General features: G+C 43.0%; 2 protein-coding genes across 2 annotated transcripts in view; one reads left to right on the top strand and one right to left on the bottom strand.

The window, feature by feature from the left end:
* Positions 1–17,691, top strand: part of grin3a (glutamate receptor, ionotropic, N-methyl-D-aspartate 3A) — a gene marked incomplete at both ends in the record, with an annotated part of 49,260 nt that extends 31,569 nt beyond the window's left edge. Inside the window, 4 exons of the mRNA XM_079755884.1 lie at positions 3,375–3,526; positions 12,738–12,899; positions 13,675–13,745; positions 17,079–17,691. Coding sequence (XP_079612010.1) covers positions 3,375–3,526; positions 12,738–12,899; positions 13,675–13,745; positions 17,079–17,691 — 998 coding nt within the window. The remainder of the gene's footprint in view (positions 1–3,374; positions 3,527–12,737; positions 12,900–13,674; positions 13,746–17,078) is intronic.
* Positions 17,692–25,350: 7,659 nt separating this feature from the next.
* plppr1 (phospholipid phosphatase related 1) lies at positions 25,351–63,305 on the bottom strand (the record flags this gene model as incomplete). Its single annotated transcript, XM_079755483.1, has 7 exons — positions 25,351–25,383; positions 27,593–27,724; positions 37,613–37,789; positions 44,383–44,633; positions 46,931–47,063; positions 53,028–53,216; positions 63,243–63,305. 7 exons carry the CDS (start codon positions 63,303–63,305, stop codon positions 25,351–25,353), a joined length of 978 nt encoding a protein of 325 aa, XP_079611609.1.
* Between the last annotated feature and the right edge of the window lie 8,784 nt (positions 63,306–72,089).

The raw sequence follows: 72,089 nt of genomic DNA, 5'->3' as shown, positions 1-72,089 counted from the left end.
AACCAAGAAAGCCTGCGCCATGACGAACGGGGGATTTTAGCCCCTCGGTTTTACGCAATACGGTGAAGTTGCCGGGCGTGCCAAGCCGCGAACGAACCGGCTTGGCAGTGTAGAAAGGCCTAAGGAGTGATCGCGGATAGGTTCGTCCTATGCACCGAATCTTTTTACAATGCAACAAAATATTTAAAGAGCATCAAGCTATTCAAATTTCTATTATGCACAGATAGTATAACAGTATATTAGTCAGTCATTTGTATTAGGTTAAACAGGGATTTCATAACATTAACATTAACATTTTTAATTTAAGGACCACCCACAATTGGAATCCTGGCGCCGTGCCTGATAGCAGCCCTGTCGCACCATTTACTCAAGTGCAAATGTGCCAAGCGCGAACGCATATATACACCGCAAGCACGCACATGCGCACAAACATACACGGAAACGCACACACGCGCGCGTGCGCACGCACACACACACACACACACGCACAGGTAACGTTTAACGGCTCCGCCATCGGTACACTGGTAAGAACACACACGCAAGCACGCACATACACGGAAACGCACACACATGCGCACACACAATACACACACAAGCACCCGCACACACCACACATCAACACAAAGGCAGCGACACACGGAAGCGCACACACACGCGCGCACACACACACGCACAGGTAAAGATGTTTAACGGCTCCGCCATCGGCACACGCGCAGGTTAGAACACAAACACACTCGCTCACACCGCAGTGACACTTGCCTAGGTAAGACGTTATTTTTTTTAATACGTCTACAAACTCTGCCAGGTAACACGTTCTGTCTATAGACTGTAGAAATTCACGTGAAGTCACGTGATTCTTAAAGAGACAGTGTCTCTATAACACAAAACAAAAACATGTCAGTAACACAGTATGGTGAATTATGTCCATGGAGTCCACCACAAGACTACTTTGTTGCTCAAATGTGATTTTACCCTCCTCCTTGAGCCTCCCGAAATGTCTTTACACTTTGTTGCTCAAATTTAACATTACTCTCCTCCTTGAGCCTCCCCAAATATCTTGCGATCTTGATATCCCCCACTCCCCCGTGCGGACTGTTTTAGTTGATTTATTTTTCTTATGTTTTGTGTGTATGCTATGTGTGACTGTAGGCTACTGCTGCCTGTCTTGGCCAGCGCCCCATTTCCCGATAACGATGGATCCATGCTCGTACGATCATTCTCACGATGGATCTTGCAATCCATCGTAATTTTCTTTGGAGCGTTTCCCGAAACTCCTCTTAACATGAACACGCGTTCACTGCACTCACGACGTTCGTAGGATTGTATCTCACTACTGACACGTTGCTGAAATGGGCCCGTAGGAGGGGGAGACGCAGGAATGTCGCAGGAAAATGGGGTTAAAAAGCGTTAAAATATCTCCCCATCAAGGCCAACAGCAGAGTAGCATACGAAAACAATATACTGCAATAATATGAATGCTAAAGATAGTAAAACACAATTGATTAGGCCTAGGCCGACATATGTATCAGTCCTAATCCTGAATGCAGTGCGCGTACATTTTTTCATGGCATTTTCCCCCCTGAAATAATTCCATATTAACAAAAATCAAAAATAGCTTGTGTGACAACTACATTTATCTTAATGTGCTGATTTCCGAAACGTGCTTTGCGCAGCAAAGAGAGACGAATTTATCTGATTCCGCATAAGGTTTCATTGCTTGGCACGCACTCTCTAGTCTAGAATATTTGTAGACATTAAAAATGCAACGTTCCATAATTCAAACACAGAGGCTAGGCATTGAAACACGGCTATTGCTGACCTGATTAGGAGAGCTTGATCTAGATCCTGCCCATATTGTTGGGCAGGATAAAGTAGGCTATAGGTGTTTTTACACTGCCAAGCCGGTTCGGTCGCAGCTTGGCACGCCCGGCGATTTCACCTTCTTATCTCAAGTTTCCTGTGTAAAACCAAGGGGGACAAATCCCCCATTCGTCATGGTGCAGGCTTTCTTGGTTCACTGGAGAAGGCGGGGCTGCGCACTCCGTAAAAAATTAAAACACTCCGTGCGCAGCCCCGCCTATTATTGCATACTCCTGAATGTTTTAATTTTTTTATGAATGAAGACACCCCCATGCAATAATGAGTTCACGTCTGAGTGTAGACTACAAACGCGATCAACCATGATCAGGGATGTTCGTTACTGTCTAGACAGGGTCCAATAAATAGTGAACTTCATCACAGCCTCACCGAAGCGCCTACAGTGCTCAATGCAAACAATCTCAACAAAAACGCCTGCAGAAATTCTCTGACACCCACTGGTCTCAGCATGATGCATGTCTACAGTAGCCTATGTCTTCTGTCATTGATCAATATGAGGACATTTTAACCACGATGGTTGAATTAAAATCAGAGGGAGACAGCAAGTGCAGTTCAAAAGCGACCTCCCATGTATATTTGGAATTTTAAATTGCTGCAATAAATGGACTGGACAGTGTGGACCTAAACGAGGGGTGGCAATTCCGTTTAAAAAAAGGAGTGACGTTTTATTTTCATCAACGAAGGAAGAACAATAAATAAACAAAATAAATCCAGGTTTCCAAATATAATTGAATGTTTCACAAAAGAGCTTTTAGCAACTTGGCATAGCTTACCTCATTTAGCATAGCATAGCATGAATTCAGCATAGTGTAGCATTACTAGTACTGGCCTCACAACAAGCTTACCCTCACTCACCTCAACAAAAAATGAGACACCCCTTAAATAAGGGAAAGGAATTTGTCTCAATTGGACCAAACAAGGCCAGTTAGGCCATACCACTAACATGGGGGACCATTTCCTTGACAAGGTTAGATTGACTGACATTCTGCCCCCTACTGCGGAAGTACAATTCCAACCATCAGTTTGCTAGTTAGTGAGAGACAGCGAGAAGGGGTTTCACTTTCTAAAAGTTTGTATGTTTGTGGGTGTAGTGTTGTGTGCTGTGCATGTCACCACACCTCCTGATCGTGTGTGTGTGTGTGTGTGTCTGTACATGTGTGCCTGTGAGGGACATTTCATGTGCGATATATTGCTATTTGTTACTATTGCTATATGTACTTGTTGGCTGACGTTTGATATTTTTATGTGTTGTATTTACTTGTACATAGGGACTGCAGATGTAAATTATCCTAAGCCTAACTCTGGAGTGATGCATGAAATGGTTACCTTAATGTTTTATTTGCTATTTATGGTCCCTTTCAAATAAAATGGAAATTGAATTGAACTGATCATGTTTTGAGGAGGTTGGATGTTTGTTTGTACACTGATATATTAAACTTCACTGGATTCTGAACGTGTTTGAGAGTCCTACTAATCTGTAATCTAATGTAATCCAGGCTACGGTATCGGCCTTCCGCAGAACTCTCCCTTCACCTCCAACATCTCTGAGCTCGTGAGCCAGTACAAGTCTGACGGCTTCATGGACCTGCTGCACGACAAGTGGTACAAAGTGGTGCCCTGTGGGAAGAGGAGCTTCGCTGTGACAGAGGTGAGTTCTGGGAAGCATGTGAAGTTATCTACCATCATCTCCTCAGGATGTGATATCATCTAACCATCATCACCTCAGGATATGATGTCATCACCTCAAGCTGTGATGTCATCTACCATCATCACCTTAAGATGTGATGTCATCTACCATCATCACCTCAGGATGTGATATCATCTAACCATCATCACCTCAGGATATGATGTCATCACCTCAGGATGTGATGTCATCTACCATCATCACCTCAGGATGTGATGTCATCTACCCATCATTACCTTAGTATGTGATGTCATCTAACCATCCCGGTGCAGGTAGGGGTTAGGGACCGTGCTCTAGGATGTCTACAGTTCGAATGTAGACATGACAGGAGTGATACTGGACCAGTGGAAGCTCTCCCTTATTATACCAGAACCTAAACACAATAGGCCTAAAGAAATGAATGAGTTGCATTAACTTCAGTTCCTATGAAGTGTCTTGAAACGATATTGTTAAACCACCTGCTAACTGAAGTTTCATCATGTCTTGACCTAAACCTGTTTGCTGACCAACCAAGGAAAGGGGTGTATGATGCACTTCTGACAATAATCAACAGTATGTTGGAACATCTAGAAAGGACCTTTGTTAAGATTGTCTTCATTGATTTCAGCAGTGCACTTAACACCATACCGCCCCACCTGTTGGCTGATAAACTGGCAGGGTTAGGGGTCATCCAAAAGCTCATAATCTGGATCAACACTTTAGGTTTAATTCAGTCACCTCCACCTCCAGGCCCATTAATACCGGAGCTCCTCAAGGGTGTATTTTGTCCCCTCTACTCTACACACTCTATACTAATGGGTGCCGAGCTAGCACATCCACACACACTTTCTTCAAATATGTGGATGATACTGCCATTGTGGTGTATTTGAATAGATAGCTCACAGATTGCTCAGTGCTAACCAGCTTTGAGGAAGAGGTGAGTAACTTCACCAAATGGTGTAAAGACAACTTCCTGGATGTTGACTAATAAATATAACAAATAAAACATAAATATAACAAATAAAACAAAATAAATGGTAATAGATTTTAGACCTCATAAAAGTGATGCTAACCACCCCTCAAATAGGCGATTCCAACTCAGCCATTTTGGGAGCAGTAGGCTGTGCGAAAGGTAAATTAGAACCAAAAGGTTTAGCGTGTCATTTGTCCCCTCTGCTATTAGTTTTTTTAATGAAAGACACAGGTCAAGATAATGAGTTGACCACTCTTGCAACACTGAATTTTTCATTTATTGTTTTTAATTTAATTTGGAATGTTATTATTTATTTATTGTTTATTTGCTATGGACATAGCAATTATCCATCTGGACAGACCAGATGCATTGTTTTTGTGTTTTAGCACAAGTGCTAATTCGCAACACTTGTCCATGGGAATCTTTGGAAAGGATAGGGAAATAAAATATAGGGCAATTAAAATAACAAAGAAATACAACAGAGCAAAGGCCATATGAGCAAGCAGAAAACCAGTTAATAACTATTCATGTGTGCACTGTTGATTTCGATTTTAGCCACTGTTTGAGTCCTTTATTAAAAGCTTTACTATTGGTCTGCAATTTTAACTCAGAGAGTTCCAAAGTTTGGCCCCCTTTACAGAGAGAGCAGACTGGCAGAAAGAAGTCTTGCATTGTGGGATGAGACAATCACCACAAGTGGATGCTCGTGTGGTCGCTCTGTGAGAGCTCTGACGCCTGATGGCCACTTCAGAAAACTGTGTTGACACATGATTATTTAAACATTTAAAAAATAATTGTAGAATGCTGAGGTTAATAAAATGTTCAAAAGTGAGAAGGTTGTGTTTCCTTAAGATGCGACAGTGATGCCATTTCATTGGTTTATGGTCCGCGATTTTCATTGCTTGCTATTTCTTGTGAAAGCCTATGACCATGATGTGATGCAGTATGATAAATGAGAAAGAATCATAGCATGCATGTATAGTTTTGCAGCTTGGTGTGACAGGTTCCTTCTGATAAGTTAAGATTATGTTTGCCCTTGTTACAAATGTACTTAACCTGACAAATTTTAAATGTTTGTCTAGGATGATACCTAGGTACTTCACCTCATTCACAACTTCAGTGATTTCCTCCTTAATCTTGACCTGAAATAATTCATGATCAGGCCTGTTACGCATGGAGTAGCAAATGGACACAGTTTTTTTTACATTAAGAGTTAGGTGGGATAACTCAAGCCATGCCGAGATGTTTGATAAAGGCTGCCTCAGGTGCTCGCCTGCCAGGCCGGGTGTTTTAGTAAACACATGGATGATGGTGTCATCAGCATACATCTGGCAGTTTACACTTGGGCAGATGTTCGGCAGGTCATTATTGTACCTAGTGAACAGCAATGGTCCAAGCACGGATCCTTGTGGTACACCCATGTTGTTTGCTAACATACTGGATTTTACCTCATTGACCCTGACACATTGCTGTCTACCCTCCAGATATGATTTAAGCCATTTAAGAGCTTCAGGCGACAATTTGAATTGCTTTAATTTTTGGAGTAGGACACTGTGGTTAACAGTGTCAAAGGCCTTTTTTAAATCCAAGAACACTGCCCCTACAACATTTATTGTATCCCGGGTTTTGATCTTTTCCAGCAGATAACATTTTGCTGATTCTGTGGAGTACTTTTGTCTAAAACCAAACTGCTGTGGATAAAGTAGTTGGTTAGACTCTAAGTGCTCCATTAATTGTTCAGCTACAATTGTCTCTAGAACTTTTGAGACTACCGGGAGGATGGCGATAGGCCTGTAGTTACCTGGTAAGTCCCTTTCTCCTGATTTATAAACTGGAGTAATTATTGCAGTTTTCCATCTTTCTGGGAACCTATCTTTTTGGATTGATAAGTTTACTAGGTAAGTGATTGGCTCCAACAGACAACTCTGATGTTTCTTGATAAATACAGTATTTAAGTTATGGTTATCCTTTGCCATGGACTTACTCATGTTTGCAATAACTTTTTTCTCTTTATTTTGGGTTACTTCTTTTATATAGATGAAGTTTGTGTGATCATGGTCAAATTCATCTCAAGGTGGCTCAGTAGATTTAAAATGATTTGCTAATTCTTTCAGAGACTCAATAAAGAAATTATTAAAACCATTTGCAATTGACTCATTAGTGAGTTCATCCATTGAGGCACCCAAAGATAAACATTGAGGCAGTTTATCTTTGGGTGCTTTTGTTTACTTGAATCGGTTAGTCTGTTCATGTGTTGCCACAATTTAAAACTATTGCCATTGGCCTCTTCAATGAGTTTGTAAAAATACCTAGACTTTGCTTTCCTCAGCTCAGCCACTACTTTGTTCCTTAAACTAGTGTCAATAAATTGGTCATTATTGGTTCTAGTCATTAAAGACCTTTTAAGAGCAAGATCTCTCTCTTTGATGAGCTGAAGTTGTTTTAGGCCTATGGGCCCTATCTTGCATCCGGCCCAATTGACTTTCTCACTGGCGCATGTGTCGTTGCTAGTTTGCAACTGGCGCAGAGCGTTTTTTTCTCTTCTGCGCCACGCGTCGGTAAATTAGGGAATGATCTTGCGCCCCAAGAGGTGGTTTGGCGAAAGGAGGAGGCGTGTTCTGGCGCAAACGTTCCCTGGTGCTATTTTGCAGTTTCAGAAACCACTTGCGCCACAAACCAGGAAAAACCTGGTTTAAAGTCAGTGGCGCGTTGTTCAGATGCTATTTTAAGGGCGCATGCATCATGTTGCTTGTGCACCTCGCGCATACACTTTGCTTCTCTCATCTACCTAGCCACACATTCTTGATAAATTATTTGGGAAAGAACAGCTGATACAGCGGTAATAAGTTGTACTTTTAAATCAATGCATCTGCAAACACCGTACAGCAAACACATATTTTCTTGATACAGACATCTCGTACATGCCCATAACTTTTAGGATTGATGAGTATTTGATCGTGAGAAAACATTGTTTTACCGCGAATAAGTGTTAATAAGAATGAATGAATGCGGGCGCGCGTGTGTGTATTAGGGATGTGAAAAACTCAAATTTTTCATGGTCGAATAATCGGTGGGTGGTATGAGCGAATAATCGATTATTCGATGTGTGCCGACATTCACAAAGGCAGCCATGGATCATCGTCAAGAAATCACTTAATATTATTATTAATAATAATATTCTCCTGGTATCAATCCTCATGAATTTATTATTAGGTTATTAACATAACAATAATGCAGAACAGAAAAAAATGATTACGTTATTAATTACTATTAATTACACCCATATTAGAGTGGTGCGCGCATTTTGTATAACCAATAAGCTGTCCAAGCCATATCCAATTCTAGCTACAGCCTACCCGACGTAAAAACGGCCAAATCCTACACCAAAAATACCATGGATATAGATTAAATGGACAACAGAACTCAATCAAGCACTTTTTTCTTTGACACAAGTTGTAAAACTGCAAAGGCCTAATGGTCATCATCAACTCAAAACATGAAAAAGCATAGGCCTACCTAAAAGACAGGCGCTAGTGCAAACAAATAAATAGCCTTTAGGCCACATACAGGAACGAAAATAATCGCCCAATAAAGGGGGATAACAATCAAATTGCTTAGTAGCCGAAAAACATTTTGAAAAAGCAGGTGCGGGCTTGTGGAACGGAAAATTAAGATAGCCTTTCTTACCTTTGGACAGGCATATAAAATTGCTCCTAGCTAACAACAGATGCATTAAGGGAGCCAAAAGGCAGTCTCATCAAACTCAGCAGGGACAGACGTGGCAGGGATAGAGAGGTAAGCCTTCGCGACACGCGAGAGCTCGGGGGACCTATTTTCATTCCTTTTCCACCACTCCAGAGGGGCTTGATCTGGTGGAATGCACTGGTCCTGTGAGTATCTCTCCAGCTCTGTCTTTTGGTCCGGTGCATTCAAGAAGTATTGTTCTCCGAAAAAGTCTGCCATTGCTGTCTGGTCGGCGTCTGCCCGTTGTCGCTTGTCTGTTGGGGGTGCAGGCTGTGGCTCGTCTGCTTCCTCGGCGGATGGTGGTGATGGTGCTGTGCCAGCCTGAGCATTTTCTTCGAAATTTAAAAGGACAACAGCAATTCTGTCTTTGACGGCATCTTTCACCTGTCCAATGACAAGAGAAAGTAAGATAAGGAAGATATACATTTCTTTTTTATATATATATTTTTTTATATAGCCTATTTATATATAGGCCTATAGGCTATATATTATTTATTATTTTTTATATATAGGCCTATTGTTGATCACAAAAAGCAGCCTTTGCTATAAGCTAAAGCTTGTATGGTAATCTTTTGGCATTTAGACTTTAATCAATTTATGCAAATCGTTTGATTTCTTCTACAGGAATAACATAGGCCCTATGCTAACCTAATATTGGGCGGTCTTCTATTTTCTTGAAGTGTGCCAAGGCGGAGCTTTTGCGGGACATCAACATTGTTAGCCTCCTATACAATAGGCCTACACTCTGTAAGCTAACAACGTAATAAGCACAATGCGCTGTGAATGACGTCAGACTCTCTCCCTGCTCCACACTCGTACAGCGTACCTATCGTTTTTCTGTACATGATTAATAATAATAAAAAATAATAATAGTGCTACTGAACCAACATTAGTTCTGTCCGTTAATTAAAAATATATATATTTAATGGTCCCAATTTTAAAAATCCACTTTGACCCACGGGAACGAATAATCGAATAATCAAATATTCTGTCTCATCCCTAGTGTGTATGTGTAAAATAATTAATGAAAGCGGGCGCGCGTGTGTGCGTCCATCTGTTTAAACACATGCAAACTGAACTCGTAACGCATAATACAGTCCATGGCAATGTATATTAACGGGGGGACACATGCATATTAGGAACACAAGTCGATAACGATAATGCATACAATACTGATAAGAAACAATGTTTATAATGTATTGCGTATATCATTAAATAGAACCACAGTTACCGCATATCATATGTGTGTTAGTTTTCTTTGCCAAAATTTATTTGAGGACTCAGTATTTCTGAAGTTGTGGAAGAAAACCTTATTCCATGTGTGAATTAGGCCATATTATTTGGCCATAAACTGAGCCATTTGAAGTTTGAAATTCATCGGAGACTGCAGACGCGCTGTCAAAATATCAACTCGTCAGATTCAAATGCGCTCATGGCTCTTGGGATGGGAGCTGGCACTCTCATTGGTTTATTGCACGTTACGCCCAAACCACACCTACGGGTAATTAGGCTACTTCAGACCAACCCTTTTTAGATTTGCGCCGGGTGCAAGAGTCATTTTTGCGCCGGTAAAATAGCGACATTGCCATAGAACCGCCCACAAAGCTACTTGCGCTTGGCGCTTCTCAGTTGCGTTTCACACCGTTAAAATAGGGCCCTGTGTTTCAAGCCTGCTACTGATTGACTGAAGTGTAAGTGGGGGAGGTTGTGAGTTGTATTCATACCTAACTATTTATTCCTAAATGTTGTTGTTACAGTTTACAGTCTGTGTGTGTGTGTGTGTGTGTGTGTGTCTTGGTGTGTGTGTGTCTTGGTGTGTGTGTGTGTGGGGAGGGGTACCTACTTATATGCCTATGTGTCTTAAAAGTCCTGCTCTTTGACCAAACTAATTTCCCAGCTCTTGGATATAAAATATACTTTGACTTTGAGATGGAGCTCAAAACAACAACTTTTTTGTCTTGGAGACTCTCTAATCCCTACACTATCCTGCCCCCGTATGAAGATGAACATTCATGCTTGTGTTTGTTGCAGCCGTAGCAAGAGGTGATAGAATTTATCAGGCGTCACACCGATCTAGCTCAATCAGCCTTCAATGCTCGGACACTCCTTCATCCAGTCATGTTTCATCAATCAATTAGTTGTGGATTTACTGGTAACTAACGACAGGAAAAGGTTGAGTGGAACAACACATTCGCTCTGGTGAGCGGAGGACATCCCAGTCTAATTAATACAGTATAAGTTTGGCTGCTTTTAAACGCGCTCAGCACTTTTATAAACGGTTCAGCTGAAGAAGTGCCACCGCCCACACGTACAGCGAGCCTTTGGCTCGGAGAATATTAAAACCAGTGATGGATGGGAGTGGCTGTGAAGCACAAAAGGGAAAGCTGTAATAAACCCAATAGCAATAAATTAGTGATTATTTTATTACCAGGATTAAAGGAGCCGCCCTTCCACTCACTCTACGAGGGACCCCTTGAGGTTTGAGGAGGACCCGAAGATTCAACAGATGTTCCCTAGTTTAATGTGTGATGTTCCTTAGCGACACTTCAGCAGCAGGATAACATAATGCTATGCCTTTATCGGCATGGTAAAGGAAATAAAGCCAGGTAGACCTCTATTTATCATAGGATAGTCGGTGGCTAGGTGCAACCAGCCAAACTGTTGTTCTGGGTTCGAGCCCGACCTCCAGGCCCACCTGGCGTCATTGATCCAGATGCCCTCCCGACCGCCTGCTGCTTCATGGAGAATACTTCACCGTGTGAAGAGAATCTGATGAATGACTTCAGTAGTAAACAATAAAGCACTCTTTGGCTTTGTTCTGTAACATCCATCCCCTAGTGTATCAACACCACCACAGAACTTCGTTAACATCAGTTTGTGTGTACTATGTTTTGTGTTATTTTCCAGCTGCTAGTTATTCATGAATGGTGAATGTTTGCATATGAAGCGTTGTTTAATATTTTGTTCTCCTCCAGCGTGTCGCTCTCCTGTTGTAACCTCTCTCACCCTCTTCCCCTCACATCTCTCTTTCTATTTCTCATTCCTCTTGCCAAATATTTTCTTTGTCTCTTTTCCTTCTCTCTCTGTTATTCCCTCACCTTTCTTCTGATTCTGTTCTAATATTTCTCCACTCCTGCTCTGCCCAACCTCCTCCCTCCCTTCGTTATCGCTCCACCTCTCTCCTCCAACCACCTTTATCCCGTTCTCCCTTTTATGTCTGTCACCTGTTCTTGCTCTCCCACACTAATCTCTCCATCCCTATTCTTTTCTCTCTCTCTCCCTTCAATCCCCCCCCTTCCCCCACATGTCATCCTCTCCATTCCTGATTATAATCCTCCTGATCTCAATCTCCCCCCTCTCCTCTATCTATCTCCCCCTCTCCTCTGTTGCGCCCCTCCTCCACTCTCCCCTCTGTCTACCTATCTCTAGGGCTGGCCCGAATGCCATTTTTCAGGCTTCGAATGCTCGTTGGTTTTTCCGAGCGAGTATTCGAATACTCGTTCCAGAAAAACACACCATCAAAAACAACATTAACAATCCCTATATACTCCCTGGAACCGATTTTGCATATTTTGTTGACGATTTAATAGCTTTTGAACGTTAATTAGTAGGCCTAAGTAAGTTGGAGTTCCTTACTTTTTCCCCGTGGAAGCGAACAGCTTTTGTTCCGTTCCAAATCAACTGTCCTCTCTGCCATCTAAGCCCTTACGGGAGCTTTTCAATTCATCCTGGAACGTGCATCTTTTCAGGGAATTTGTACAATAAATCCATAACAAATACCGAACATTGATTGTCTTATGTGTCCATATTATATCCATTATATTGACCGGGTATTCCCAAGACGCTCACGCTCTGTAGCAAGCCAGTCACAGTTGATGGGCGCGGCGCTGTACAGCGAACGTAAACCAACACCTAAGCTAAGGTTAGCATTTCGCTAAGCATTACTTTTCCTCCCGAGATCCCGCTTATGTTGTGTTATAAAGTTAAGGGAAACAAGATATCTATTCTTTCTCCACCTCTCTCGCTTCTCTGCTTAGTGTCGCTTATAGTTTGCCTCCCTCGCTCTGGTAACGTCACGTAGCATACAGCTACGTCGATCATTGGCCAATTGAAAATGTTCCCAAACTGAAGATTTTTGGGGCATTTTGAACCAGCTCGTTCAATGTAAAAGTAAAAGTAAAGTAAGTGAACTGCGCTCGATGCAATATTCTCCTAAATGAGCAATATACTACTACTACTACAATATTACTAACTTTTATATCCCAAATATTATATTATTTGCTGACATTATATTGCAGTTCTAGCTTCTTGCAAAAAAAAATTGCAAGAAGCTAGAACTGCAAAAAAAAACGAAGCTCCGAATACTGATTTAAGCTTCGAATACTAATTTCCCGAACAAGTATTCGAATATTCAAATAATTCAGGCCAGCCCTTCCTATCTCCTCCCTCCCTCTGATGATCTCTCTCCCTTTGCCCCAGACGCTGCAGATGGGAATCAGGCACTTCTCGGGTCTGTTTGTGATGCTGTGTGTAGGTGTGGCCCTCTCCCTCATCACCACGCTGGCCGAGCACATGGTCTACCGGCTGCTTATCCCCCGTGTCAAGGAGCCGCGCTTCAGATACTGGCTGCACACCAGCCAGGTACACACACACACACACACCGTGAAACGCACACACGCACCTACGCACGAATAAACGCAAAAACCCACACACATGCAACAAGACAACAAAGAACCAACGCACACACATACATATGCACCTACGCACGAATGAACTCACACACACACGCACCTACGCATAAACAAACACGCACACATAAACAAGCACACAAACGCACCTACACACAAACGCACACACACACAAACAGAAGCCAGGTAACACACATAAGTCAGGTATAGACCAACACCAGCAAGGTAACACACACACACACACACACCTACGCACGAATTGAAACACATACACACACACACACACACACCTACGAACAAACTAACACACGCAAGCCACGCACGTACGCACACAGACACACGCGCACCCATGACGAACACATGCACAGACACACACACACACAAGCCAGATACACACACATAAGTCAGGTGCAGACAGCCAGGTAATACAGACACACAGATAATCACACACAAAAAGCACCCAAAGTATGTCATATGTCAGTAGGCATTGCTACTTTTCAGTTTTATAGTGTCAAAAGTTAATAAGTCAGGCATGTTCGTTTTGATAAGAAAAAAACATAACCCTTTTCTTTTTACACACACTGTCACCAAACCGGGGAAAAGGTGCTCACACACACACACACACACACACACACACACACACACACAAACAGACACGTGTTCATACACGGCCCAGTGCTCTATAGGGAGGTCAGAGGTCACCCTGGATGTTGTGTTCTGTGTTCCAGAGGTTGCATCGTGCGCTCAACTCCACCTTCCCCGACGACAAACTCCCAACTGTCACCAAACCGGAGAAAAGGTGCACACACACACACACACACACACACACACACACATACACAGACACACACACACACACACACACACACACACACACACACACACACACACACACACACACACACCAGTGGCGTTTTTTTTAATTTTTTTTAAGTGAGGGAGGAAGGATTGCGCGCTTGGTTGCCATTGGCCTGCTTGCACTGATATTGGCCTATTGTGGCATAAGTATGTGACACTCAAGTTGTTTCAGGGTGTTTTGGTGAACTACAACATCGCAGGATGGGATAATTATGTGAATTGATACAAATCCACCAGTGGCAGCATTGGACTTTGAAAGCTGGTGGGCATGTCTTGGACTACAAGGGCAGAAGGAAAGGATGCAAAGCCAATTAGTCAAATCAGGCCTACCCTTGATTTGTAAAACTAAATAAAAAGATCTGGGCCTATCATTGGGCCTATTTTTGCACTCATTGACTGAAGCTATTGGTTGTGATTTGGCTATGTTTATTTTCAGCTACAATTGTTTTAAGAAAAATTAAGAAACAATACCAAAAGTGATGCCATTTAAAATGCATCATGCTCTGAATCATTCACTAACATCCTTTCCACAATATCAAACAGAACGGTCAGAGTAACAATTAAACAAACAACAAGAACATTATTTCACAACTATTTAAATGGGCTGTAAGCCTAACATTGTTTGGGGCAAATGTGGATGTTAATGGATGTTTCAGAATGTTGGTCGCTGGCCGCGGGCTCTGCCAACCGGCCGCGGGCAGCCCTGCCTGGTCGCGGGCTCCGCAGCCCGGCCGCGGGCTACGGAAACGTCAATATAAGTGAACAGAGCCGCACTCTACCGCAACGAACAGCATAGACTTGAGGAGATAACCCCTCCCTCCGGGCTGCTCCACAGCCAGGACTCCTGCTTATTGGTTCATAGCGCAGCCAGGGCTCCAGCCTATTTGTGAATAGACTTAGGCGGGATCCAGATCCCTTAGCTAGTCACACCCACTCAGAGGAGGACTTTCGTCCTCTCTCCCATTGAGCCCCATGTTATTCAACGGCCGCCAACACTTTCGGGGAAATGAATCGGAGTCAATGGAGGCTGAGGGAGGAACGTCCTCCCTGAAGTAATTGTCAATAGGTGATAGGGGGTGCTAATGTCCATTTACCCAGGGAAACAAACATAACATATACAAAGGCTAAAATTAGTCCTATTTAAGGGCATTCATTCATTAAAGTAGTCTGGACATCTACATTTTTTATTCTCAACAATGTTAAGGAGGATCTTCCTCCCTCTCCTCACTGGAGAAGCCTCCTCTGACACGCACACACACACACACACACACACACACACACACACATACACACACACACACACACACACACACATACACATACAGTGTATGTGTGACTAGAGAGACACCTCATTATGAATATGTAGGGTTTAGGACGCCTACAGCGGCACTCTGTTCCGCTGTTCCACACTCAATAGAAAGGTCAAAGTTCACTGTATGTGTGGATCATCATTAACATCACACACGATCTGCCCTCACAAAACAAAAACAAATAACGCAACAAACACATCATTCATCAGATGCAGCAGACTGTGATCTTAACACCTCATCATAGATGACGCAGAACCTCTGAAGTTCTGTGTAACCTCAATCTTCCTAAAAAACATTTATCAAGCAAAAAACATTCCCTCACCCCTTAAAGGCCCATTCAGCCAATCAGCTGTCTGCCAATATGAGTTCTAACTGGTGGCCAAAGGAGGGGTTCTAATCAGGGGGCCAAGGGGATGGACACTCTGTGGAGGGTAATTATCAGTGATAAAGAGTGGAGGACCTAACCTGCTAACAGCCTCTGGGTAAGAGTGTCTGTATAAATACAGGCCTGTGGGTCCCGGCATGGAGTAAGAGGTGCACTTTATTATGGCTGTATTCTTCTGTTGGGCTGCTGTTCATATTAAACAGAAGCAATCCCTTGGTTTTCAATTGTGATGAATGTACTTTAAACGTGTTTAAACGCGTACATAGTCATCATCCCGGACAAACATATATACTCAGGAGTATTAACGTGGTTCGTAAGAAAGTCTTCTATGCCTCTACTCTTTCAGTATGACTCCCAAAGCAGAGAATCTGAGTATGATCTTCATATCATTTCTGTTTGTTATTTTTACACATTGATGTGATTAGCTGATATGTTGCTTTTCAAACTGACTGATGTTTAAGAGAGGTCCAGCATGACGTGGTGAACCGTCTCGCCTGCTGGACCAGGATCAGGAGGGTTTGCTCCAAACTCAAAATCTCTAGCGGGGAGGGAAACCAATCAGCTGTTGATGGCTGAAACATCCACAAATCACGAAATCGGAAGGATTCGGAGTATTGTATTCCATGTGAGACACCGACTCTGATCTCTGTGAGACGACATGAAAGGGAATTGGGCTTGTTAACGTGTCAGCGCTCAAACAAAGAGCGACACGTCTGCTGATTGCCTTAGCGAGTGTGCAGACAGACCACTCCAACCAAGGATAACATCACCCTGCTGGAGTGTCCTCAAAACACTCCAATGCAATGCAAATGAAATCCCCAGGGACTAAAAGCATATCCCTCTCACGTCAAGTATCATTTCACAGTATTGTTTTACAAGTGCCTTGTATGGGAAGGGCTGCTGAAATCCCTCCATAATTGAAGCAGTACGGGGCTGGGATTGGACATGAACCATGATTTGGTATTCGCGAGTTTGATTCCAACTGGACAACTAGCTGTGTTTTGCTTAGGGCAGGGTGTTGAATCTTTGATGGCTTTGGGTTCCTGTGCCCGAGGAACAAAGGAAGTGGAGATCAGATGAATAGGAGAGCTCCTTGAATCTAAAGCAGAGAAGGAGGGCTAGTAATGGATGCACACACCCTGGAGTCAAAGGCTAATATTATTGTCTTTTTGTGTTTCATTACAAACTGATATTCTGGTATTTTGACCATGGTAATCTATAATCAATAGCAAATCAAATATAAATCGAACAAGATTTTTTTATTTAGAGAGTCCCATTCAATTATCTTTTGTCAGTATTTGTATCGTGACAAGAGACTATTTGGGCCAGAGACTATTTGGTCCATTATTACCATTATCTCCAAAAATATAAGGAATAAACCTGAACCTAGAGTATTTCAATGTTGGTTTGACTATAGAAGAATGTGGAAGAATGTTTGTCTCTATTTCTGTATGAGGTTCAAGGAGAAGGTTTTCGGGAAGCATAAGGAGCTAGTCATAATAGATTATCAGGGTACTTTTTTGTTTCAGTCTTGAGCAAGGAAAACTTTACATTGTTCTTATCTCTGTCCAATCTCCAGGTGCAACGAGGGAAACAACCAATCGGCCTCCTGGGTTCCCACTGACTCCTCCCACTGCAACCGACGTAGGGTCCTCCCCCAGGAAGTACAGCAGAATGACTTAGAGTGCCTCTCTTCTCAGGAACTCCCCCCCGGACCACACCCCTCTACTCTGGCCAACACCAGCTCCCTCCCCTGTCTGGGGAAGCACCTGTCCCTGCTCACCAACGCCAATGGCCGCCTGGGCCTGTGTCTGGGTCCCGGCTCCAGTCTGGGCCGAGTGACTGCTGCCTCCGGACAGGGCGTGGCCCCGGTCCAGTGTCTGGGCCTGGGGGACTGTGGGCCGGGTCTGGGGGCTGGGCCGGGTCGGAAGCCCCTGGTCCAGGAGTTGGCAGAACTGGAGGGTCAGATCCTGGTGATCAAGCAGCAGCTCCAGACGGCCATGAGGAGGAAGAGGGAGCTGGAACAGTACCAGTCGTCCACCAGTAACCAGCCCACTAACCAGACTACTGTAGCTACTACTGCAGCTAAGCAGCCCGCATCACACCCGTCCAAGCAGCTCAACCAGTTGACTCAGTGCAGCCAGTCCCACCAGCAGACTATCCAACACACAAACACACTCCCAGAGTTATGAGGGTTCTGCTGCGGCCAGTCACCTGGTCGGCATTTCTCTGAGATTCAAGAACAAGAATCTCTGAACCGGGATTTTCTGAACAGGAATCTTCTACATGGGTCTGGAGTTAAAAGGTTATTCTCGAACACAGTTTGAGTGGTTTTAAAGTTCACCCGATGCCTCTCTGACGACGGAACATCTCAGACGAAGACCTGTCCTTAGCAGAAGGCTACTCCAGTGGACCGTAAGACAGCTGTTGAATCAAACCTGTGTTTCACCAAGCTGGTCAACTCTCCGTCGCTGCCATTAACCACCTCACATGCCCATGTGTGTTGCCCCTTCATGCCCCCACATAATTTATTCTCTTTTACATTCATTCATTACTCTCTACTATATCCCATTGTTTCACCTTTACCCCCTCAAGTTCACATATGCATTAGTTAGATTAAATCAACAGATTTATTCATAATTTTTTTTTATGATCTGATGCACATTTCTTTTTTTACGATTTCATATATTGTATGCGGTCATTGTTGATCAACAATACAAACCTCCCTCTGTGTTTTGATGGATGGTTCGGCCTCCTTTGCCCATGTTTAATGTGTTCACTGAGAATGTGGAGGATCTGAGTTTGGACCTAGCCAGCTATACCTCTCTATCCTGAGTCCTGCTCAAGCCTTAGAAAAGAAATTCACTTGGCAGGAATTACACAAAAAAGAGATTGATTTCCGATTGGTATAAATGTGATTCTGACTATGCATTTTACAGTAACTATTTTGGTATGGTCCCTTTGGTATGGTGTGTCATTAAATATACATTTTAAAAAGTTAAAGTTGGATTTCAGTTATATGCTTTGTAAAAAAGTATATTTTTAAATAATGTATGATTGGCGAGATGGACTTTAGGAAAATATTTTCTCCTGTTTTATATACACCTTCAGATAACGTTTACTGATACAGATGGTATCTGACATCATCTCACACGTTTTAATACCAAATGCTAGTTTTAATTCACTGTGTAGCCTGACCAATTTAGGTATCTACCTGATAATAAATGTCCAAAAACGTAGTTCATTTGTGACTGAGTGGAATCATCTTGAGAACATGTTTGTCTTCAACACCACTGTAACAATGGCAATGCTACACGCCACCTAGGTGTCTTTTATCGGGCCCCTCCAGACGACGGACACATGGTGGTGATGTTGAAGCCAGTTCATTGTACGTTTTGCAGAGGATGATACATGCAGTGGATGATAGATGCCGATATTGCTCCATGCTTACATGCAGGAGATCTCTCCATGAGTGTGTATGGAGATGACTGGTTTAACCTGTGCACACTGATTACTCAAAGTGAAAGAGGTGTGCAGCCTCACCCAGCATTAGGGTCCAATCAGACTCGACCAGGTGAGGCTGCTCAAACCAGCAATCATCCACACACACTTCAACAACCACAATAAGCAATATTATACGTTTTGGCTGATCTGGCTAGGGGACGTCTGTTACACAGGGATGATTATTGTTAATACCTATTTACTTTTGCATGATCTCTTCCCCAGCATGTGTCATCACTTCCTGTAGCATCATTACTCCTATCCCAAAGGATTTGATTACAGAGCAGAATGCCCGCGGCTGCTTTCATAAACAGCAACACTGCGACCCAGCTAGAATATCTATTTCATACAAATACTGTATAACTGATAGGCAGAGGCAGAACTGATGGGCAGAAGGCAATACGTACAGACAGACAAAACCAAAGACTGACTATACAGGCACGCACGCATGCACGCACAAACACCATATTCCCTCATATCTGCTAATACTTTGGTGTCTACCAGACAGAAGCTGACAGTGCAGAAGAACAGTAAATGTCAGTGCGGTGAGTTTTCTTTCAGATTGTACTAATACATGGCATAAACAACTGTGAAATCAACGTGGCAACCCCTTCAAGATATAAATGCACAGGGAATAAAATCCCTCAGAATGCATTCCTGAAAGGATCAGCAGTGTTTCTGCTGAGCTGTACCTCCTGGGTAAGGCTCGCTCGCAGTTGGCAATAAGGGAAGGATTGTCACGCTGGGGACAATGGGTGCTAAGATGGACAAAGAGGCCTCGCACCGGGGAGACCTTTCAACGGACCAAACCTACTCCTGGATCTAATCTGGGTCAGGCTGTGCCAAGGTGCCAGTTCTAATGCAATACTCAAAGCATGTTGAGCGTTAAACACAGAAGGTGAGGGAAGATCCCAAAGCAGAGAATCTGAAAATAATAACTTCAGCCTAATGTTTTGTTTTTGAGACTACGACCACTTTGACGCGTGGTCAATAAGCTTTGAGCCGAGAAATGTGAGCTAACAGTCTCCATTAAGGTGGCCAAATTCAAAGTTTTGAAAATTAGGGTGTTTTGATTACCTTAGTCTCCTTAATCTTTCTAGTCCAAGTCTTATAGTCAATAACACCATACGATTATTAAAACAAATGTATACATCTTATTATTCATAGTCAATGTTATTTCTTACACGATATATCACCCAAAACAAAATCATCAAAACATCCGTCTACATAAGGGATCCAGGAGGCCAATTGTATCTCTTTATGAAATGAACATTAGTGATTGTCTGACAACAGCATATTGACCAAAGAAATCGAGCAACTGACCAGAAAGTATCAACTTTAAGTTAGTCATCTTCGTAATCACCTGCCTATTCTAACTAGACTATCTGCCCCAAGACTAAAGTCACAGATCTTTGACCTGGGCCTTGTTTCCTTGTTGATAATGATGGATCTTCGCTCGTACGATCATTCTCACGATGGATCTTGCGAACAATCGTGAATTTCTTTGGAGCTTTTCCCGAAACTCCTCTTAACATGAACGTGCGTTCACTGTACTCACGACGTTCGTAGGATTGTAACTGTCCACTGACACGCTGCTGAAACTGGCTATGTAGGAGGGGGAGAAGCAGGAACGTCGCAGGAAAATGGGGTTAAAAAGGGTTAAAATATCTCCCCATCAAGGCCAACAGCAGAGTAGCCTACGAAAAGAACAGACTGCAATAATATGAATGCTAAAGATATTAAAACACAATTGATTAGGCCTAGGCCGACATATGCTATATCAGTCCTAATCCTGAACGCATTGTGCGGTCATACCCTGAAATAATTTGATATTACAAAAATCCAAAATAGCTTGTCTGACAACTACATTTATCTTAACGTGCTGATTTCTGAAACATACTTTGCGCAGCAAAGAGAGCCGACTTTATCTGATTCCGCATAAGGTTTCATTGATTGGCGCACACTCTCTAATCTAGAATATTTGTAGAAAATTTAACGTTCCATTCATTCATTATCATTCAAACGCAGAGGCTAAGCATTGCCACACGGCTAAAAACACCTGCAGAAATTCTCCAACACCCGCTGGTCTTAGCATGATGCATGTCTACAGTAGCCTATGTCTTCTGTCATTGATCAATATGAGGACATTTTAACCACGATGGTTGAATTAAAATCAGAGAGAGAAAGCAAGTGCAGCTCGAAAGCGACCTCCCACACAAGAGCAATGGAATCATTTGATTTTATTATATGCCTTGTGACGTGGCGTTTGATCGGTACATTTCGGCTGCGCATGTATTTTTGGAATTTTAAATTGCTGCAATAAATTATGTTGTTGTTGACTTCTAACACGTCTCTATCTTTGCTGTTTAAATCTAACAGTAGTCTATGAGTAATATATCGGCGGTAACCACTGTTTTTGGTTGCGAAATTGCGCCAGCTGGGCATTCCGTGGTACTGGATGTGTTTTAATAAAACGCATCCAATACACGGAATGTCCGCTGGTGACGCCACTGAGGCTATAGTAGGCTAACGATGCTCTTAGCATCCTACGAGTACCCCTGGAGTCCTCGTTAGCTACGAGCGCTTTCACGACGTTCGTTACCAACGATGCTTTCGGGAAATGGTGTGAAAACTGTACGATGCTCGTACGACGCACTTCACGATCCACTTAGGCTAACGATGCTTTCAGGAAAGGGGGCCCTGATCTAATCAACTGAATAAACATGGGGAAGAGCTCTAGACCTGGGTGGCTTTACTGGGTGACTCACGCTATAATAAACTGGGGTTTGGAGGAACCATCTTAGTACAGATGTCCAATTGTATGATACAACAAGCCAGTCTAGATAATATTTATAAGCCTCCTATGAGCAGACCCAGTACCGAAAATCTATTTCCAAAGGATGGGTGGACATCTGGAGTTGACCACTCCTATGCTGCGGTCCCTCACCTGTTGATACACACCCTTAAGCCCCCCTTTCTCGGATTCATACACACCTTCCAGCCCATACTTGTTGATACACACCCTTCTTCCTCCAGCCCCTCACCTGTTGATACACACCAGTGGAGGCTTCTCCAGTGAGGAGAGGGAGGAAGATCCTCCTTAACATTGTTAAGATTGAACATTGAGAATAAAAAATGTAGATTGTACAGACTACTTTAATGAATTAATGCCCTTAAATAGGACTACTTTTAGCCTTTTTATATGTTATGTTCGTTTCCCTGGGTAAATGGACATTAGCACCCCCTATCACCTATTGACAATTACTTCAGGGAGGACGTTCCTCCCTCAGCCTCCATTGACTCCGATTCATTTCCCCGAAAGTGTTGGCGGCCGTTGAATAACATGGGGCTCAATGGGAGAGAGGAGGAAAGTCCTCCTCTGAGTGGGTGTGACTATCTAAGGGATCTGGATCCCGCCTACGTCTATTCACAAATAGGCTGGAGCCCTGGCTGCGCTATGAACCAATAAGAGGAGCCCTGGCTGTGGAGCAGCCCGGAGGGAGGGGTTATCTCCTCAAGTCTATGCTGTTCGTTGCGGTAGAGTGCGGCTCTGTTCACTTATATTGACGTTTCCGTAGCCCGCGGCCGGTCGGCGGAGCCCGCGGCCGGTCGGCGGAGCCCGCGGCCGGTCGGCAGAGCCCGCGGCCGGTTGGCAGAGCCCGCGGCCAGCGACCAACATTCCGAAACATCCATTAACATCCACATTTGCCCCAAACAATGTTAGGCTTACAGCCCATTTAAATTTGTAAAGTTGTGAAATAATGTTCTTGTTGTTTGTTTAATTGTTACTCTGACCGTTGTTTGATATTGTGGAAAGGATGTTAGTGAATGATTCAGAGCATGATGCATTTTAAATGGCATCACTTTTGGTACTGTGTCTTTATTTTTCTTAAAACAATTGTAGCTGAAAATAAAAATAGCCAAATTAGAACCTATAGCTTCAGTTATTGTGTGCAAAAATAGGCCCAATGATAGGCCCAGATCTTTTTATTTAGTTTTACAAATCAAGAGTAGGCCTGATTTGACTAATTGGCTTTGCATCCTTTCCTTCTGCCCTTGTAGTCCAAGACATGCTGCCCACCAGCTTTCAAAGTCCAATGCTGCCACTGGTGGATTTGTATCAATTCACATAATTATCCCATCCTGCGATGTTGTAGTTCACCAAAACACCCTGAAACAACTTGAGTGTCACATACTTATGCCACAATAGGCCAATATCAGTGCAAGCAGGCCAATGGCAACCAAGAACTCAGTCCTTCCTCCCTCACTTCAACTGTCTATAAACACCCTTCACCTTTCAGCCCCTACATTAAGCCCTGCCCTGAAGTGGATGTAGAAAACATGATGAATTGCCAAATGATATGTCAAGTTTGAGACAATAAGAGATAGCCACACATTTTGGCTACATACTATTTAATATGTGGACGAACCGAAGAAAAAAAATATAAGTAGCATTTAAAAAAGAAATGCATTTCTTTTATTTTTTTTTAAAAAAGGGACACTAATTTGACAATGATCATTGTAGCAGTATTCAAATCATGAAACATATCTATAAACATATTTTTCTTCTTCCCTCATGCTGGATAAAGCGTCCAATAGGGACGAACCAGGAAGTGGAATCACAACAGTGTTACAATCCACTGGTGCGCTGGGGAAAGGGGTGGAGGGTTTTAGAAGGAAATGGTGGATAAGGAAAGGCTCTTTAGCGATGTTTCACTATGGGGAATTGGCTGGAACTACTCACACTCAATCCTGACTATAGGGGATTGAGAAGAGTAAAATGGCTGTCGTTTCCATGCCCCATGGTGACATCGTTAATATACCCCTTCGTATTATTTCCCATTTCCTCACTCGAAGAACAGGGACTCATGCCCTGAACAGCAAGTGTGATACCATAACATATCCATGTTTACAGCAGGCAAGCAGGTCCAAACAGATCATAATAATAATCATACAGACTGACTTTTTTTTTTACAAAATATGACCCCGACACAGTCAGTCAATGTACATGAAAGAAAAATCTGAAACAATATACTTTTTCTCATTATTCTGTACAAATGAGTAACATCACAAGACAACATCAACGTTTAACAAACAGTATTGTTATTCTCGTGCCACAGGGAACAAGATGGTGGGGGAGCAAACAGGCAGGTCACCTGACAGGATTTGATGCCGAACAGTGTGAGTCAGCTGACAGGAAGTGTGCAACTGTGACACTGTCAACATTGGCTACAGCACTCGCTCTTACAAAATGTACAAAACACTGTTTTTTTTTCCTAACTACAAATCTTCACACCGACATGGGAAGCAGACGACTCCAGGTTTCAAATGGTTTCAAGGGACTTAAAGAGCCCCTATTTGGAAAATCTATTGGCCTTTACAAGCCATTACAAAAGTCACCCAATTTCTGACATCAAAAGTGGGAGTCTACCAAGACATATGAAAGATATAGAGCAACCTGACAGTTTATTGAGCGGACTGTACAAACTGGTCTGGTCTGATCTATCCATCATGCATCTGGATTGACACAGAATATTAGATTTTTACATGGCTTGTAATTGCTAATCAACTTCACCCTGGAGGTTTAATAGGGGCACTTTACAAAAATTGCTTCAGCGGCCAACACCAAGATCTGAGCAGGATTTTAAGGAAATGTGGATAGCCAACAAACCCCCCACCATTAGTTAGATTGTTGAGATATGATATTTTAAACTGTACGATCTGTACACTAGGTTCAGAGGCAAAGCGGGAGAAAAGCAAAGGTAAACCAAAACCTCTGCTAGTGTGGTTATGTTACTCAAATTATTCATTATTTTTGTTTTAGCTGGTAAGAGGTGGTTGTGTTTGCATATATCCTACCAACACATCCTTAAAGATCCTTGCCCGAACCCGACAAACTGTTTTAGTTTTCCAGTTGAATTCTTCTTGAGTCAATTGTTTCTCCTCGATGCAAAGGGTGTAGCTTTGCAGGCTAGCAAAGTGAGCTAAACAAGCTTATGAGCTAAGCTACTTTGTGTGATAAGTTTGTTTTCTAAATAACCTGGTGACTATGCTAAGATAATTTGTGACCCAAGCTAGTTAGCTAAACTTCTTTGTGACCTACACAAACTAACAAGCTAGTTTGTGGGCAAAGTTAGTTTGTGAGCTAAGATAGCTTGTGAGCTAGTTTGAAACCATTCTAAAACGTGCCGTATGTTCTCCTCCCCACAGGGTGAATGGGTGTCTCCAGCGTTTCGCTGGGGTCAGCCGATCAGCGGGGTTAGCAGTCAGAGCCACGCGGCCGTGCGTCCACCTCATTGTGTCTGGAAGTGCTGCGGAGACGCAAACGTGACCCGGTGCTGACCCCTTAGTCATGTGACCTCCGTCATCGACGCCGAGTGGTTCTGAAGGTCGGGAAGAGGAGGGGCGAGTGATGATGTGGGCGAAAGAGAGAAGGTGTACAATTGAAAGAGAAAGATAAGAGTGATGGATAATGAAGTAAACATAGGGAGGGTGGAAGAAACGGGGGAAACAACTCAAGTCAATACAGAAAGGAATTGGCGGTGTGGTCAATTCAAAGGGTCTTCAGTTCGTGTTTGTGTGTGCCTGGGAGATCGTCTTGATGGGTGGAGAGCAGAAGAATAAGGTGTAAATAGACTATTTTAACCAGGGGGAGAGGTGGGCAACACGAGGAATGAACAGAGGAGGTTGTGTGTCCTCCAACTCCCATCCATTACCAGTGATCACCACACAACAAGGGGCAGACGTCTGGGCTGCTGCTTGCCCTGCTGTCTTTGGGTGTGCAGATGAGGAGCAGAATAACAGAGGGAGGCTGTCTCTGTGTGCAGGGATGTGACTCTCATGAAAGCCTCTCTCCCTCTCTCTCCAAGGTGTTTGTCTTTCAAAGAGCGCTATTTCTTCTGGGTGTGTGTGTGTGTGTGTGTGTGAGAGAGACAGAGGGAGGAAGAATGTTAAAAGGCAAAAGGGATCAAATAAGAAAGTAAAAGGGAAAGCAAGTGAGAAAATATGAATAAAAGAAGTACAGAAAGAAGGAAAGAGGAAAGGAAATAGAGCGAAAGAAATAAAGAATTAGACATTATATACGATGAGTTGTGGAATATAATTCTTTGATTAACACAGGTTTGTGACATTTTTACATCTGACTGTGTGTCTACACCAATGTATTGTCAATCACTGTTAAGCAGTTATTGATGAATCGAATGGATCAAGTTGTGCAACTCACACTAACAATGATAATCTAGTTTGAATGTCTCTAGAAGAATGAATATGAATATTCAGCACACAACAATCCACCAACATTTTAAATATGTCAAAATAATTTAGATATGGAAATTAACCACAAAATATTTGCGATATAGATTTTACATTTAAATGCACAGTACTAAAAGTATCCTGAAGGAAAGTAACAGATACCGGCAGAAACACACACAGAAAAAAAAAAACACACACAAATGTTCAGTCGCTTAGGGGGAGGGCCTTCCATTTAGTTAAAGTGCTGAGTAAGAGGTTTATTTAGGTTTAACAGTTATAAGTAGGTTTAAAGGGGTTTCAGCAGATTTAAGGGGTTCTGTGTAAGCGAGAACTAAGGGTTGCATTATGTTTGAGGGGCTTAAGAATGCTTAAAGGGTTTCAGCAGATTTAAAGGTGAAGTGTGTAGAATGTGTGTTGGCACAAATTTATTCTATTTTTAATATATATTTTTTCATAAATAGTTTTAATTTGTGTGTAATCCCGTGAAAATATGAATCGTTGCGTTTTCGTTGCCTTTAAATAAGCCGCTATCTATCTTGCAAGCTATGACCATACTTTTAAAAAGGTAAAAAAAATTCTATATCTATTAAGGAACCTCATCACTTGACCCATGGCTGCTAAATGCTGTGGTAGTCATTAACATCATTTTTTAAGTAACTTCAGGCACCTTACAGGCCACCGTAGATTCTTCTATGTTGCTTGAAAGAGAGGGGAGTCAGTAGGTTTTAGAGGATGATTAAGGGGTTTTACTAGGTGTTGCTAGGTTTAAGGGGTTCTAGGTACCTGAGTATTAAGTGTTACAGTATGTTTAGAGAGCAATGAGGTTTACATTTTTTATCAATTCACAATTCATTCAGAAAGAAAGAAGATAAAGGATACATTTATAATTGCGGGCAAGTGCTAAAAATAGCAAACTAATACTGGGCACTGGGCCTATTGCATCAGATAATAAGGTGAAGACGTATGTAGGCACCATGAGTCAAAAGGTTGTCAATCAGCTGTCAAGATGTCCTTCAGCATGAGGTTGTCAATCAGCATGCTTCAGTAATCATTGGTCCTATGTGTATTCGCCTTGGATTGCATTTGGGTCTAATTCAGTATTTTTGTGTGCTTGTGCAAGTTGCGTTACAAAAAATGATTAGCTGTTATTTTTAAGACGCACAACAGTGAGTTTAGTCTTTACATCCATTTGCTTCATACTTCTACTCCTTGATTAGTTTAGGGTGGCAACCTGCCAGTTTTAAAGTGTTTCAGTAGGTTTGAGGGGTGTCAGCAGGTCTAAGGAATTCTTGATAACTGAGCACTAAGGGTTACAGTATGTTAAACAGTGGTTCTGCTTACCTGAGCACTAAGGGTTTCCAAAGGACTCTCCACCCGTGGGAAGGTCATTAAGGGTAAACCGCGGTAGTCTTCAGTCTTCTGTTGAGCGACAGCACCGTGGACACCCTTAAAGTTGTTCACCACACACACACCCTGGATAGAAACACACAATTCAATTAATCCCCCAATGCATTTCCTTCAGCTGTAAATCTACGTTTATAATTATTTATATTAAGGCTAAGATTAAGATCACACCCAACACTTAAGACTCAACAAGGTACAAGAAAGAGTTAAGATCCCTCATTTGATCAAATAAAAGAGGAAAAGTATGATTTGACGGTGAGCCATGGTAGATGTGTAACCTGTCAACACCAATCCTACTGCAGCCGGTGGATCTGCTGCAGCGGCTGTATCTGGGTCAAAGTAGATGTGATACGACTCTATGATCTTCTGAATGCAAGTTTGAGTTATCTAGGTCTATTAATCGCGTTAAACTGCAGGGAAAATCGACCAAATAATGCAACTTATAATGAAACATTTAACGTTATAATTTGTAAATAAATTAGAAAATATTGTCTTGATAGTTTTGTCTGTTGGAGCCCGGTCTGACTGTCACCCACTAATGGACGGATAAATCACTTTACACCCACCAGAGACCCCTCGTCACGTTTGACTACAGCTTACCAACACCCCCCCAATCAACTCCCTCCCTTACCCCACCCCCCCCCCCCAAATGCCCCTGTATCACCCCAGCACGGTGTTCCATCAGTGAGCCGGGAGAGAAACGAGGGCGAGGTGGTGTTAACTACACAGGAGAGCAGCGAGCGGAGCACAGAGCACAAACACAAACACCACCTCCATAAACACCATGGGCCCGCCCCTGAGGAGACAGATGGGGAGGGAGGAGAGGGGGAGAGGAGGAGATGAACTGTCGGAGGTGAGGAGAGGGAGATTAGAAGTGGAGAGGGAGATTGGAAGTGGGGCGGGAAGGAGATAGGGGTTGAGGGGGGAGGAGAAGAGTGATGGGGGGGAGGGGATGGGCGGTATTAATAACAGAGGGCCGGTTGACATCTGTAACAGCTGAACTGGCCTTGATCAGGTTTCTGAACCCTGCCCTGGTAACCATTCAGCAGCCAGCTCCCCAAACGCACACCCCCTCCAAACACACACCCCCTCCAAACACACACCTCGCCTAAACATCCCCCCCAAAACTAACAAGCCCCCCAAAACACACGCACAAACAAACCTCCCGAAACACAAAAACCCGACACACATCTCCCCCAAACACACACTTCCCAACCACACTTAACCCAAACACACCTCCCTCCAACACAGACCAAGAAGTCCACAAAACACTTCTCCAGTTCATATGCAGTAGGAACCTTCTACTACAGCCCTATAGAACATCTCTACTACAGGCAGAAGGGCATCCTTCAATCCCAAAGGCACTCCCCTTCTGCTGTCACCCATCCAATCGCATTTCTGAAAGAATATGTACGGTAGTCACTGGCATAGAGAAGCCATTTTTTCCTACCGTTTGAAATGCGCCATGTATGAGGTTTATGAATTCAAATGATACCTTTGAAGTTTAAGGTGACATATTGTACCACCAGATGTGAGTGAGATTAGCCGTTACAAGCCGTTTTGAAAATCGGCCTCTTCTGACATCACAAGTGGGCGTGGCCACCTTCAGAAGAGGGAGATTTTCAAAACAGCTTGCGAAGGCTAATCACACTCACATCTGGTGGTATAATATGTCACCTTTAAGAAAGTCGCAGTTTGTCGAAAAATACGAACATTTAGTTTTATGTGGAGTGCACTACATCTCTTGTAGTGAGATGTAGTGATCATTTTACTGACTACTGATCATTTCATAACGTCACTTACGTGGCTTTTGGGTTTGTAGTCATACTAATTTTGCTTTCTTCTTCTTTCAAAATTGGGACCTTCTTGACTAGGTTATTTTTAATAGACATAAATCCTCTGTGTAATTCAGCCCAGTCCAAACTCTCTGCCTGTTGACTATGTTGTGTTCTTCTATGGTCTGTGGGGGACTATGGAAGGGAGGCTCTCTTTTACTCACATTTAAATCATAAAATAAGATTTGAAGATGAATGCATGATAAAGGTATAAGAAGATTGAATAATAAATATTCCCATGCAGTCATGGACACATGTAATAGAAAGCTATGGCAAACAGGATTACATTGAACACCTAGTTCAGTTATTAATCAGTAAAAAGGTCTGGAAGTTATATTTCATATGCATTTCTAATCCAGAAATGTAAACTTTAATTTCCTGCATAGGGTCATATATGAATTGGAACAGGGATCAAAATGCTTTATCGGTGATTTGACAACATACAGCTTATTTTCTTTTCAAAAAACTCAGTCTTTGAACAATGTCTGGAAACTGGACATTTGTTGAACAAGGGGGCTCCTCTCATTCGGCGTCTCCCGTGTCGTGGTGCGGTCACAGGGGTTGGGGTCCCCTGTCCGCCCATACCTCTGGATGATTCTCCTCCCCCCCTTGGGTAGTACCCCCAGAGGTCAGGGACCTACAGCCATACACCCGGGGGGCCTCAAGGGTGCTAGAGGAATACTTTGATGCTACACTGTTGACTTTGGTGTGATAAAACCGAGGAAGCCCATAGAGCAGACGATAGAAGCTCAACAGTTGATGAACAAGATTGTTTTGGAGGATAGCTGGAGCCTCTCCTCAGACTCTCACCGGTGAAAGATTATGAAATGGCTTGTAATAGCTGATCAATATCAAACCTGCACGACCTGACTGAACCCATCCCAGTCGCATAACTCTAACTAAACATGCACATGTTCAGTTAAATTTGGTAAATGCACATGCTGCATTGACCCAATTAATCAAACTTCAGAGGCGACACAATCTCGGTCTGTGTGTGAACGAGTGTGTGTGTTCTGTCCAATTATTGAGGACCAAGATGGCCGTCCATCACATGGTTTACTGTCGACACCCACCTCAAGGGTGTCATTACCCACTATGATTAGATCACACATATACACACACACGCACACACACACACGAGATGTGCGGACGGGCTACTATTTCATCCTCAACCGCATCACAAACGCATCATCCATCCGCACCAACGTATTCGACCGCCATCCGCCGGTTGCTTTTATACGGCAATGCAAGGCGCTGCTGACGCGAGGCTAGAAAGCTCTTGCATGTACTTGAAAGGAGACTGATCCAATGAAGCAAAAATATCGCAAGGCTAAAGTCCCTAGTAGGATAGCCTATTGCCTGCGCTGCCATCTCCGATGCGTTAATCAATAGTCCGTCCCCAAAGACGTTGACGTCGCTTAGCAACCGAAGACGCTGGGGTTGATAAATTACCACAAAAAAAAAGATCCACTGATCCATTCCTTGGCAGCGATCTGCTTAGCAACAGTGAATTATCAAATATAATTCACCGCCGGAAGATGTTATATATAAGAATAAAAAGAAGAAGAAATATTTATATTTTGATTTGTTTAACCGCCACCCGCCTGAATTTAATCAAAATGTTATTTTTTGTCGCGTCATCTGCCCGATCTGCAGTTTAGCCGCGGAGTCCGAGGCTAAACCGCCAACCGCGCATCTCTAACACGCACACAATGAGAGATAGACAAAGGGAGAGAGAGAGTAAGGTAACATGTCTTCACTGTCGGGTGATGCTGACCTACAGCTGAGAAGCAGCTATCAGAGAAATAATCTCTGATCATCTCTACCATCAATTCCCTCTCCTTACCTCCACGTCTCCTCCCCTCCCTCTGAATCTCTCATCCCTCTTCCCCTCCTCTTCAGGTTCTCTCCTTCTGCCAATCCTCAAACGTTCTCCTTGCCTCCTCCTCATCCCTCCACCTCATCTCTCGTCACCTCCTCATTGTGTCCCCTAATCTCCTCCCCATCTCTCCTCACCTCTTCCCGTCTCTCCTCACCTCCTCATCATGTCTCCTAGCCTCCTCTATCTCTTCTCACCTCCTCATGCCTCCTCCCCCTCTCTCTACACCCCATCTCTCCTCTCCTACTCATGCCTCCTTCCCCTCTCTCCTCCCCATCTCTCCTCACCTCTTAATGCCTCCTCCCCCTCTTACTGCACCTCCTCCCCATCCTTCCTAACCTAGCCATGCCTCCTCTCCCTCTCTCTGTCCACCTGCTGATGAGTGTCAGTCACATCCTCCTAAACCTTGTTTTGTAGATCCCCAGGTGAAATGGGTCATACCATGCGCGTATTGTATTGGACGCACTTGAACACAATGCCTTTGGTTTTTCATCAAACCAAACATGAACCGGAATCCACTGGGTCGAGGTAGGAACCCTGGAATAGAAGCAGAGACTGGTTCCTAATCATTGTCAACCTTCAGAGCCCTTTCTCCTGATCAGCCCATGCACGGCCTGTTAATCACCCCACTGCCACTATTTATGAGCGTGCGGCTAATAGGCCTGGGTCGCTCTGTATACCTGCACCACCATCAATATCTCTGGCCAGGATCTACTCAGATCCTTCACACTCTCACTCTCTACATTTCACAAATTCAATGTCTACTGGCCATAACACCCAGAACATACTCGAACATGAACAGCTATTGTGCCGCAGACCTGGTTCTGGTTCTGTCCACTACTTTATTTATGAAACTAGTTTGAGCAGCACTGATGCATTTTTTTTTCTTTTTAGCTAATCCAGTGTTGATTGTCTGCTTTGACTGTAGTTTGCCTCACTAACAACAGTCAGACTACATTAAAACATTCTGTCTTTGCCAAACAACATAAATAATCTGGTATTATTTAAAAAAATATAAACATTCCTCCCTTCTTCCAGCGTCAATTTCTACAGTTTACAAGGGGACTGTGTGCCCTTGAGCTACAGTATTGAATGTACGGCAAGGTACAAGGCGTGGAGAATAAACTAGATCACAGCAGCGGCCTCTGGATTAAACCATTCAGGCCTCAAGGAGGAGTATGTGATAAGAGAGGCTCCCCCTCACCATGCTGACTCCCTCTGAACACCGTCTGACAGCCCGGCAACACACTCAGCACACCAGAGGGGGAAGGCTGGCCGCTCTGACCCGCTTAAGACCGGTCTGTCTCAGTCTTGTTTTAGTCTTGTGATAGTCTGGTCTTGTTTTAGTCTTGTGATTGTCTGATCTTTTTTAAGTCTGGTCTTGTTTTAGTCTGGTCTTGTTTTAGTCTGGTCTTGTTTTAGTCTGATTTTAGTCTAGTTTTAGTCTGGTTTTAGTCTCTCCATCACTCTCCCTCCCTCTCTCTCTCCCTCTCTCTTGTGTTCAATAAAGCTTGACCGACGGCTGAATAAATGCCTGGTGATGTAGGGAGCGCCCTCTGCCTCCTGTGTGTCTCTCCGTCCGGGCTGTGGAGGCTGCTGCTGTCAGACATTCTGAGGATGCGATAGCCTGGCTCTCTGCGATAGCTTTCCCTTTCTTTTAGTCGGTCGGCCCCCGGTTTGGAGCCTGCAGAGGTTGGCTCTGCGTGTTTACCATGGCTTTCTTCTTGGTATTCAGCAGCATGGACAACCTCAGCGCCTCACCACAGTACCAATGCCGCGTTACAGGGTCTCCTCTATACTAGAGGATTATATTATATTATTTAACAATTATTCGGTGAGGGCAAAGTGAATAGTGGGGAATAGCCCCTGAGACTGAAGGTCGAGGGGGCTATTCCCCACTATTCACAGACTATTCCCCACTATTCATGGAGCCTGAAGTGTTACAAAAGATAACACATTTTGCCGGGATTTATTTGTTTTTATTAACGGTTTATTTGTTTTTATTAGCGTGACGAGAACACCGTCATGCAATATCCCGAGTTTGAGATCTCAATCATGGGATATTGCCCAATATTTGCGTGTAGCATATACTAAACTACTAAAGATACTACACTTCTGAAGGGGCTTTCTATTCAAATGTATTTCTGCACTGTTGCATTTTAGGAGTCTTTGTAAAACCATCTGAAGGAACTTTGTGTTTGAAGTGAGCTATAGAAACAAACCTGCCGATACCGTAATCTGATTCTACTAGTCTATACCCTTCTAAGAAACCTGTTCACGTTCACCACAGAATAATTGAACGACCATTCCTATCCCATTTCTCATTTCTTACTTTCAAATGAACAAGGCAATACCTTAAAACATACTTAGCACTCCACGTATGTTTCATGAAATAGTTGGGACCCATATTAATCAGAAACGCTTCAGAATTCTCTACAATCCCCTTGCACTTTCTTCTTCTCCATTTCACCCCTGCATTGCAGTCCCTGAGTCTCCCTGTAATATCCAACCCGCCCTGAACTCCACATTAACCCTTTTGCTTGGAAGGACTGTTGCGCCCATCTTCATAAAGTTAGGAGCACCCACAGACCTCTAGAGGCACCTCCTAAAGAAGAGTAGGGAGCATCAACAATATGTTTTCAATATAATAATTTTTTTTGGGAGGTGAAGTTCCCACAATAAAGCTTAAACATAAATGTTTTAGAGTACTAAGTGAATTACATCCAGCAATCCAAAAACAATATTCAACATTTGCTGGTACATTCAGCAAGTTATCCTGCTGAAAAATAAAATTACAGAATTAATTTGAAACTTAACGAGAAGAGCAATGCACCTAAACTTGGACATTGATCATTACGTTTCAATAATAAACAAGTTCAGATCTTACAATGTAGCCCTGCATATTTAAAGTATTCACCAATAATCACCCCACCGAAATGGTACATTCCCCCGGGAACACCCCTACAAACTGGCATTGGCAGCGCAACATGGTGTGCATTTAATTTGAACAGGTTTAATTTAATGCACTGATTGATGTACCAACAAAAAAAGACAAATTAAGTGAATTAATCTGAACAAGGGCACATACTGAGTGTCAACTAGGGTTTGTATGGATAAAAAATAAATATTGCACAAATGCTCCCAATTTTATTTTGAGGTTGAATGGATACAATTCGGTTGCCTAGTCAACCAAAACAGTTGCAATTTCAAGGCGCCTCTCGCCCTGTCTCTCAAACCGCCTCTCAACCTGTTTCCCCTCACCCTTAGACACGCTCTGCCCTCCAGCCGCGTGTTGCTTGGGTTCACCCAACCCTCCAGAGGTCAGGGCAGCAGCAACATGCTGTACTATGAACCGGTTTGGCCTTTTGGGTCGCGCGGAGTAACAGACCAACGTCCACACAGAGATGGGGAACATCCAGTATATATGCAGGCTTGGACGTTTGTTGAATGACCCTTTTGTGTACAATACATAGGGGGCCCGATGGGAATCAAACCCCTAACCCTGGCAGTGTGTATGCCTTGCTCTGCTAATGGAGCAAGACAGGACCAGATTGAATTGATATATCTATACATCTATCTATATAGATATAGATAGATATCTACATATCTATAGCTATATCTAAATATTTCTAGATCTAGATCAATATATAGATATATTAAAGGTGATAAACGCAATAATAATGTTGATGCAAATTTTTGTGAAAGCCACAATTTATGTGGATGCATTGACGTCCTAGTACTGCCCTTTAGACGGCTTCGACGTGCTCTGCTAGACCTCCATCTCACCGAGAGACGAGCGGCGGGAAGCAGCAGTGCCTTTAGTTCTGCAGTACCGTGACCTTATGGTCAGATGGCCATGAGCAGCTACAGCAGCCAACCAGGGGACTCACAAACTATGGTGCAAAACACGAATGTGCACAAGACGAGGCAACTAATGTTTGTCCATCATTTAACATACTTCCTCTTAAAATCGCAAAACTCTCATAGAGGCAGGCTACACCAAACTATTAACATATAGGGCCCTATTTTAACGGTCTGAAACGCAAGTGAGAAGCGCCAAGCGCAAGTAGCTCTGATGAGACAGATGCACATGAATTTCAAACTTCAAAGGGCTCAGTTTATGCCCAGATAATATGGCCTAATTCACACATTGAAAAAGGTTTTCTTCCACAACTTCAGAAATACTGAGTCCTCAAATAAATTCCAGCAAAGAAAACTTAACACACATATGATATGCGGTAACTGTGGTTGTACGCAACGTGTACGCAATACATTATAAACATTGTTTCTTATCAGTATGGAATGCATTATCGTTATCGACTTGTGTTCCTAATGTGCATGTGTCCCCCGGTTAAAATACATTGCCATGGACTGTATAATGCACGCCCGCATTCATTAATTATTTTACACATACACGCGCGCACCCGCATTCATTCATTCTTTTTATCACTCCCTCGCGGTAAAACAATGTTTTCTCACAATCAAATACTCATCAATCCTAAAAGTTATGGGCATGTACACGATGTCTTTGTCAAGAAAAGATGTGTTTGCTGTACAGTGTTTGCAGATGCATTGATTTAAAAGTACAACTTATTACCGCTGTATCAGCTGTTCTTTCCCAAATAATTAACCAAGAATGTGTGGCTAGGTAGATGAGAGAAGCAAAGTGTATGCACGAGGCGCACAAGCAACATGATGCATGCGCCCTTAAAATAGCATCTGAACAACGCGCCACTGACTTTAAACCAGGTATTTCCTGGTTTGTGGCGCAAGTGGTTTCTGAAACTGCAAAATAGCACCAGGGAACGTTTGCGCCAGAACACGCCTCCTCCTTTCGCCGAACCGCCCCTTGGGGCGCAAGATCATTCCCTAATTTACCGACGCGTGGCGCAGGAGGGAAAAGAACGCTCTGCGCCAGTTGTAAACTAGCAACGACACATGGGCCAGTGAGAAAGTAAATTGCGCCGGATGCAAGATAGGGCCCATAGACCGTTTCATTGATCTGAGTTACAGGAATAACCAGCCTGCATCTCACTGGAAGCAGGATTCACTCCCCCCGTCTGTTGGTTTCATTCTTTAGGTTTGAGCATGTAAGAGTAATCCTGTGCTCGTCATTATTCACACACCCCCTGTTGGTTGTAACTATTAAAGTATCCATACCCTCACAGGACAAGGCTGCTCCCCCTGCTGCTATCTGCTTTATGTGAAACTGACTTTAATGGGGGATCAGCGAGTGATCCCCAAAATAATGAGGTCTCTAAACGGCATGAACCAAGCGCACTTGCATGTCAAAAGTTAAACGGGAAGCAAAACTAGGCTTTCTTCAAAAACAAAAATAAGCTTGCGATGAAGACTCGAATCTGTATACGCTGCCTTAGCAAACCGGTTATTCATGAGGTCACTTCCTTACCCAATGATGCATTGATCAACTTGATTCCATGTGTGCAAAACTCCTTGAATAAATCCCAAACAATGAATACTAAAAATACATATACCATTGATCAACAGTTGCTTGGGCTGGAGGATATATGTGAGCTTTTTTGGAAATAAAAGGAAAAGGGCTAGCAGCAGGTCTTAAATCATCAAGCATCTTTCTAATCATCGTTCTAATGCTGTAAGTCGAGATTTAAGCATACCGGTAAATGCTTGCCCAGATGGTTTCAGCCTGATGTTTTTTTGTGAAGGCTAAACAAAAGGTTGGACACACTAAATTGTGTTTATATTCTTACTTGATGTACAATAAAATATATACATAGATTATTAGCTAGCATAATTTGTTGACTACCATGGACAAATAAACAAGTAAAAAAATCCCTTTGTGGTGCATTTTGAACAGATAAAAACAAATGATGTGTGATTATTAACTATGGAAAACATGCGATTAAGTATTTGAATCGCTTGACAGCCCTGAGAGAGAGAGAGAGAGAGAGAGAGAGAGAGAGAGAGAGAGAGAGAGAGAGAGAGATGTATATGTTTAAATATATAGATATAGAGAGGGAGAGAGCGAGAGCAGAGAGAAAGCGAGAGAGACAGAGACAGACAAAGAGAGAGAGCAAGCTTGATAAAGGGAGTGATAGACAGATAGATACAGCGATTAAGCATCTATTTCGCTGTCTCTTTCTCATTCTCTCAGAAGATAAAACGATGGAATATTGTACATGACGTCTAGATGAAATATAGCAGGGTGTCTTTGACGGTGACCTAATCTGAACCAGACCCCTGTGAAGTTGAGTGGATTCTCACCAGGAAAAGGGCGACGGCCGTGCCCAGGACGAAACCGGCCAAGACGTCTGAGCAGTGGTTGCGGTACTCGGACACGCGGTTGAGGCCGGTGAGGAAGGCGGAGCATAGCGTGACCAGGCACAGCACGGGCTTGGCAAGCCGGCTGGACTTGGTCCTGATGGTGCTGGTGATGTACATCTGGAGAAGAGGAGCACGTTAGCACTGAAGACGCCAAGGGACCCTTCCCCCCAGATCCCCATACCCTCAGGGGGAGAGGCAAAGGGCCTGAACAGGACCTTCCACCCACTCGCAGTCAGGCTTTGAATGCACACCTTTCTAAATCCATCATTCTAAATCAGGACAGACACAGAGATGTAAACTTTCCTTAGAGCTGAGGTAGACATTAACAATGCATGCCTCATTAGTGTCACTCCACAGAGGAGGAGGTGGGGAGAACTATATGTGTCATTGTTTCCCTTAAATCACCATCAAAATTATTATTATTTTTTTTTTTTTTGACCTGCGGTCTGAAACGCAAGTGAGAAGCACGAAACGCAAATAGCTTTGTGGGCGGATCTCTGGCGCTGTCGCTATTATAACGGTAGATAAATGACTCGCAAATCTTAAATGGGTCGGTCTGAAACCCGTAGGTCTGTTTTGGGCGTAACGTGCAACAAACCGATGAGAGTTCCATCTCCACTCCCCTTTAAGAGCCAGCACATTTGAACTTGACAAGTTGATATTTTGACAGCGCGTTTGCAGTCTCCGCTGAGACAGATGCATGACCATATGAATTTTGAAACATTAAATGGCTCAGTTTTTGGCCAAATAATAGGCCTAATTCACACATGGAAAAGCACTTTTCTTCTACAACTTCAGAAACACTGAGTCGTCATGTAAATTTGGAACCAAAGAGAACCTAATGCATATATGATATGCGGACATCCGCAACTTTTGGTCTATTTAATGATATGCGGCAATACTTAAAAAAACATTGTTTCTTACCAGTCTCGCATACATTATCGTTATGGAATTGTGTTCATAATATGCAAGTGTCCCCTCATTAATAGATTAGATTAGATTTATTTATTGTCCTTGTTCAACATAGTTAACAACAAAATTATGTTTAGAGCATCACCACCACCACTAGCATACAAGTACCTGATAGCATACATCACCCACTATAAAGATAGATCATATGCTATGGTATATAAATATATTAATAATAAATAATAATAACAATAACCCAAAAGTGCAACCTGCAGCAGGTTGTTTGTTCAGCAATCTGAGTTTAGTTTGCAGGTGTTTAACAGATGGGTGCACAAACACGCGCCAAGCATCACCCGCATTCATTCATTCTTTTATACACTGACTCGCGGTAAACTTATGTTTTCTCACAATCAAATACTCATCAATCCTAAAAGCTATGGGCTTGTACACAATGTCTATGTCAAGAAAAGTACAACTTCTTACCGCTGTATCAACTGTTCTTTCCCAAATAATTTAAAGGTCCCATGGCATGCTACTTTATGGATGCTTTAATATAGATATAAGTGGGCCCCTAACACAGTATTTGAATATGTCCCCGAAATTCAGCCGTGGTGCAGAATTATAGCCACTACGTGCCAGTCGCACAATGAGCTTTCCCCAAACGCGCCGTTTCGGTGTCTAGCTTTAATGCAAATGAGGAAGAGAGTAAATAAAAAAGTTCTGTCAATATTCTAGAACACTCCGGGTGCTCCGACGGGAATCCTGGAGCTCTATATCTAAATAATATTATATAATACATAGATATCTATATCATATAATATATATTATCACGGCAAACAGCTGTGTGCGCATCCAGACGATATTATGAATCTCGGGTTCTCCGACAGACAAAGAACTGACGTGTTATGCGCCATAACACCAACCAGGAGAACGGTTATCCAAATAACAAAGAAGTGTACAACACTTGTGTTACAGTATGTGAAATCACACACAAACACACATGCGGAGCTCACACAGTCGTAGCTTATTGTCTAATTGGCGGGCGAAATCCTCTGGACGGGCAAGGCATAGAAAGGGGAGGTAACTTGGTCCCTTATGACGACATATGGGGCCACATTCCAAATCAGCGCGCCTGAGCTTCCATTTTTTCAAAGGCGAGCAGGATACCTACTGCTCGTTTCACACCGAACGCAAGTTTTAGCCACCACACAATAGGCAGGCTAGGGGAACTCATATTAATGTTAGAAAACCTCATAAAGTGAGATTTTCATGCAATGGGACCTTTAAGCAATGTTATAATTGACCCTTAAATTAAATTTTGTTTTGGAAGGCTGGGATATAGCCTACTTTGCTCGAATTTATTATTAGGGGTCCGAGCAGCGAAGCTGCTTGGCCCCTATTGCTTCTGTAACGATTTTTTTCCCCCTCAAATTCTGTTAAAGTCATACTGCAGCCTATACCGTGAGTCAAAATCTCTTGAAATTTTCAGGTTTGGTTCCAATAACCCCCTCTACCCATAAACCCAAATTTGTGGTACTGCACCCAAAGGTGGCGCTATTGAAAAAAATCCTGAATTAGGCTTATTTTCCTCACCAGATTGACCTGGACTCAAAATTCTTTCAGAATATTAATCTCTAGAATCAGACGCATTTATAAAACCCCATATTAAAGCTAAACATGATGAAAAGATTCCCAGGCTACAAAAATAATAAAAAATTCACCAAAACCGCCACATAAAATCTTTAGACCAAGCCTCACAAAAATCAGAATTTGTTTTATTTAGTTCCATTTGAGAAATATTGGCCAATAAAGTTGGAGCAGTTAGCCCATTTTTCTTAAATGACCATTTTGTTATTGTACAAAAAAACATACGACTATTATCAGGTGGATAACAATAACCCCTCTACTAATAAACCCAAATTGTGGTACTGCACCCAAAGGTGGCGCTATTTAAAAAAAATATGAACTAGCCTTATTTCTCCTTACTAGACTGACCTGGACTCAAAATTCTTTCATCATATTAATCTCTAAAATCAGATGCATCTTTTTCACCCTGGTCTTCTGCTCTAAAAATGTTTACTTTCCCACAATTTCATAGAAAAGCCAAACGTCCACAGTCCCCATTTTGCCTCTATGACAATTTTGTTATTGTATAACTACCATACGGCTATCATTAGGTGGATACCATAAACAGTGCAAATTTTCTGATCTGTACTCTTTTAAGAAAGCCCTTAATTCTCTTGTGAAATGTGTGTTTGTTTTCTTGATGTTGTGTGCTTATCAATAGACATTTTCATGATGTGAATGAGGCTTCATGCAGATCAGGAATGTCAGTGGCTCAATGGGATAATGCCTTGTACAGGTGATCCTTAGGTTGAGTGTTTGATTCCCGATTAGAGCATTATGAACAAGGTGGACATGACATTCTGTCATTGCCACTCATTAAAGAAACACAACATTGAACAGCACCTGAAATTCATTAGGCAATCAACATTCCAGCTCATTAGTTTACAAGAATCTGACTGCCAAGACACTTCTTCATTAACCATTTTTCCTTCATAATGAACTCTGTCATATTAATATTTCTTCCGTTAGTGTTCTTGACAACAAATGTTTAATTTTCCCAGAATTTCAAAGATTTTTCAGGTATTTGCTTTTTTGAAAGCCCTTAATTCATTTGAGAAATGTTTGCTTGGAGTTTCCTGGATGTTGTGTGCTTATCAATAGACATTTTCACCATGTGAATGAGGCTACATTTCAGGTTTGTCAGTGGCTCAATAGGATAATGCCTTGTACTGGTTATCCTTAATTTGAGAGTTCGAATCCCGATTAGACAATTATGCTGAACATGACATTCGGCCATTGCTCTGCAGCCCAGTCACCTGAAAGCCGAGGCACAGTATGGCATTAAGGGGAACATCAACATCTTTCCTTCATGTCATATTTATATATCTTCCATTAGTGTGTTCTTGACTTTTCATTTTGCTCGGACCCCGTTAATCACCGCTTGCGGTTACATTTGTTATTATTATTCTTTGAATGCATGGCGTAGCCTACTACAGTGTTAATTCATGCAGCCCCTATGGATCTTTCGATCAGTAAAATAGCACCATGTATCATTTGCGCAGGAACACGCCTCTGCTTTTCGCCGACACGCCTCTCAGGGCCCAAGTGTAGTGGCGCGAGTTTGCTGCGGGGGAAAATCAGCTCTACGCCGGGTTCAAACTAGCAACGATACATGTGTCAGTGTAGAAAGTAAATTGCGCTGGGTGCAAGATAGGCCCCCTGGTGAGAGTGTTTCCTAAGTGAAGTGTGTTTTTAGGAGAGTGTTTACAGCATGCTCCGTTGATAGCTCAGTTTACTTAAAGAATGCAATTAAATATGCTTAACAAGAGAGGGAGAGGCAGGCAGTGGAGAGTCATACACAACGTGGGGGCGACTTCAGCATACTATCATTTAAACCAGCATTGTATCATCTGTTTATTTGTAATGATCATTTCGAACCAGACAATAGTTAATATTTAATTATAATATTTAGTGTTATGTTTGGACCAGCCAGTCCGTTCCTAGTCAGAAAATAACCCTTGCAGCTCGCACACTTTGTTCAAGATATAAAAATCAAGCTATAAGGTGGAAAGTCTGCTGTCAGAGGGTGTACAATTCCCAGAAGGTATAGAGTTTTATTCCCCAGTGCAGTCTGCCTCCAAGCGTCGATGAGCGATACGCCATGGCTCCTAGCTACCCCTTGATGACTAGTATCTGAATTCTCTGAATTCCATGTATTTCAAATTCATTCCTAGTTCATGACACCCCACATTTGGATGAACCTCTTCAGCCCTTAGAAGTTTGTTATGTTGTGTCACTCCACCTCCTCTCTGTACACTTTTGTTTTATCTTTGCTCCTACAATATGGTTATCCACTCCAGGATGAGGCTCTGTCTCCTCCCAGGGCCATCGCCTTCATAACACACAATCTCAACACTTGAGGAGTGGCAGTCTGTTTTTTTCTTTCAGACTTCTCCCCGTTATAGTGTGATTCTATTCAAGAACAGATTAATTATCCTTATTTTAACTTAAAAGCTTTAGATGTTTGTGATAACAGATCTGCGGCAGCAGTCAGAATAGAGAGAAATATCAATAATATATTATACTACTTCAAAGGTCCCAAACGTTATTGGTCATTTTCTCTAGTCCCTTCGTAACTCTGTTTTAGATAAACACTGCTTGCCTAAAAGTACTTTTCTTTTAGGTCTTGAAAGACGTTCTTAACGTCATTTAACTGTAAATATGCAGTTTTATTTTGATAAAAAGTACAGCATTTTGCTTAATTGGCAACTGAAAGATTTGCCTTAAAATAAGTCCTCCACCAGCACCAGCTCAGCAGACCATGAAGAGTATTAGAGACTAACTGAAAGGAAAATTGACTGAAACATTCTTGCCTCATTGAGCATGAATGTCAGGAATGCATAAATAAGTTGTCCTACAAAGTTTAAAGACCTTAAATCCCCCTGTAACATAAATGTGTTAAGTGGTTATATCCCAAAGCCAAAGAAGATGGGGTTTATATCCCAACCAATAAGATAGGGATGCTAGCCTCTGTACAAGTAATTTACGTGTACATGTATGAGTGTGTGTGGATACCTAGGTAGATGTGTGAATGCATGTGAACATACATGTGTGTGTGTCTCTCTGTAGCCCCTTACACACATGGTCTACGACTAGTGGTAAGGCAGAATATTTGAATATTCTGATATTCATTCAATCAAATTGAATATTCAGTATGCAAAGGCTTTTCCTTTTTTTTTTTTTTTTTTAAATGGGAACATTTTCTTCATCATAATTTCAATATTATTACAACCTGTAGTATATTTTCAAAGCACAGGTGGAAGGTTGGGTTTCATTTCATCTAAACAGCCCAATTAGATCCCAGGAAAGAACTAGTAGGAAACATGGAAGGGTGCGTGACTTCAGTTTGAGACTAAGGGCCTCACAGCCTCAGTTGGGTAACGGCAGCCATCGTCAGAAGGGCCAAACACGGGGTGGTTCAACATAGGGTTCAACTAACTGTTTTAAATAAAAATAAAAATATTTACTAATACTGCGCACTTACGTCAGTTTAAATAAAAGGTTTGTGGCAAGTGGGGGCCTTTAGAAGGATTTTAGTAAGGAACCTAGTTATCAGCTATTTTAATGTTTGAACAAGGCCTAAAGTACCAAAAAGCACCAGCTGCAAATAGCGAGCGGGTTCGTTCTTTCATAAACATGATAGTAACTGTTGCAATGTTTCTCTTTCATGCAATCAGTTGCCCACACATCTGCAGAACGTACACCCTGCGGGTGATTGGTGCTTTGGCCTGTCCACGGTCAAGATGTGAAAACCGCTTCAGTTTACATGCGTGTGTGTGTCTGAGTGTGTGCGTGCGTGCATGCGTATGTATGTGTGTGCGTGTGTCTGCGTGCATGCGTGTGTGTGTATATGTGCGTGCGTGTGTGTGTCTGCATGCATGCGTATCTGCGTGTGCTTGTGCATGTTTGCGTGTGTGCGTAAGTGTGTCTCAACGTGCATTCCTTTGTCTGCGTGCGTGGCTGCGTGTGTGCATCTTCATGCATGCATGTGCATGTCTGCGTGTCTGCGTGCATGCGTTTGTTTGTGTGTGTACGTTTCTCCGTGCGTGCATGCGTTTCTCCGTGCGTGCATGCGTATGTGTGTGTGACTGCGTGCATGCATATGTGTGTGTGTCTGTGTGCATGTGCCTACGTGCGCGTGTGCATGCATGTGTTTGGGCGTATGTGTGTCTCACCGTCAGGTAGACGGCGGCGTACACACTGAGCGCGGCATCCTTTGAGGGGAAGGAGCGGCGTGCACGCTCAACCAGCGCTGCGCTGCCCGTGCACACGTTGCCGTGGGCGACGAACTGCTGGTGTAAACGGCAGTCGGCGCCCGTGTAGTTGGGCTTGCAGATGGACAGGAAGTAGGGAGACAGACCGCCCGTCACCACCTGGCCCGCATTAACAAAGATGTCCGTCGCGAACAGACCGAAGGCAAACACACCTGGAGTAGAGAACACAAAGTAGAGTAGAGAAAATAGAACACAGATTAGACTAGAGATCACCGATTGGAGTGGAGAACACAGATTAGAGTACAGAATAGATTAGAGTACAGAACAGATTAGAGTAGGGAACACAGGGTAGAGAACACAGATTAGAGTAGAGAACACAGATTAGTGAAAACTGATTAGAGTAGAGTACAAAGATTACAGTCATGAACACAGATTAGAGTAGAGAACACATATTAAAGTAGAGAACACAGATTAGAGTCGAGAACACAGATTAGAGTCGAGAACACATTAGATTAGAGTAGAGAACAGGTTAAAGTAGAGAACACATTAGAGAAGAGAACACAGATTAGAATCAAGAACACATTAGAGTAGAGAACACAGATTAGGGTTGAGAACACAGATTAGAGAACACAGATAAGAGTAGAGAACACAGATTAGAGTAGAGAACACAGATTTGAGTAGAGAACACAGATTTGAGTAGAGAACACAGATTTGAGTAGAGAACACAGATTTGAGAAGAGAACACAGATTTGAGAAGAGAACATAGTTTAAATTAGAGAACAATGATTAGAGTAGAGGACAGATCAGAGTACAGAAGAGATACAGCAGAGCACAGTGTATAATATATATATACAGTACAGACCCAAGAGTAGAGCAGGGTAGAGAACAGACCGTGTACAGTAGTGGAGAGCAGAGTGAAGAGAATGGATCAGAGTATAGAGGTAAGAACCCTACAGTACGGAATAGACCGTACAGTACAGTGGAGGGTCTACAAAAGTAAAATAGAGTAAAGGATAGGAACATACATGTATATATATAGCAGGTTAAAGAGAAGGCATTTTATTTATGAATATGATTTATTACTCTGTATGTTAGAGTCTGCCAGCTCTGCCCAACCACTAAGGGGTGTGACATCGGTCGGGCATGCTCACTGATGGCTGTGAAATATGATGATTATGTGGAGCAGTTGTCCATGAAATGACCCTCCTTCCTCTTCCTATCCAATGGGCGTGGAAGCACTATAGTATGACTGAGCTTGAATATAAAGCACATTTTGCTCTCTCACTTTGGTTCACCATCTTGTTGTTGACACACAAAACACAAAACTGTAGTTCTAGCCTGCTTAACAATTGTGGTTTAGCCACGGACTTGTTAAAGACATAACCTGCTGGCTTAATGTTGCTACCCAACAAAGTGCTTCCTTACTTGTTTTGATGAGCTAAACTGACTCTAGTGTCCTCAAGTTTGTGCTCAGGTGCTGCCCCTTCCCCACAAATAGGTTTGTTCAGTGTGTGTTTTTTGGGTCAGTATGTGTTTGTGGGGTAAGTGTGTTTTTGTGGGGTCAGTGTCTGTTTGTGCAGTCAATGTGTGTTTGTGGGGTCAGTGTGTGTTGACAGCATCAGTGTCTGTTTGTGCAGTCAGTGTCTCTTTGTGGGGTCATTGTGTGTTTGTGGGGTCAGTGTGTGTTTGAGGGGTCAGTGTGTGTTGGTGGGGTCAGTTTGTGTTTGTGGGATCAGTGTGTGTTTGTGGGGTCAGTGTGTGTTTGTGGGTGTCTTGTGTGGTCAGAATGCGTTTGAGGGGTCAGTGTGTGTTTGTGGGTGTGTTTGCGTGGTCAGTATGTGTTTGTGGAGTCAGCGTGTGTTTGTGGAGTCAGTGTGTGTTTGTGGGGTCAGTATGTGTTTGTTGGGTCAGTATGTGTTTGTGGGGCCAGTATGTGTTTGTTGGGTCAGTATGTGTTTGTGGGGTCAGTCTGTTTGTGGGGTCAGTGTCTCTTTGTGGGGTCAGTGTCTGTTTGTGGGGTCAGTGTGCGTTTGTGGGGTCAGTGTTTGTATATGGTGTCAGTGTGTTTATGTGGGGTCAGTGTGTGTATTTGGGGTCAGTGTCTGTTTGTGGGGTCAGTGTCTGTTTTTGGGGTCAGTGTGCATTTGTGGGGTCAGTGTGTGTTTGTGGCGTCAGTGTGGGTTTGTGGGGTCAGTGTGTTTATGTGGGGTCAGTGTGTGTATTTGGGGTCAGTGTCTGTTTGTGGGGTCAGTGTCTGTTTTTGGGGTCAGTGTGCATTTGTGGGGTCAGTGTGTTTTTGGGGTCAGTGTGGGTTTGTGGGGTCAGTGTGTGTGTGTGGTGTCAGTGTGTGTTTGTGTGGTCAGTGTGGGTTTGTGGGGTCAGTGTGTGTATGTGGGGTCAGTGTCTGTTTGTGGGGTCAGTGTCTGTTTGTGAGGTCAGTGTCTGTTTGTGGGGTCAGCATGCAAGCCCCTTTAATTGCATGTGTGTGGTCACATGGTGGTCTGTCTACCTATGAAGCGGATGATGCGGCGGACCAGAGGGTTGAGGTAGCAGCAGTCTCCGGTCACGATGGTCCTCTCCTGGATCAGGAGAGCTTCCCTGGTGGAGCGCATCACATACATGCAGACCTCGCCCACCAAGATCTAACACACACACACACACACACACACACACACGGGGGGGGGGGGTTTAGACAGGCAGAGTGTTTTATGTGCCTGTGTGGTCCATTATGCAGACCCTAATGGACACAAATATCAACCTCTTCCTAAGTCGCCCCCCGGAGAACCATGCTGCCAGACTGTGCATTCAAAACGTTTCTAGCTCCAGGCATAAACTTAATCATCTAGAACTCTTACCCGTATGGCAGTATGTATGTTTGTCTGTCTCTATGTGCCTGTCTGTTTCTCTGTATCAGTCAAACTGCGTCTGCTCATACATAAAGGGTATACTGGTATTGCTGGAAATATGCAAACCCCTTGGCCAACTGTAAATTATTTTTATGATTCCACGTTTATTACAACAAAAGTATTTTGATCAAACATAATAACATAATCTAGATTTTTTTTAAGCAGATGCACAAAGTGCTTAACATATCATACTTAACCTGCATTCAAAATGCATTGCAATAGACCAGAGATAGAGCAGACAACAGACTAATGCGAGCCACATGCTGCGCTTCAACACCTTGACTACCAAAAGACCAGGCACAAATAGATACATCAATACATTATAAGATAAAGAGCCGCCACTTATGTTATTGTAATATTGTTACACTATATTCCCCATACTGCATTTATTTTTATGTTGGTTTAGATTAAACCATTGACACTATTATTAAAGAGGAATTTATTCAGCGGTGTACGGAAGCGGACCCCGTTTCATTGGTCCAGGGTTTGGCAAGTGACCAAGTGGGGGAATGATTGGGTGTCATGTGAACAAACCAACAGGAGATCTTCTGGAGAGGGTCGAGCGGGAACTGAGACAGGGGGAGGGGGAGAGGGACCTGGGAGGACATCATTAACGTGTGAGGGCAGTGAGGGAGCATCGGTACGGAGAACAAGGCCATCCAACCCTCTGAGATCCACCAGTCCAGCATGAGGCCACTACTCGAAGAGCGATCGAACATGACAGCGAAGTGGATGCTCCCCTCCAGAGTGTACTCGAGGGCCCAGAGAGGTGGCCGCCGATGCCTGACCCGTTCTGCTGCTCTGATTATTTGAAAGGTTCTCCAGTTGCATCCAGAGGCAGACCGGTCTGCGCCGATGATTTCCCCTTGAATATGAACTGAGGGCTCTATAATAATACTCATTCATGAATGAGTGTGGTGACGCCAGGACACCTCCCAGGCTATGTAAGGCTATACCAGCAAACCCCCACCTCAAACGCTATGTCAGGCTAGATCAGCACACCTCCATCTCCCAGGCTATGTTAGGCTACTTCAGCACACCTCCCAGGCTACGTCAGCCCACCTCCACCTTGCAGGCTACGTCAGCACACCTCCGAGGCTACATCAAGTCCGAGGCTATGTCTGATGGCACTGCAGCCTCCACACTCAGGACCATGGAGGAGGAGGTCATCCCTTCAGGGTTTCTGGGAAGAAGCCTGTTCGGCCATAAAGAACCAAGCTTCTTCTCTTCTCTTATCTACCAGAGACACCTGGGGCAGAATCAAGCATGACCTCGAGTTTGACTGGAGAACTAAACCTGCTATTTTACTGGGTAAGGTTTTGTATTTATTAGTGGAATATCCACTTTGAGCTGGAGCTGGTTGTCCGAACAGTCTGAGTTTAACAAAGATATATTGGAGGTATATTTGACACATGCAGAAGTCAGTGAGCCTCTACACGATTGAAACATTCGATAGGTTTACTAGGAGAGGTTGAAAGGTAAACTTTCTCAGACAAAAACTGCAGACAGACACTATATTACACAAACACATACACACACAATTATTTTATTAAAATAATTTCCTTTTTAAATTAGTGATGATATTATACCATTTAATTCAATTTCAGGTCCTTCTTAAACCATAAACAGTGCAGTAAACTCTTGACCAAGCACTGTGCTGAGGCCTGGTTTTAACCAGCAGCATTATAGCTGATGACCTATAGATTTAATCCTCAGACCTGAATGCCTTCCTACACGCAACATTACGCAGCAATTACCAGCTCTCAGCTAATTGGCTGATATTCCCCAGGGTGCCATCGTTAACCATGATTGGATACTGACCCCTGCTGGTTTATGAGGTTGGAAAGGGTGGGAAGGCAGAGCGAAGGAGAGCGAGAGAGCGTGAAGAGAGAGAGCGAGAGCGAGAAAAAGAGAGCGTGAAGAGAGAGAGAGCGAGAGAGAGCAGGAGCGAAAGAGCGGGAGCAAGGGAGAGAGAGCGAGAGGCTCCCTGAAGAGCAGTCAGGAGCAGACACACTAAGTGCGTTTACATGGGACAGCTAGATCGGATTAAGCCATTTACCGATTTTGCTACTCGAACAGACCGTGTCAATTATCCAAACGTACATGGCCTTAAAGAGATCGGATAATGGCCGGAGCATGGCTGAATCCACTACCCTAGGTGGCGCTGTAGCCCTTTCAACAAGTGGTTATAGAGCCACTACCAGTTGACCTCTACGTCCCAGCAACAACAAACTCATGTTTTCAGTAGACAGCTGTCAGTTCACATGGACCCCAAGTGAACTGACAGCTGTCCCGCATACGGCAACAATCTCTTTCTCCTCCATGCAGCGTTTCAATCTGGACTTCAGAGAGTAAAAGCCAAAATTCCTTTACCCCAATTCCTTCTCCACCATGGCCGAGATAACCCCCACTACGAGTCTTTGTCGTGGAAGTAACAGAGAGTCGGAGAACCCGACGCAGTCTTTAAGATTCATAATATCACAGAATATACAGTTTGGTCGCGGCGCAATGAATAATAAAGATCGTACACACGTCAGAATGAAAAAACGTTTATTTTGACAGATGTGCCCGAAGTTACTTTACAACCTTGTTGATGACCAACGTTTAGGAAAACATGTACTTTTAATTCAGCCTTGGGTGAAATCGAAGCGTAGTGTGTACTGAATGCATAATGGCATGACACTGGCTTCCTCCATCTTCTGCGTCACCTTTTTAAATAAATTGCCGTTTCACGTTTTCCGACGGCGACAACCATAAACATATAAAGAAATAATTTAATATTTATATTTAAAAGAAATAAGAATTGTTTATATGTCTATGGCGAAAACAACACGACTACCGTCTCCTTCTACTTCCGGCTCGCAAGATCTCGAGCAAGCGCAGAACGCGAAATCCGATATGAGATACGATGTGGGTTTACATGCAGGTAGAAACCGGACTATGATAGAGTTATCTAAGTGTTCTTGTCCGATCTCGCTTGTCTGTTCATGTACCGATTTCGGTCCGAAGTAGATCGGGTAAAGGTGTTTACATGCATTTTAAAAGTCTGGTTGAGGTCTTATTCATTTCTTTATCCGATAACGACTCTGCATGTAAACGCACTGAGTCGGATGGCTCTAGGAGGACAGGCTGGACAGGGCTTTGGATGAACCCCTGTGGTGAGGAGGCCCCCCCATTGATGGAGACGGAGACAGAGGGAGTGGAGGAAAGAGATTTAACGGCATTGCAAAATTAATTAATTAACAGAATAACAATTTGACAAGGTGACGATTTCAGTCAACTTGTTCTATTTAAATCAATTAGTTAATCACTACGCTAAGTGAAACTGCAATCAATGTGAGCAGTTACTGTAAGTGACTTAGATATAGATAAAAGTAATTTAAGAGGTGGAAGGCATTGTAGCGTTGTGCACATTGCCTACAGGTCAGACTGCAGACATCAGGCTTTGATCAAGAACTTCTTTACTTGGAGTTCTGTACCCTAACCATCCATTATACATGCTAATGCATGCTAATACCACAGTTAGCGTGTAAGTCTAGGTGTAGCGGTAGAGTTGCTGACTCAAGGAGGACCACTGATCAACTCTGTGGTCCTGAATGATTAAATGACGTCGGCTGGACGAAGAGAAGGAGAAGGCGGCGACAGTAAGGGTCTGCTATCGCTGACACAGCGCTACCGAGGAAATACATTTTACACTCTCTTTATTCACCACTCCCTAAGATAGTATTTAAAGCAGGAAGGGAGGGGGAGAGGGACAGGGAGAGGGAGAGAGAGAGGGAGAAGGAGAGGGAGGGAAAGAGAGAGAGAGAGAAGCCTGGCTCAGCTCTATTCTAGACATCGGAGCTGGCCTCCACCATGGAAAACACACACACAGATTAAACAATTATACATTTCTTATATTCACAGTAAAGCAAAGGCAAATTGAGCCAAACATAATTCCATTGGTTGATGGAACTAACTCTTCCAAATACAAAATATAGAAGAGTTAGGACATGACAGAATAGATCAAGTAGACACAAAATTGAAGAGATCCAAAAGATAGATTAGATGGAGGATCAAGAGATAGAACAGATAGAAGAGATGCACAAGATGAAATAGCTAAACGATGGATGCTGGTACAGAGATGAAATAGATGGAAGAAAAAAGAGGTAGAAGAAATATATGTTTTAAGCATAACCATCAGAGTGAACTGCTGAGCTGAACAGCCACAGCATATATTTCATTCACCAGACAACCTCATGGAAAACCGAATGACGCAGTTAAATATTAAAATTCATATCCTCTCTATTGCATGAATATTAACTACTTCTGAACAAGAACTATACCACAGGTCACATAAGTGATATTTTAAAGTAACCAATGGCAAAATGAAAGAGACTGATTGGATATTTTGGGCTGAGATAGATAGATTCATACTGACTTGACTTTGCAACCCTGAAAACCCTGTTAAATTCTACAGGTTTTTGACAAGCTTTGTTCATAATAAAGTGACATTGATTCAAGGAGGAAATATGTATTTAATAATCGTGTGTGTTGGGAGACTGTGGCAATGTGTTATAGGTCAACATAAGTGGAGCATTACTGCCACCTGGTGGTTCGTTTAGCTTCCGACTGCATACTGATCTGCAAGTCAACCACAGAACATGTTTGGGTTTTCCTTGACATTTCTGAATATATATCTCAATGAACTGCATTAACAGAGGTACATCAGGATGGTCAACATACTACATCATTCATGGTGCATTGTGCCCAAGATGCATTTTGGGGACAGATTTGAGCTCATGTTAATAAGTGACTTGTTAAAAGGAAAACTTTTGGATTTTTTAAACCTGGAGCCTATTCTACTTTCATTTTTGGTCTTGGGGACTAATTCAGACAACACTCTTTTACATTGGTCCAGTGTAAATTAAAACTAGAGCATTTCAGTGGCAATACTAGCAATATTAGGAGACATACAGTTATGGGATGCGTTGCATCAGGTTTCGGGAATTTCAATTGAACATTCTCGATCAATACTGGACCAGTGTCGAAGACTGTTGTCTACAATAGTCCCAACATGACAGGAACACAGGCGCCAGGTTCCAAAATCCAAAGCTTTCCTTTCAATTAAGCAAAAATTGTATTTCTCTGTAGTAGTCCTGATATAATTTAATTAGTGGCAGTCAGTGAGTGATAAACTAAGCCCCTTTCGAGGCAGGACATTGATGGGCCTTTGTTGCTCAAAAGTTTTCATGGCAGCCCTTTTTAACAGCTGCAGCGTTCTCTCCTAACCCTATACTGGAATACCGATTAAAAAAAATAGTTGCCCATATTATTTCCGTAGACCCAAAAAGATCGGAAAATGGTGTCCATGTTGAATTATCCCGAAGTTCTCCTTTAAGCCTGGATCACAAATCAGTAAAACACAAATATAGTCGGATTCAAACTCGGTTTGCCGATGCTGACAATCTTTCACCGTCAGAAATCAGAAGTGTTGAACGTCGGGACGTCAGAACGACGTCAGGGCGTTCGTTCCCCATGTAGGGTGATACGGTCAAGACCAGCGTGTTCCATCTGTCGGACCGTTGGTATCATACAGACTCCTCCTCCTACGACACAGACTTTATGATGACTGAAACACGGACCCCTCCCCCCGACGCCAGGTGAACTTGACATTAAGAGAGGGTAAGACAGAAGTTGAGATGAGATGCAGAGACTTACGATGGCGGTGGGCGTGGCGGCCACCACACAGTACAGGAGGAGGGGAGGAACGAAGCTGACCTCGTCCGACCCGGGGTAGGGCTTCAACAGCTCGGGGTCGTGACAGAAAAAGCCCTGCACGTGCACGCCGAACAAGTCTGTGCACTCCAGGTAGTAAGCCAGCAGCACCGTGGCGGACATGATGACCAGCTGGGGGAGACAGATCAATACTTCAGTGGTCCCCAAGGACGGGTCATCAGGGGCAGACAGCATGGAAGAACACAAGGTTAATTCAACTTGGATAGACTGAGTAGAATACTATAGAATAGCACACAAACCCTCATGTATTTGCAGTATGTCCAGATGACACACGTATTAAAACATTTCAAAACGACAGTATACGCACATAAACACAAACTCTGAACTGAGGAGAAGAAAGGAAGACAGGAATTATCTACCCTGACTGCTCTCTCTTGCTCTCTCCTCCTCCCTCGCCCCCGTACCCCACCCACCACCACCCCCATGTCAATCTCTCTCCCTCACGTCCCCATCTGACTTTCTCTCTCTCTACAGGCATCCCCATTTTTTTCTGGCTAGGGTATCTTTTAAGTACGATGTTTCAATACAAAACACTGCCAGGGAGAGAGAGAGGAAGAGAGAGAGAGAGAAAGAGGAAGAGAGGTTGAAAGGGTGGGAGAGGGAAAGAGAAAGTCTTTAGAGTTATTTCAGTCTTTCTTTCCATCCTTTTATGATCCCTCTTAACTTTTATTATTCAAAAGTTTAATGAATTCCTTCCCCCTCTCTCACAGACACACTTTGTCTCTGTCATGCACACACACACACACACACACACACACACACACACACACACACACACACACACACACACACACACACACACACACACACACACACACACACACACACACACACACACAAAATAGCACCCTTTGAAAAGGCCATACCTTGGAAAGAAGAGAACAGACAAAGAAAGAGAAATTGAGAGATAGAGGTAGAATAAAGAAATATAAATAGAGGTTAAGATATCGAAATATAAATAGATATAGAGGTAGCGATATAGAAATATAAATAGATAGAGATATATTAATATAAATAGATAGATATGTTAATATAAATAGATAGATATATTAATATAAATAGAAAGAGATATATTAATATAAATAGATAGAGGTATAGAAATAGATAGATATAGAGATATAGAAATAGATAGATATAGAGATATAGAAATAGATAGAGATAGAGATATAGAAATAGATAGAGATAGAGGTAGAGAAAGAGACACTACTAAGTCCAACAACGCTATGATGTATGGTCTATCCTCCTTCTATGACATAATATAAGGGCTATAATATAATATAAGTGGCTTGGTACATAATTCTGATGTTCTAGTGATGAGTTATTGGGTAAAACTTTACAATAATGGTACATTATTGAAGCATTAATTAATATTTGTAATTTGTTAAAAGAAATCTGTTATTAGTAAATAATCATTATTAAATAGCATTAGCATAGGAGTTAGTATGGCTTAAGCTAGGGTAGGGGCAAATCACCCTTGTCCTTTTCCAAAATTTTAACTTAATACCGTAGTCAACTTGAACACCATAAGTAAATAATTACCAGACCTTTAGCTTACTGAATGTGTATTACTTCATTAACTCATGTTAATTAATGGTCAATGAATGAACCCTTGTTGTAAAGTGTAACAAGTTATCGTACATTGTGTGGTGTGCTGTGGTGCGTCGTGGAGAGGTGTTAAGTTGTGTAGTGTAGTGTTGAGTGTAGTAGTGTGTTGTATTCTGATGTGTAGTGTAGTGTTGTTGTTGGAGGATGTTGTGTTGTTCTGAATATACACATAAGTGAATCCATCATTCCATCAATGCAACAGGTGCCAGATGATGTTCTCATGGTATTCATGTAGCAGCCACTTTCATCCAAAGCCACTCCCAATGAGACACAAGTCATTAAGACTGCAGCCTTGCTGATCCTGCCCTCTAACCACAAGGGGATTAATCATATTTAGTATTGATTCAAGTTCACACGCTCAAGCGGCCAAACGTGTGGTTCATGTTTCTGCCACAAGAAGTCAGTAGTGGTCAATGTAAAATAGACAAACGCTTTTACATGAAAGATGGAAGAGGAAGGGAAATATAAATAGATTTGTTAAAAAAAAAAACATTTCTACTCCAACATGATTATTTGCAATATTTTACAGTTTCATCTAAAGTTTTAAATTTGTTGGTATAATGTAAACACTGCCTGCCTGTCTGTGGTTAAAATGCCCAAGCAGTCCTGGAGGGAGCTGATACGGGTCTGACGATCAGACGCCTTCCTCCAGGACTGCTTGACTCAATGACTGAGTTTGTGGAGGACAACGTCAGCAAGATTGCGGAAGGAACGCTAGGTCTCATAGGGAAGGTGATAGAGGATGCGGTGCCTACGAAAAGTCTGTGTTTAACCAAACTGGAGACCATGGATTAATTTAGACCTATAAACAGCACTAACTACGAGGAAAAAGGCATTCAAAACCAGATACTACTGAAATAAAAAATCCCTGCTTTAACCTCACAAGAATAATTAAGGCAGCCAAAAGGGATAATAGCAAGTAAATAGAGTCACACAATGACCCACGCAGAATGTGGAAGGGACTACACACAATCTCTGACTACAAAGAGACCCCTAACCGCACAGCTGACTCCACTGACTCTCTACCAGAACAGCTTCTACGCCCGCTTTGAGCTCAGCCACACCAGCCTCCAAGAGAGAACCTCCTCCACAGAGAATACAGCCAGCGCTCTGGTCATCGCAGAGAAGGATGTGTGTGTGGTGTTCAAACACATCAACATCCGCGAAGCGGCCTGGTCGGATGGGATACCAGGGCGGGTGCTCAAAGCATGTGCTGACCAGCTGGCTGGTGTATTTACAAACATTTTCAACCTCTCCCTCTCCACGGGCAAAGTGCCCACCTCATCAGTCATCATCCCAGTACCAAAGAAGGGCGAGGTAACATGCCCAAATACCCATTGCTCTCACCCCAATAGTGAGCAAATGATTCAAGAAGCGAGGAGAATGTGTTGATCTCTAGAATGCTGCCACCCAACCCGGACCCTCACCGATTTGCTTATCAACACAACAGATCGACAGATGACGCCATTGCCACAGCACTCCACTAAGACCTCACCCACCTTGACAAGAGGAATTCCTATGTGATGATGCTATTCAGCATTCAATACCATAATCCCCCCAGACTCGACAGCAAGCTCAGGGACCTAGGCATTGTCCCAGCCTATGCAACTGGATCCTTGACTTCCTGTTGGATCAGAAACAGGTGGCAAGGATAGGATCCAAGAACTCCGCCCCCCTGACCATCAGCAGAGGAGCCCCCTAGGGTTGTGTCCCCTCCTACTCCCTGTACACCCACGACTGCACAGCTACACACGGCTCCAACACAGTGATCAAGTTCGCCGATGACATGACAGTGATCAGCCTGATCACTATTGGAGACGAGACGGCCTACAGGAGCGAGGTCGACCGCCTGGCTCAGTACAGCCAGGACAACAACCTCGCTCTCAACGCAGATGAAACCAAGGAGCTGTTGGTGGACTTCAGGAGGAGGAGACAGACTCAAGATCCCATCAGCATCAACGGGTCTGCTATGGAGAGGGTAGACAGTAGGGGTGCAACGGATCACAAAACCCACGGTTCGGATCGTGTCACGTTTTTGAGTAACGGGTCGGATCATTTTCGGATCAACAACAACAAAAAAGATAACAAGACAAATGTGACTTTAAATAAAATCTTCAAATGTGTAAAAACAAAATAAAGTGAAAAATTAGGTAATAATCCTGCTTCCTTTAAGCATAGACAATATTTAAAAAAATTGCAATCTGAGGCATTATTCCTTCTTCTTTTTAACATGGATAGTAAATAATCCCTAACCCTGGATTTACAACTTTAAATTCAGGATGTCTGCATTGCAATGAAGGCAATGAAGACATCCTCATCTTATTTTTTTATATCTTCTTAAGTATGGTAGCGAAATACAGTTTCTGTCATGTTTTATTTGGCATTTTGTAAATCCATAGATTTCGGTTGGAAGACTCATTCCTCATTGCAAGGGGGGTTGGTTGTAGTATTTTCACTCGATTCTAGCCCTACTGTTGATACGGAGAACCGAGCGAAAAGACTACAACCAAACATAAACATGTCCGGTTCCGGTTCCGGTTTCAATGGGATTTACGGAACGCCAAATAAAACACAACAGAAACTGTATTTCGCTACGATACTTGATGATGTTGTTAATAACGGAATTGTCCTTTAAACATGCGCTGATCACGTGAACGCACAACTTTTCTTTTTATCAGCTGATCCGCGGATCACTTGCGTCCCGAACCGTGAGGGTTGATCCGTACACCACTAGTAGACAGCTTTAGTACCTGGGGGTCCACATCACCAAAGACCTCACCTGGGAGGAGCACACAACCAGGTGGTTAAAAAGCACAGGCAGCTCAAAAAGTTTGGCTTGGGGCCCAAGATCATGGGGACCTTCTTCAGAGGCACAACGGAGAGCATCTTAACAGGATGCATCACAGCCTGGTACGGGAACTGCACTGCTCAATGCCGCAAAGGGTAGTGCGGACAGCTGAGAGGATCAGCGGATGTGAACCTCCCTCCATCCAGGACACGTACCCGGCCCGGTGTGTCAAGAAGGCGCTCAGAATCATAAAGGACCCCAGCCATCCCAACCACAAACTGTTTGAGCTTCTGCCGTCTGGGAAACGGCACCGAAAGCCTCGGGGCCAAAACCCAGCGGATGAGGAGAGTTATTTTACCCCAAGCAGTCAGGCTCCTGGAGATATCCACTACCCACAAACCAGCCCCACGCACGATACCACAAGAGACTATATAAATACAAATAAACTGTTATTGCCACATTTTTGCATTGCACTGTATTTTGCATGACAATCAACCGTGGCTGGTACTACTACCACTTGACCACTTTACATTTGTTACTTATTTCGGTAACTTAATTCTGTTACTTATTTTTACTGATTAGGGTGCCAAGCACAAAGTGTGAAGGCAACCTATTGTAATTGTTAGTTTTATTATTATTATTATTCCGCCACGTTTGACTTAAACATCCTAAACCGATCACACGCTTTTTATGAAACTTAGTACAGTTGTAGAGGCTGGGTCAAAATTAACAGAGTGCAAATATTACACTGATTGGCCAAAATGTGGCGCTACAGCAACAGTTCAAAAATGCAAACTTTGAACAAACACATCTCGTAACCGCTTTGACTTAGAGTCATGAAACTTTGTTCACAAATGCATATCCTCATGGTGAACAAATATGCCTCAAGAATGTATGACTTTATTTGGATAGCTTTACGACTATCTTGAACTTTGTTAAAAACATTAAATTCCCTAAGGATCCTAGGTTTTTTCACTTAAGCAAAAATCTTTAGCACATATCATCTATGGACCAATGTCTTCAATCTGACATAAAGCGAAGTCTGTACAATAAAGATTAAAGCATCCAGGAGCCATTGACTTCTAAAAATTGTGTGGTTTAAAACACGTAAAGACTTAAATGCTTACATCAACATCAAAATGAACTCCTATGATCTTGAGTCCAATACCAAAGTTGTTCAGAATCAAATTCTGAATAAGATAGTCAACAAATTTTCAATTAGGGCGTGGCATCGAAATGGGCGTGGCCTGTGACTAAAATCACCAGAGTTCATAGAAGGAATGTTTGATTTGAGCGGGACCAACTTAGTGGCTGTTGGGGACCAAAGTTCAAACTGCTCAGGTAAAATGAAGTTGATTGACTAAACAACATGGCCGCCAGAGGCTTAAAATCAAAATTAACTTAAGGCCAAAAGGCAAGGTTAACTTAAACCAATCCTCATCAAACTCAAAGGCACATGGGTCAAGATGAACCCCGCCAAATTGTATCCATATCGGGCTATAGGGAGCGCTAAAACAATTAACTGAAAATGCAACCTCTCCAAATTGTACCCAGATCGGGCGATAGGGGGAGCTATATCAATTAACTAAAAATGCAGACTTTGGACGGACATATTATCTGACCTTTTTCTTCTACAGTCATAAAATCCTGTAGACATTTGTATCTCCTCATGTTGAGCAAATGTGCCTAGGAAACCCAGTACCTGTAACAAAATGGCGGCTGGACGTCCAAATTAGCCCAATTCACATTTACATTTAGGGCATTTAGCAGACGCTTTTATCCAAAGCGACTTACAATAAGTGCATTTGTTACAATAAGTACATTTGTCATAAGAAGTGAAACAATATATCGCTGTCGGTACAGTAAAGATGTTCATAGAACCAAGTGCAAGTATTACAATCGCTAGGCTAACCCATTCCCCGTGTAAAGCAACGATAGCAGCTACTGTAGATGCTACACAATTAAGTACCTTGAATAAGTGCAATGTAAAAGTGCCAGGACGTACAACATTCAATGGTGGCTGTGAATTGGTTTCTATGCAGAGTCGAGGTGAACTCTGAACAGGTGAGTTGTGAGTTTTGAGTCTTTTGCGGAAGCTTGTGAGCGTCTCTGCGATCCTGACATTGGTAGGGAGCTCGTTCCACCACTGAGGTCCCAAAACAGAGAAAAGTTGTGACTTCGCTGATCGACCTTTGCTTGCTCTTAGCGATGGTGGTACCAGACGTCCAGCTGAGGTAGTTGAGTGGAGGGATCGAGCTGGGGTATGTGGCTTTACTAATGCTTGGAGGTGGGCAGGGGCAGTTCCATCGACTGCCTTGTATGCCAGTACCATCATCTTGAATCTGATGCAAGCTATTACAGGGAGCCAGTGGAGGTCTCGGAAGAGGGGGGTTACATGTGAGAACGTTGGTAGGTTGAACACGAGGCGCGCTGCCGCATTCTGGATGCGCTGCAAGGGTTTAATCTCAGAGGCAGGGAGTCCAGCCAGGAGCGAGTTGCAGTAGTCGAGGCGGGAGATGACCAGTGATTGGACTAGAAGCTGAGCTGCTTCCCTTGTGAGGAAGGGCCGGATCCTGCAGATGTTGTAAAGTGCAAATCTGCAGGATCGGGCCATTGCAGTGATGTTTGCGGTGCAGCATAACTGACTGTCCAACACTACAACAAGGTTTTTGACAGTTGGAGAAGGAGATACAGTGATGTTCTCAACAGTGACCAGTAAGTCCATGTGTGGGCAATCTTTCCCTGGTATTAGGAGGAGCTCAGTCTTGTTGAGGTTAAGCCTCAGGTTTCGGGCAGTTGTCCAGGTGCTGACTTCTGCCAGACATTCAGATATGCGTGTTGCAGTCAGGGCTTTGTCAGATGAGGGAGAGGAGAGAAATAGCTGAGTGTCGTCAGCATAACAGTGATAGATGACTAAAGGCGGGATTAACTTGAGTCAATCATCACCATACTTGGTGTATTTAAAGAAGCATAGGTCAAGGTTAACCAGGGTAAAGTTCATCAAAATAGGAATGTAGGGGGCACTAAAGCGATCAATTGAAAACTTTAAAGAATCATAACTCCTCAGCGTTTTGACGTATGGTCATGAATTTTTTTCACCCATCAACGGATACAAGCTGAGGCTATTCCAGCGTTGTCAACCGTATGCATACAAAAACGGTCTTAATTGTCTTCGTCAGGGTCTTTTTGGTCTGCGTCACAGTCATAATGGTCGATCAGAGTCTTCATGGTCTGACAGGGTCTTAATGGTCCGACTGGGTTTTATTGGTCGGCTTTAGGCGTGGCACCTGTAAAATGCTGCTTGCAGCTACAATTTGTACTTATTTTTCTTACTTATTTTATTATTATATAATTTTATTTTATTTGTCTTCTAAATAGACATGTGATGAGAGGATGCATCTCAGATCACTCAGCGCTCACAGGACTACCCTGCTCACTAATGACTGTGAAGGGTGTGTCATTATTAATTAGGAGTCATTCAGCGGACCTCTTAATTAAAAGCGATTTTAATTAAGCAAACAAATTCAGCTGCGTGTCCTTAAGGGGGTAGATTTCAGAGCCGTACCCAGAACCTTCCAGAGGGAAGTCAAACCCCCAACCACTAGACTATTCAGGCCCATGTTAAGTGATCATTGTGCAGCCCCCTGATTTTTCACACATATTGAAATATGTATTTTTCACACATATTGAAATATGTGTTATTCCCTTTATTTGATTCTATTATGGCTATCTAATTCATGGTGCAAAAAAAAGCGGTTTTGAATAATTGATGATAATTGTGGAATCAATAACTGGGTGAGCCGCCCTCCCCCCCGTGGATCGGTGGGGGGGGGGGTTCCAAGCTGGAGGAGGAGAGGCGATCACAGGCCTCCTTCACACTGACAGCAGAAGTGGCCTAAAACCAGCTCAGATCCTAGGTTTTCTGAACAGCGTTAATAGCACAACTCACATGGAATCTGAACTTCACAATTCTGATTTTGGCCGCCTTCATCTGTGGTACTAATCAGATGCGATGTGGAGGAACTGTGAAAACAGTAGTTAATCGTAATGTTGGAATGTTGCAATTAATAATGATATAGACGTCACCCAAACAGCGCCTGTGTGTTTCCTCTTCAATAGCGCTAGTATGTCCAGCAATTTCCTCAAAACTTTGTACAGTCTTCAGAGTACCTTATTTCCAGGCCCCTCTCGTACTACGGAGGCTGTTGTTCTTTCTGAAACGTTAGGCTCCGTTGAACCTCTGCTGTACGGACATCCATGTGGCAAAATTCCCGATATTGTAGATTTGCTATTTGTGTTACAATATCACACATCTATTTTAGCGGACTGAACCACTTAAGATTAATCAAAAGGAACTATCATGTGAAAATGTCAACACTGTCAACTCCACTGCTCCACTCCAGCAGCGTACACCTCCGTGGTGTGTGTGACATCTTTGTTATTATTGTTTTGTTTTACTTAAACCTGGAATCTTATATTGAGCACATTTAAAGCATAATGTTAACCAAATAACATTAAGGCATGTGAATGAAGTGTGTTTTACAACACTCTACACCAATAGTTAACAAAACTAGCAGACAACCTAGCTAACATAATCAGTTAACAACAATTACTTATCTTACTGCCCTTTATGCCTACTGGCATGTAGGGCAGCAACAGGATCTCCACTCCTGTCAGTTTTGGGCGAGCTTTTGGATAGAACTCCAGGTCTGCTTCACGGCTTTCAGTTCTTTCTCCACTGTTCTCCACACTTACTAATAGGGCTAAATAAGAACTAACCCTAACAACAATCTAGCTGAAGCTTTAAGCCTTCCTCCAAAGCCTGCCCCCCAAAACACAGGACTCGCTCAGTAGCTTCAGCAGAAGGTCCATCTGGCCTTGTGGGAGACTGCAGTCATATGCAATGAGAGCACAGGAAGAGCACAGGAAGACAGGTTTGGATGTAGAGGAACAGCTAGGCCATCAAATAATTTAATCTGGACTGAATTAAATGATGGGTCAGGCTTAGAATGTGTTGTGCAAACACAGATAATAATCTTTGGTGTCTTTGTTTTTATTTTCAGAGGTTTGCATTCATTGATTGCTGAGATGTTAAAAGAAAATGCTTCTCAATAAATAGCCTAGCCTAGAACACTCGTCAACAACATCGCCTAGCTCTGATCACCAGACCTGGTAGGAGAATCCTTTTATAGTGAAACACACAACATGCCCTCAGCATGACAGCTCTTTGATGTGTGTGTGTGTGTGTGTGTGTGTGTGTGTGTGTGTGTGTGTGTGTGTGTGTGTGTGTGTGTGTGTGTGTGTGTGTTTCTAGGAGAGAGGCTAGGAGTCTTGAGACTATGCTGTGATTAAAGTCTTGAGCTGACACTAATTCAATATGGAGCTGCAGCATCTTCTCACATGCAGATCTTTAATATGCATATGATTGCATGTGTGTTAGGGGCTAGATTCATGCATATCATACAAAACCACAAACCCTAACCCTACACACAGACTTTTCACACAGTGACATACACAGACAATCACATGAAACCCATTAAAATTCACATTCCTCATTTAAATCTGGTTATGGAATTTGCATAATAAATAACAGTTCCTATGTTAGGTTCCATAGGTTTAAATATGTAAGGAGTTTGCAGTTAACAAACCTTGTTATCTGCTATAACAACATTACAACCAGGGTTTGAATGCACAAGTCAACCAATTGTATCTTCTCAAACACATAGAGGGAGGAAGGAGCTTACCTCTACGAAGATGAAGCAAGGCAGGATGGAGAAGCTCCGCAGGGGGGTGGTGGTGGTGGCCATCTCGTCTCCCTGGCTGGAGACCCTCCTCTCACAGCTCAGCTCCAGTCAGGCTGAATAGACACAAGATCCTCGATCAAATTCCAAGATCACCACATCTGCTTGAGTGACAGCAAACAGGGCAGGACTTGGGACACGGGGAAGGACTTTGGATACAGGGCAGGACTTGGGACATGGGACATGGGGCAGGACTTGGGACACGGGGCAGGACTTTGGATACAGGGCAGGACTTGGGACATGGGACATGGGGCAGGACTTGGGACACGGGGCAGGACTTTGGATACAGGGCAGGACTTGGGACACGGGGCAGGACTTTGGATACAGGGCAGGACTTCGGACACGAGGCAGGACTTTGGATACAGGGCAGGACTTCGGACACGAGGCAGGACTTGGGACACGGGGCAGGACTTTGGATACAGGGCAGGACTTTGGATACAGGGCAGGACTTTGGATACAGGGCAGGACTTCGGACACGAGGCAGGACTTGGGACACGGGGCAGGACTTTGGATACAGGGCAGGACTTGGGACATGGGGCAGGACTTGGGACACGGGGCATGACTTTGGATAGAGGGGCAGGTCTTCGGATAGAGGGGCAGGTCTTTGGATAGAGGGATATTTGGTTCCGTTTATTCGTCAAAAAGCGATGTATCGTCATTGTTGTAGTTTTGTTCTTTGCCATGGTTATTAAACTTACTCTGTTACTGTTACATGGTGCGCACACATCCTAGTAAGTAAGGACCTTGTATTCTGGTAGACCAGGATAACACTACAATTCAGGAGCCCTCTCTCAGGCTAAAATAAGATTTTATTTCCTTACATTGAGAAAACCAGTCTTCAAATTCCTAAATAACACTGCTCCCCATCCTCTCTGCAAGACAATAAATTGATTGCAAAGTGGTACCAGATATACCACCCGAGCAACGCCAAAAGGAAACTGTGGCATCCCTTGCAAACATCTTTCGCTCAAACTGCCTTTTCAGTAAAAGGGACAAAATTATAGAACTCACTGCCAGACCACTTGAAATGTCTATACATTTGACACCTTCAAAAGAAACACAGAATTTTGGCTAATCCAAAAACAATCTTGCTCGCATACTTAGTTTTTAACAATGTGCTCTCTCTGTATGTCTTCTTTTCTTTTTCATTATAATTCATTCCCATTTCCATTTAATAATTTCCATTTATTAATCTGTATTATTATTTACATTAATTTACACTTACCAAAAGCCCCACCAGGGACAGGTGTCGAAAATTAGCTTTGGCTAAAATCACTATGATGTAAACATCAATTGACTGTCTCAAGCTTGTCTATTTTTCTGTATCTGTCCCTATTCCAATAAACTTTAAAAATAAATAAATAAATAAATATATATATACACACACACACACACACACACACACACACACACACACACACACACACACACTTAGGATCTATAAATTGGACACACACAAACTATCTATCATCTAACTATCTATCACACACAAATATCATAGTAGTGATAGAAAAGTGTATATAATGAGAAAATCTCATTAGCGCAGTTAACCAACGGTAATACTGGCTGAATTACTCAGAAGGTAACAAGAAGAAAGAATGTAGAACTATAGCCATTCAAATCCCGTAGCATAAGCCTATATCCCACATCATTCCTTCTTTATTCGATACTATGAGGAATGAGATACCGCATGCACAATGTTAAGCACAAGGTTTTTCTGCCATTACAAACTAGACTATATCAATATGAAAATAGACAGTTCAAATTAATATAAATGATAGGAGTGACTGTATTTGGTTCAGCTTGAATCTTAGATGAGGTATTGCTGTGATACTCCATGTTGGAAGACCCTTGTTGAGGTCTCTGCAAGCCTAGAGCTGTCATGTCAACAGTAAGTCTTAGCGATGTCTCTAATGTTCACAGCTCATATGTCTTAGTGATGTAAGTGATGCCACTGTTAACAGATAGTACGGCTCAGTGATGCCACTGTCCACATTTAGCATCTCTAAGTGAGGTCACAATCCGTTGCATCCTGGGAAATTCAGGTGATGTTAAAACGGCCATGTCAACGATTCTTTGGTACGTAAATGTCTATTAAGTCACTATCACTGAATGAGTTAACACACTGGCGATATTGCCATAGTTATGTTCTTCACGATGGACAACTGATGAAGCCTTTGCATTTATATTATTATGAATACTATGAACTGGTTGGCTAAACCATTTGTATCACTGGGAAGGATCAAGATGTTGCCAAATAGAGCAAAACAAAATTGTTCAGATTGGCAGTTAGTGATGTTTAGTTACATTTAGGAAATATGTGACTTAATATCAATATCATATCAGTACCCAAACATACAACATTGTTGTGACCCAACTATAGCGGATGGCGGTCCAAGTTCGCCGCGAGGGACTAAACGTGGGAGAAGACACTGACGCGCATAGTTAAAATAATCCAGTTCCACTTCTTGGTTTGCGTTTGATCCTTTATTCTTTCACTTCATCAAACATGTAAAATGCTAACTGGTACCAGTGACCAGTGAAATTGGCGTGCGTAAATGCGGTCAACAGAAAGAATTCACTCCAAGCTCACTCTCCCAATTCCGAAAAAGCGACCAGGTGAATGCGATCACATATGACCACTTATATTAATGCCTCCGCAGCAGCAGCCCAGCGGTCTCCATCGGATCTCTTCCTCACTGCTCTTTCATCGTGGTTCTGCTGATGCTGCTCCAGCCATACATCCTGAGCTTGAGCATGATGAAAAACTTTTGCAGACAGACCCATGGTTCTTTCCTCCCACCACCATTCACTTGTGATGTCACTGAAGCAGCGTCATTTCCTAATGAACAGCAATCACACAATACTCCCGCATTCATCACCTGTTACCCCTGACCCTTAACCTTATGACACCACAACACTGATCTAAAGGTGTTGAATTATATGTAATAAGTCCCTTTTGCCTCTAGTACAATGGACAGGTTGAAGAGCCTGTTTAAAGTAGTAGAATCTTAGCCTGACCAGACCCCTCTATCGGACCCCTCTATAACACAAACACACGCACGCCCGCCTACACACACACACACACACACACACGCATGCACACACACACGCATTCTTTGGTGGCATTGGTGCACTTCGTGATATATTCAAGACTCATATTAAAGTCACAATGTGTACGATTTAGCCCCTCCCAGTAAGTAGGCAGGAGACCTTCAGAAAACTAAGGCCCCGTCTACACAGAGCCGATTTTTTGGTGAAACCGCATAAGTCTTGTGCGTCTTGGCCCACCGTCCAGACGGAGTCGGCGGATCCAGTGCCCGAAAACACACTTTTCTGAAACCAGGTGCCAGGGTGGATTCAAATAAAACCGGACCTATGCGGTTTAATGTTAGGATTCGTGTGGACGCGTAAAACGCAAACGATGACGTCATCGCCCCCCTACTAGCTTGGCGACGTTAGAGTTGCGTTGAATTTTTGATTTGTATTACTTTTGTAGCTTTAAACAGCCCCTTGGTAAATGTAATTACTAACTGTACATTAAAAAGTATTTCTGTTCAATTAAAAAGGTTTAATCTCCTCCTCCACTGAATATTTGTATACACCGCGCAGGCTGGATGCGCGCAGGCTTGATTCGCTCCACTTTCTTTTGTGGAGAACCAGCGCCTTGAATATTTACTACAGCGTTTTACAGCTCGATGCATTCACACAATGACTCAGTTTTTACGGAGATATAGGAAAACGGAAGGGAAAAGATAGTTTTCGCCCGTGTGGACGGGGCATTAAACATAGCAATCAAATCTGTCCAATCCAACTGCCTGTGCAACTCGTTTCTAGGCGAGAAACACATGCAAAGATCCCCGACATCAGGAACATGATTGGTCGAAACAAGTTAGGAGCTAATTTGAACTTTAGATGTTAATCTAAAGGTTTTTTCCCGCTTCGTCAGAGCAGGCAGCAGGAATAATGAGAAATAAACATTATAATGCCGAACGATGACGACCTTGCCCTATTTAACGTGTTTATTGCTGCATACGTAAGCACTTCAACTCCCTTATGCAGAAGGATTGAAAAACATAGTATTTGAAATGTCATACAAGAGACAACAGAAGAGGAAACACGGTAGAGAGAACCAAACACAGACCTTCTGTACAGAATGGCCTGTTTTCATGGTTTACCTTCTCTCTTTTAAGTCCAGATTGTCATTGAGATGGATTGCTATGAAGTATGTGATTGCAGAGCACCTTAGAGGGGTGAGAGATGGCCGGGGCCTGATCTCTGGGGCCCCACTACAGGCTACGTCTGATTGACACATCGTCAGTGTGTTAATGTGTGTGCATGTGTTTGTGTGCAATGGGGTACACATGTTTTTGAATGTGTGTATGCATGTGTTTTTATATTATGCTGCCATGGTGATGGTTGACTGCGCCATACCAACTTAAAAGAGGACATTGGCTGTACTTTATGAGGCTAAAGATACTGATCAATATACCACTAACTTGGTATATTGAGTGACTTATCACATGATCTTGTCTTAATAATAAGCCTCACTGTGTGTAGTATGAAAAGTAAGTAAGTAAGTAAGTAAGTAAGTAAGTAAGTAAGTAAGTAAGTAAGTAAGTAAGTAAGTAAGTGTGTGTGTGTGTGTGTGTGTGTGTGTATCCCTTCAGATTGGGTCTAAAATTAGATCAAACAAGCCCTTGTTCATAATATATTCAATGTTTTCTTCCGTTTTCTTCTTCAAAACCTCCTGCGTTGGAATTGGCAGTATTACCAGCTAAATAAGGGAATCACTGTCTCTCAGGAATATCGTATCATTGAAGAGGATCTTTCCAAAATACACCTGCTGACTGTAAGACGTAAGCAAAATAATATATATTTGCCCATAGGTTTGGCAGGTTCCCAAGTAAATTAAACATGGGAGAGAATACAAATAAATATTGATTGTCAATTGATAGAACCAATATAGAACATAGACACAACAAGGTATTGGGATGAATACAGATGGTGAAATTTGCATCGATCCAAAGGAAATAGAGGTGAATGGCTGTACGCTGTTTGAATATTGGGCTTCTCATGGAGCGGTTGACGCAAATTAATGAACCATTAATCTTGCTAACAGCTTCAACATGGAAAAACACAGTATTAGTGTTCGACTCCCAAATGGATTGATTTACTGAAGTCCAAAATCAGCTGTAGCTGAAGTCCCTGCAATGCACTTTAGAAAAAGACAAAGTTAAGAAAGTTTCAATAAGCCAACTTCAAGTGGGCAACAGCCTATAAAGTAGATCTCCAGATTCTCCAAACATCTCGCTCTTCCTTTAAAAGAACACTTTGCCCATTTGCGTTAAGCCTTTGGTCGTGCATCATTCCCTCATTTTCCCCTGAGACGGGAGAGATCCGTATCTACCTCTAACACAACCTGCTTTAAATGACACAAAATTAGGATTTTTGCGTCATTTAAAGCAGGAAATGTAAGAGGGGGGGATTCTAAGACTACAAGCACTAGTTCCTCATTTTCAAACCTGCCTATAGGGGGTGGTGACCCACTGACGCTACAGACCTATTACAGATCAGTGCAAGTGGGTGGGACTTCACTTGCAGAAGCCCCAGCGGCGGAATGGGAGGTCGGAGCAGAGGGTTTCATTTTTTTGAATAAAGGGACGTCGGACTAGTGGGCTGTAGATCAGTGGGAGTGGCCTGTTGAGCTGTGCATTGTTGTCTTCAATCCATAAACGCCAAAAAGTCACTGTCTGCCTTTTCTCGGTCAAGAAGGCACCAAATTAGAAATGTACGTTACTATTCGACTACATATATGACCCACTTTCAACACAGATTCATGTTTCAACCGGTGAAATGCTCCTCGTACATATGCCAAAAGTCTCTCTGACCTCTCTCTCCCTCTACAACTCTCTCTCATGCCATCTGCATCTCTCTCCAGCTCTCTCTCCCTCTCCCTCTATCCATCTGCCTCTCTACCGCCCTCTCCCTCCCCTCCTATACATCTCCTATCTCACTACCTTCCTCTATTATCGGGTCGGCTTAGCTCAGGAGGTAGAGCAGTTGCCTTGTAACCGAAAGGTCGCTAGTTCGATCCCTAGCTGATTGTTGATGTGTCCCTGAGCAAGACACTTAACCCTAACTGCTCCTAACGAGCTGGCTGTCGCCTTGCATGGTTGACTCTGCTGTCGGTGTGTCAATGTGTATATTAACCGACGTAAGTCGCTTTGGATAAAAGCGTCTGCTAAATGCCCTAATTGTAATTATTAAGTGTTTGAATGAAGCTGATTGGCTCATGTATCTGGCTATGAACCAGTCACAAAGTAATCCAAGCTAATAAAGAACCAATCCACTGGTTAAACCTGTGAGGCTGGTGAAATCCTGCAAGACTCCTTGTTTGTCTGTCGTATTAGCTTCTTGTAACAGTGCTAGCCTTTGGCTAAGCTGCTTTAGATAAACCTAACACAGGTCATAACATCTATATCCCTCCTGAAGTAGTACAAGCCTCTTAAGGGACACAGAGTGTGTGTGTATCAGCCCTGTTTGGATAACCAAGCTTATGTGTGACAATCGTGAGGGTGTGTGTGTGTGTGTGTGTGCGTGTGTGACACACTACCAAGGTGTCTAGCACGCAGGACGGGGTTCATAAACATCACCAGTAGCCACACTGGCCATCAACGGTCGGCCCGAATACACAGGAAGGCACTATAGCCTCCAGGTAGTATCTAGCTAGGCTATATTCTAATACATGTGTTCACCTGGTGTTACACATGTGCAAAAGTGCCATATTATCCTTGTGTGGGATATGACGAATAAAACAGAAATCATCTGCAATTAACATTCCAGGTCATAACGATGAACCTTTGAGGTTCTGCTGTGTTGGAGAGGTTGATGGCATGTGGGACAAATACAAAGAATCAACACATGTCTTATTGTCTTGTTTTTCTCTGGATTGTTAATCTGCCCTCCATCTCCATCTTCATCACGTGTCAGAACTTCAAAGAATCAAATATTATGTGTCATTCAAATACACAGAGCATTATAATAATATAATGAGCACTTTACTTTAACGTAAGAGTGATAGAAGCAACAGGCCCAATACAGGCGTATAAAATAAGGACGTCCATCAAATCTGGAATACCGGGATGCAACTACGCTATAATAAACAAAAATAATCGTATATTGCTATCAAAGTCAATATCATCAAAAGGTGTCTGACTTGCTAGACTGTAGTAGGCTAGTATTAGGTTTGATGAGATTTTTCAACTATTCATTTAAATGATCACAGATTAATAACGTCGAGCAGTGAAATGTGAATATGATGAGATTCCAAGGAACGAGGAAGGACGATCAAAAACGTCCAGTAGTCGTGGTCAGAGTGATGCCTGGTCTCATCAGCATCACTGTAACACATGGCTCCTAACCCTTCGGTATATTGATGTGAATCCTGTCCGAATTGGCAACTGTCGGGGGTCTGCAAGAGGAATGGGGAGGTTGGGGGGCGGGGAAAGGAGAATGTGCTCCGACCAAAGACACATTATATGGGGACTAGAAACGACTAATTGCCGCTAATTACTGCTTGCAGTCAATAAGAAATCCTCAGTAGTCTCCTCGTTGTCGCCCTCGTATTTTCTCTGATGAGCCCAGCCGGGTATGAGGTCGCGGTTCCTTGCAGGGACAGCAGGTGTCTATCTAGCTCTATCTCGCATCTCCCCCATCGATCCGAGCCGCTAAGACTACGACCGATCCCATCGCACGACCACAGAAACCATACGTCCTATGTGCATTGTGTTTCATTCACAAAAACGTCCATCGCCGATCCGCGACCATGCATCCGAAGCGGAGGCCATTTAAAGACAGAGAAGACGCTCCGCTTCCCAGATGTCCGGACGTGCCAGCTCTCCCTCTGCCCAGGCATGGCCACAGACAGACAATAGCACATCACGGCGGTGCTGGTGGAGGAGGTGAACACGCAGAGTCTGCGCTCGGCTGAGATCTTACCGTATTTGGAGGAGGCTGAATCCATCCAAGAGAGGCACGTGAAATGGTCTCCAAACGCGTTCATACCACTACTCCCATCGATCAGGAAAGCCACATTGCTTCTCCGTTTGTGATGAACACCACGCAGCGTGTGTGCGAGCGTAGCTCACTCACTGCTCGTGCACGTGGACGAGAATGTGTACCGCCGTGCCTGTGACGTAGGATGGGCGTGGCTAGCAGACACGCACACGCATGGTTGTACGATGGAGCGCACTGGTTCACGGTGGGACCCTACGAGACGTCTACGGTCTATCGACTGTCTGTCCGAGTCCGACACGTCCAGCGTGACCCCCCCCCCCCCCCCCCCCCGTGCCCCAGACAGACCTGTCACCAGGTCCACAAACAGATTTTTTTCATGAATGAATTATGAATGTTGAGTGAGTGCAATCTGATCGAGTCGCCAAGAAGGCAGATGGCTGAGGCGGAAGGAATTTATATAAAAAATAAATACATATATTTTAGTACAATAACCTCAAAGTCTTCATAATTAATGAGTGTTTCAAATCAATGACACTGCAGTCAATGTTGCTTTAGATTGAATGCAAATAATTGTAGCAGTTGCCAAACTGAAACATAAAATCCCAAATGTACTAAGAGTAGGCCTACACAAGGCGTCCTAAATAAAATGTAGTTAAAAGCCATGAAAGAGATCGAATAGGATTTAAATCGAGTGGTGGACTTGAAGCAGAGCAACCCACAACACTTGAATATTCCTTTTAAACATTTCTTTGTTATTTGCTTAATTGAGAT

This window comes from Pollachius pollachius (assembly GCF_949987615.1).
Source record: "Pollachius pollachius genome assembly, chromosome: 18".
NCBI lineage: Eukaryota > Metazoa > Chordata > Actinopteri > Gadiformes > Gadidae > Pollachius > Pollachius pollachius.
This window is presented reverse-complemented; position numbering and strand designations above follow the sequence as displayed.